Source organism: Schistocerca nitens, chromosome 4, assembly GCF_023898315.1.
Source record: "Schistocerca nitens isolate TAMUIC-IGC-003100 chromosome 4, iqSchNite1.1, whole genome shotgun sequence".
NCBI classification, from domain to species: Eukaryota; Metazoa; Arthropoda; class Insecta; order Orthoptera; family Acrididae; genus Schistocerca; species Schistocerca nitens.
Window position 1 is genome coordinate 640,468,017 of NC_064617.1, and position 72,089 is coordinate 640,540,105.

The window sequence follows — 72,089 nt, forward strand, 5'->3', positions numbered from 1 at the left end:
TATTAACTGTAAACGTTTCTTAACTGTAATATCGAGGATTACTATCTCTGTCACTTATTAGCGTTATTGTTTTGCTCCCTTACCATATTTCATCAACTAAGTCTTTGCATTAAAGGCATGTAACCATAACATTCATATATTATTTCCCATTATTTCAATTAACAAATGTACTTTAATCAAATTTTTTCAAGGATTCAGTCTTGAGCCCATCATAATTTCGTGTTTGTATTGTATATGCATCTTTCCGCGATATTACATCCCCATCAGTGGGCTGCTTCTGTATTCTTCTCAGCACCATACTTGGCTGCTCATGGTTCTACCTGTCTTAAGCAGTACAGCTGGTGTTTCATTCGTAACACAGTTTGTCATCTGCAGTTTTATTGGAGGTAGTGCTTTTCTTTTAACATTATCAGTTCTCTATAAAATGTGGTCAAAAAGTGCACTTCGCGCATAAGTGCGTCGAAACGAAGGTAAGATACTTCACACGTTCTTTCTCCTAATTACTAATTAAGAACGTCTAATGAAAGCAGCAGTGCCAGAAATTTAACTCATTCAAGTGGAAATCTTTTATCTGTCCGGTTCTACTAGTACTTCTGAAACTTTTCGTATTGTCGTTTAATAATTTCTCCACGTCAAACTGGAATGGCTCTTGCCGTCACTAGGAAGTGACGTCGGTTTACATAAAAACGGAAGCTTGTCAGTTAACATACATCATACACACAACCCAGCTGTTAAAATCTGAAAAACAAAACGCAATAAGGATAGTGTTTACCCCTCAGAAATTATCTAGCGGACAGACTCTTCCAATACACTGGGTTCAACATAAAATGAAGAACTAGATTGCAAAATACAACAAGAAAGCAGAGCAAGTTTAATTCATTCACGGACTTCGAAACAATCCGACGCAATGACGTATAAATTTCTAGTAAGTTAGTTCTCATGAAAACGTGTTTATACTCTTATTTCATATTTCCAGTTCTTTTAACCCAAAAAAAAAAAAAAAAAAAAGGTTCAAATGGCTCTGAGCACTGTGGGACTTAACTGCTGAGGTCATTAGTCCCCTAGAACTTAGAACTACTTAAACCTAACTAAGCTAAGGACAGCACACACATCCATGCCCGAGGCAGGATTCGAACCTGCGACCGTAGCAATCGTGCCGTTCCAGACTAGCGCCTAGAACCGCTCGGCCACAGCGACCGGCTTTTTTGTCCATAAGGCAGCTTCAAAATGATCAAACAAGAAAAAATCAAAACGTTACCATAAATGAGCGAAGACAGGGTCGCAACAAATGGTTCTGCTGATGGATTCGGCGTACATACCTGTAAACAAAGATTGAGATTAGTTGCAAACGACAACTGATTCAGGGCAATGTGTGGCAGACAGCATTACATTATGTGTTAGTGAACACCTATCATTTTTGAGATCATTGTTAGATTGTATACGTCTGACAGCAAAAGGCTGTGTTTATGGGTCAATATCGGACCTACACTCCTGGAAATTGAAATAAGAACACCGTGAATTCATTGTCCCAGGAAGGGGAAACTTTATTGACACATTCCTGGGGTCAGATACATCACATGATCACACTGAAAGAACCACAGGCACATAGACACAGGCAACAGAGCATGCACAATGTCGGCACTAGTACAGTGTATATCCACCTTTCGCAGCAATGCAGGCTGCTATTCTCCCATGGAGACGATCGTAGAGATGCTGGATGTAGTCCTGTGGAACGGCTTGCCATGCCATTTCCACCTGGCGCCTAAGTTGGACCAGCGTTCGTGCTGGACGTGCAGACCGCGTGAGACGACGCTTCATCCAGTCCCAAACATGCTCAATGGGGGACAGATCCGGAGACCTTGCTGGCCAGGGTAGTTGACTTACACCTTCTAGAGCACGTTGGGTGGCACGGGATACATGCGGACGTGCATTGTCCTGTTGGAACAGCAAGTTCCCTTGCCGGTCTAGGAATGGTAGAACGATGGGTTCGATGACGGTTTGGATGTACCGTGCACTATTCAGTGTCCCCTCGACGATCACCAGTGGTGTACGGCCAGTGTAGGAGATCGCTCCCCACACCATGATGCCGGGTGTTGGCCCTGTGTGCCTCGGTCGTATGCAGTCCTGATTGTGGCGCTCACCTGCACGGCGCCAAACACGCATACGACCATCATTGGCACCAAGGCAGAAGCGACTCTCATCGCTGAAGACGACACGTCTCCATTCGTCCCTCCATTCACGCCTGTCGCGACACCACTGGAGGCGGGCTGCACGATGTTGGGGCGTGAGCGGAAGACGGCCTAACGGTGTGCGGGACCGTAGCCCAGCTTCATGGAGACGGTTGCGAAAGGTCCTCGCCGATACCCCAGGAGCAACAGTGTCCCTAATTTGCTGGGAAGTGGCGGTGCGGTCCCCTACGGCACTGCGTAGGATCCTACGGTCTTGGCGTGCATCCGTGCGTCGCTGCGGTCCGGTCCCAGGTCGACGGGCACGTGCACCTTCCGCCGACCACTGGCGACAACATCGATGTACTGTGGAGACCTCACGCCCCACGTGTTGAGCAATTCGGCGGTACGTCCACCCGGCCTCCCGCATGCCCACTATACGCCCTCGCTCAAAGTCCGTCAACTGCACATACGGTTCACGTCCACGCTGTCGCGGCATGCTACCAGTGTTAAAGACTGCGATGGAGCTCCGTACGCCACGGCAAACTGGCTGACACTGACGGCGGCGGTGCACAAATGCTGCGCAGCTAGCGCCATTCGACGGCCAACACCGCGGTTCCTGGTGTGTCCGCTGTGCCGTGCGTGTGATCATTGCTTGTACAGCCCTCTCGCAGTGTCCGGAGCAAGTATGGTGGGTCTGACACACCGGTGTCAATGTGTTCTTTTTTCCATTTCCAGGAGTGTATTTTACGACATGGTCCCCTGTGAGATTAACAGACTTTGTTCAACAATTTACCAGCAGTGATTCGTGCCACGTGTGCAAGTAGCCATTTACAGCTACGATAAACTTTTAATTAGACTTAAAATTTAAATCTGCAACATATTTTTGCTGGTATGACAATAGGTGCATGTCGGAAGGTATCAAATCTGGTGATCACGATGAATGCTCTAACATTTTCATACTTTTTTCCAACTGCCAAACCACCTTGTGGGCAGATGCGTTGTCCTGGTACAGCATTTTCTTTTGTAATGAGGGCTGCTATCACGTACGCTTGTCATCTTTGTAGACCGAATGACTTGAAAAGCGTGCAGTAATTGCCACTATTTTCCCGGTTAAAATAGGCCCGTAACTTTCACAGCAAACGAAATGGACTTTACCTTCTTGGTGCACGGCCTCGCGTGGAAGCCACGTTTGAGGTTTCATTTTGAATTCAATGCATGTCATACGAGGGCAACAGTTACAGTTTTTATACATCAAAGAAAGAAATGTTTGGTATAAAAGGCACTATTGTTTCTTGAAATATTCGTCTTCAAATCACCACTGCTGCGCGCGTGCGAATCAATTAGGGAAACATTTTTCCCCCTTCAATAGTTTTCTGGGCGTGAGGAAATTCGTTGTCTACGATTTTTTACACAACGGTACAAAAAAAGTCTTTGGGTTATACAACAGTCGTATGTGGGCACTGAGACCGTGACTCAACGTCTATGTCCGTCAAATAAGCTGTCTGACGTGCTGTGTCACAGCTGGCATTCTCTCGATGAGGAAATATGCGACATTTTCAGTTGTTTTCCCGAGTTCATAGATGACTGTGGCGGTACGATACTCTTACATTTCGCTCTAATGAATGCAATATATCTTATTACGTACGGTTTGTGGCTCATGCCAAAAAGGCATTTTAGAAAGCACAGCGAGGCAAAACTCGCCAATTCTGTGTTAGCCACTGCTTGGTTAGGACATTAATGTTGTTTCTCTCTACTGTCATTACTTCATAACTTAATTGTGGCACACAGTAGTAGTCAGGATGTGTTTTTGTAGATGTCATATGTAACGTGAAACCTGCATTCTTCATTAACAAACAGTGCCAGTTAAATTTGTCCTTCATCAACTTGGTCGATCGCAAAGTACAAATAGATCACCAAAGAATATAATGAGGAAATCACTTATAGTGTTCACCGCAGGACGTGCAAGAGGATGCGGTACACTTACAACTAGTGACATTATTTTATACCACTCAGCAGTAACTGTTCTTCGATCCTATTCTCCAGCGTAACCAGAAAAACAAGCGACCATTATTATTGAAGACGCTTCGCGAACGAACAATTTCCTTCGGTTTCGCTTCGTCTTAGAACATCCAAACAACTGACTGTTTCTTAGTTTCTGGCTCGAGCGAATATATCAAAGTTTTGTTTCCAATTATGACGTTGTATAAGGATTTAGAATTCCCTCGGCTGATTGTTCTGAACATCTATGCCCACAAGAGACTGATTTTCAGCTTCGGTCAAACTGAACATAATTCAAGCAGGAACGAATTTACTGCAGTCCTCGAAGTAAGGACGGGTGAATCACAAGGTCAGTCCCATACAGATTCTTTTCAATCATGTTCCACAGCATCATTATTTCATTTATTTTTTAGAACAATAAATTTTGTTCGACCTTCATAAAGTTCATCGTTCGTGGAAGCACGACCTCGACGAAACTTTTCAAACCGATTGTAAACAGTCTCTTCAGAAAGTGACCGTTTAACGAAAGTTGAAAGACGCGATGGGAGGCAGCGCTGATGAGTGAGACCTTTACGAAAAGCATGTGAAAACATTCGCGTGAAATTTCTACTTCTTCCCTAACACTTTCTTTAAACGCTAGTTAGAAATAAACTAATAGTCAGTTTCTGAGCTGCTGTTATTTAAACAGTAATAAATCACACGTTGAAAACAACAGCAACACCGTATCTCAATAGCGCACCTAGTGATCCTTTGTAAAAACATGTAAGGCGAGACTCGTAGCTACGTGATATTCGCTGCTCACAAATGATGATGAGTCCCATACTCCTTTACAGAGCGTAGGGGAGCGACGCGGGAGACCCGCGCCGCCTTACTAGGCAAGGTCCTAGTGGAGGTGGTTTGCCATTGCCTTCCTCCGACCGTAATGGGGATGAATGATGAGACCCAGTCATCTCCAGGCGGGAAAAATTCCTGACCCCGCCGGGAATCGCACCCAGGAGCCCGCGCTCGGGAAGCGAGAACGCTACCGCGAGACCACGAGCAGTATGCCACACCTAATGCTTGATACAAGTTATCTTCCGTGCAGAACTTGGGACTCAGTCAACACTGAGCATAATATGTTTCGCTGTTTGATCTTCTGCACAGTCGCACGTGACATTGTCTCCTTTGTCGTAGTCCATCTTGGCACATTTCTGATGCCACTGCGCATTTCTGATATGTTTGTCCAAGGACTTACACGTCAGCCATCTCTTGTCATGAACAAGTGTCAGAGTTTCAGATATTCTTTTCCAACCAGGGGGAAGGGTGTCCTCTTCCTGGATTTCAGTCCTTAAACGTGCATATCATTTTCCATTTTCTCCCTTTCCTTGTTCGCAACTTTTTCCCTTAGCTGATAAGATGGAGCATTTCCTGCCAGATGGAGGGCCACACAGTTGGAACATATTTTAAACAGCATTTTATAAGTCTTCATTTGTCGTTGAGAGTTACATCCCCCAAACATTTGGCGTGAATTGATTCTTACCAAAACAGGGTATGTGTATTTTGCTGCAGTTTAACACAGTGCCACTGCAGAATTTCGAATTGTTTAGACCACCGCACTCGGAACCAGTTTCATAAGGAGATTGTTATTAGTGGAAAATTTCAATGCTTCTCGTATGCAAAAGATGTGTCAAGTGTCATTCCTAGGAATTTTGGAATATCTCATTGGTGCATTCAAACACCTGACCAAATGGTTTTCCAGTCAAATGGAAGCAACGTACTCTAGTCTCAGATGGATTTAAGCTGGTTTGCACTGCGGTATCTACACAGTCTTTCAAGACCATTATTGGGGGCGTTTTCCATTGATTTCAAGTGTGTGCCCTTTTACATTCACTCAACTCAAAGACAAAAAAGAACGCACCGCAAAGTAATTATCCGGATGGGACGAAAGGCAGTAGAGGTGATGCACATGTACTGTCACACAACTGATTACAATTTCAGAAAAAATGGTTGATTTACTCAAGACAAAAAGAGTCCTGCAATGGAAAGAAATGGCAGCCCAGACCATCACTCTTCGTTGTCAGGCCGTATGACGGGCGACAGTCAGGTTGGTATCGCACTGCTGTCCCACGTGTCTCCAGACATGTCTTCGCTGGTCATCGGGACTCATTCCCAAGCGGGACTCATCAATAAAGACAATTCTGCTCCAGTCAATAACAGCAGACAGCGGTGGGAAAGCAACTTGGCTCTCACCCGCCATATGGCCCGACAACGAGGGGTCATGGTCTGGGGAACTATTTCATTTCCTAGTAAGACGCCTTTGGTTGTCATCCGTGGTGCCCTTTACATCACAGCGATTCGTCGACGATATTCTGCACCCCGTTTTGTTGCATTTCATAGCGAGCCATCCTGGCGATACGTTTCAGCAAGATAATGCCCGCCCGCATATGTCGAGAATTTCTACTGGTTGTCTTCGTGCATCTAATGCGCCAATTGGACAGAATTTGGGATGATGCCCCTCAGGAGGACATCCAACTGCTATCGATCATAGCCGAGTTGCTCGGACAAAGGCGAGAGATGGACCAAGATATTACTGATTTACTCAATTTGAGAAGCTCTTTCTCTTGAATCAATCATCCAGTTTTTCTGAAATCGTCATCATTTCTTTGTCTGTCTACGTAAATAACATATGCCGATTTCTTTCTCCTTGGACTAATTCATTCATGAACCCGCCAGGTTAGCCGAGAGCGCTAATGCGCTGCTTCCTGGATTCGGGTAGGAGCGCCGGCCCCGGACCGAATCCGCCCGCCGGATTAACGACGAGGGCCGGTGTGCCGGCCAGCCTGGATGTGGTTGTTAGGCGGTTTTCCACATTCCTCCAGGTGAATACCGGGCTGGTCCCCACGTTCCCCCTCAGTTACACGACTCATAGACATTTGCAGCACATCTGCACTTTTCCACGATTTACACTAGACGCAGACAGATGGGGTACGCTGATACCGTCCCAGGCGGTACGGGATGGCGGCAGGAAGGGCATCTGGCCACCCCTTCAAATTAACATGCCAAATCCGATTTAACCACGCCAACCCCGAGCAAAATGCGGGACAAAGGCGCAAGCAATAGAATAGGACTAATTCATTCAAGGTGGTTTTTTCCCCTTTAGAGTGTATACTGAACAGGAATCCGTCCAGAATACTTCCTTCGTGGAGACCACTCTTCTGTAACCTCCATAGGCTGTGCCGTGGTTGAAAGTCAACGCAAAACCTACGATTCTGCAGAAGAATGGCGGTGAACTCTGTGATTAAGATACCCTTTACGGATATATTAGCCACAAAAGACAAGAAATGATTGTTCTGTACACGACGTACTTTGACCTTCCGAGGCCACAAAGACGCCTCGGTACGTGACGACCGCCAGCAGCCGACAGCAAGTCAGAAGCGGAGAGCTCGCGTGGCAGCCGGCAGCTCCCGTCTGAACTACCGTGGCGTGACGCCTGCAGCGACGGCGGGAACGCCCACCTCATGCGACGAGCACGCCTCCTGGTCACGCGCGACCTACTCTGACTAATCGCTGCCCAGCGCGGGACGTGTCCGCTCTATCTTCGCGTATCGTCCAGTCACCGCCTGGGACGTGCAATACCGATACAGACTTTCAGAGAGACAGTCTATCGTGACTTCTGGCATCAAATATGCAAAGCAAAGTTGCGTTTGTGGTGTAACTCCATACTCCAGCAATCTTCATCTACACTCCGCTAGCCACCTTATGGTGTGTGACAGAGGGTACTTTGTGTGCCAGTGTCAGTTCCCTGTTTTCCCATTCCAGTCACGAATGGTTCGCGGGAGTAAACGATTGTTGGTAAGCCTCTAAAATTCTCCAGTTTAATGGTCTTCTCACGAGATATCCGTAGGAGAAGGCAATCAAGTGTTTGACTTTTCTAGCGACGTGTGCTCTTGGAACTCTTAACAATGAAACGCACCTTGATTCAAAACACTTCTCTCGTAGCGTCTGCCACTGCGTTGGCTGAGTATCTTCGTGACGCTTTCGTGCTTTCTATAGCAACCCATAACGAAACTTCTTTGGATCTTCTTTAGTCGGTCTCCATCACTCCTATGTGGTACGCATTCCAAAGTGACGAGCAATATTCATGATGTAAGAAGGTAGCAACTCCAGAAATCAGTAACGCTTTGCAGAAAGATCTACAGAGGACTGATAAATGGTGCCCAGCGACTGGCAGTTCACCCTGACCGAAAATAAATGTGGCATACTACGCATACATAGGAGGAGAAATCCACTACTGTACAACTACACTAGCAACGACGAAACGCTGGGAACAATAACCACCGTGAATTACCTGTGAATGCGTGTCTGGAGCGACATTAAGTGGAACGATTGAGCGAGGTGGCGCAGTGGGTAGCACACTGGACTCGCATTCGGGAGGACAATGGTTGAAATCCGCGCCCTGCCACCCTGATCTAGATTTTCCGTAATTTCCCTACTTCGTTTCAGGCAAATGCCGGAATGGTTCCTTTGAAAGGGCACCGCCAACTTTCTTCCCTAACCCGATGGGACCGATGACCTCGCTGTATGGTCCCCTCCCTAAATCAACCAACCAAGTGGAATAATCGCATAAAACAAATAGTAGGGAAAGCAGATGCCAGACTGAGATTCTTAGGAAGAATCGTATCATGTACTCTAACTCAGCACTTGTCAAGTACGTTATCACCTTTACTCTGTGTGCACGTCAGCAAGTAAAAATTCGGATATAACTTTTTGTCTGGGACAGACGGTCCCAGTGTAAAGTTAAAAATAGTTACCAACGCGCAGTTCTGGTCCACACTTTCGAGAGGTTTCCCTCGGTTGTAGGGAACAGTAATTCATCGACTAAAGCGGAGGCCTACAAAGAGCTTCATCAGACGATTCCCAAGTATTGTTGGTCTACTTACGTCAAGAGGTAGGACTGATGGAAAAAGTAGGGAAGATCCAACGAAGAGCTGCGTGTTCCATCACGGGGTCGTTTGGGCGGCGAGAGAACATTACACAGATTCTCAACAAAATCTACTATTGAAATTTTGAGAGTGTACTTCCTGGAAATAAACTATATTTCCTGAGGACTCATCGAATTAAACTGTGTAGCTCCTGCCTTGCCTGCGATTGGTTTTATGTGGTGTTCCACTTCAAATTGTTCCTAGATATTTTATGGAATTAAAAGCTTTCGGTGGTCGTTCTGAAATCGTGCAATTATACAATAATGGGTCTTTCTGCCTATTTGTACATTCAGTTATATTGAGGGTCAACTACCACTTACCGCACCAAGGTTTTCCTGCACTGCGCTAAGATTTTCTATCTTTGGAAATTCTGTGTATACAACAGCACGTAATTATTTTTTCGTTTATCACTACTGGATCGTATCAACTGACACAGTTGTATCTTGCATAAATTGTAAAAAATCGCATGAATGCCTATAGAGGAGTCTGTTGGAATGTGTTCAACGAATATACATACTGTACGTCACGGGATAAATTTTATACTATGGAAGCAGAAAATCTTAGCTAGCAATAGCGGAGACATAATATCTACATGTTATCTACGTATAAGTACTAAATAAGCGGGCAGCAGCTCGTCTCCTTGTGTGCCGGTGAAGGTGGCCCTGAGTTCGTTGCCGACATAGACCGAAATAGAACTTATTTTTCAGTGTATATAATCAACAATTGGGTTGTTTACCAAGTGACTGGTGAAGGGGCACTTCTACTGTGTCTTGTCTCTCGATAGTTCTATTTATTTAAATATATTTTACACGTTTCGCAGTTTATTCCTCCTCAATGCCATATCGTTAATTTTTTGACAGCTGTCAAACCATGATCACTAAATACAATAAGCTCCCGGTCATGAAGGTGCGGATTATTCGTAAATAGTTAAGCGCATTTTGAAAAGATAAAAATGAAAAAGGACATATTATGTTACAATTAGAACGAATATTTTGGCTTAGAATACGCTACTATGCACGTGACTAATGTTTTACCACCGGACATCCCTGAAATATTTTTCTGTTGTTTGTAGTTTGTTTTCTTCACTTTGTTTTCGTGAGGTGCCCATTCAGTCAGCTCAACAGTGGAGTGTCAATTACGATGATACGGACGTAAGGACAGCACACAACACCCAGTCCCCGAGCGAAGAAGATCTCAGACCCTGCTGGAATCGAACCCAGCCCCTTAGCTTGGTAATACGCCGCGCTGATCGTGCAGCTACGGACAGGACAACAACTTGCCTCATCATTCCCTACGAGATAAGGCTGTTAAATTCCAACTCACTTACATCGAGCATTTGACAGTCGAAGATGAGATCTACAGCCAGGAAAAGGAGTGTATGAAAAACAGAAACAAGCAAAACTTGTAGAATTATTCACAGAAAGTTAACTGAAAGCAGATAAATGAAATAAACCTGTATTAAGAGTAATTTTTGCCCACCTCGGTAGCTGCGCGGTCAGCGCAGCACATTATTAAGCATAGGAACCCGTGTTCGATTCCCGACCGAGTTGGAGATTTTCTCCGATCGGTGACTGAAGGTTGTGTTGCCCTTACGTTCGTGTCATCATAACTTAAATTACATTAGTGAGATGTCTAAATGGACACGGCTCGAAAGCCAATAAACTGAACCAAAGAAAATGTCCTTTTGAAAATAAATTGTCGCTTTCCTCGAGTTATGCAGTTGGCTTTGGCATGTGACATGTTATGTAAATACAGTAAACGGTAATTTCAGGTAAAAAACACGTGTGAGCTGGATTATGTGTGGTTTACGATTATCCGTGGAGTTTCGCGGATAATCGGGAGCGTGCTGTATTTCTCACACACGGCATGAGTCGTAAAGAAATTAATGCGTTTAAGATGCTTTTTCTCGCAGATATCTGGCACCACAGACAGATGAACGCTTAACAACTAAATGAAACAAATTCGACGCGTCACACCTTACAGTGACAAAGATGCACATATTCGTATTTACACAATATATATACACAAAATGTTAATTTATGTCTGGGGCAATGAAGGACACTATCCTAGAAATAAATTAAAACCGTTCCGCCCCCTCCCCAATTCCGATCAAGATTTTCTTGGTTGTCAGGAACTGATAATCACCTCCCATTTATTCGCAATTGTAAACCCTGTTTGCTTCACTATCAGATCGCCCGGTGTTGGCTGAAAACAGTAGCGATTCTATAATGGGCTCGATCTCTTACAGCCAGCTTGGAGTATAGGATTTATTTTTTAAACAACGCACAACCGGACATACATATCATGTACTCGAATTCAGCTCTTGTCACGTACGTTATCACCTTTACTCTGTGTGCACGTCAGCAAGTACACATTCAGATATAAATTTTTTGTCTGGGACAGACAGTCCCAAGGTGAAGTTAAAAATAGTTACCAACGCGCAGTCCTGGTCCACATTTTCGAGAGGTTTCCCTCGGTTGTAAGGAACTGGAAACCTCTCCTAAATCTCCCCAACTTGCTGGCTGAAATGTTCCTGCCACTACAATAGGTCATTACTCAAATCTAGGCACGAAAAGTGTTTAAAAATGAGTGGAATGTATTAAATTATATTTAAGAAATAGGACATTATGAAAATACTTTAAAGTGTTAAAAGTTTGTTTTTGGAAAATGTGGCCATGTACTTACACGGATTCTAGCTTTAAAGCTGAGCATTGTATTCCGTAGAATAACTATCTGTGGAATACTTCATACTTGTGATAAAATCTTTCTACTGTCTTTTTCAAAAGCGCTTTCACTGTGGCAATGTACGTTATAGATGTTCCTGCTATTTGCAGGTGCTTGCGCTTAGGCATTTGCTTTCACAACTTCCTTGGTGACTTTAATTACTAACTGAATGCTACGAAGGTAGGTGACACGCAATACTGTGAGTGCTGCAGGAGCTAGATCTAGGTAAAACTGCTTTACTCAGACAACATCAAATCCTTCTTATTAATTACTCACTAGCTGCTCCTCCGCTTGTCTCCCCATTTGCTATATTGCATAAACGGCGCCTTCTGTAAACATTTTTAACCCACTCGAAGGACACGTCTGTCTTTCTTTGATGTCACAAGGATTACATTATAGGTACACCATCGGCCTTAAGAATGCTGACCCGTGAGTGGAAGACAAATGTGCATTACGCGATTTTTTATCTTATCCACGTGTATTCTACTTATGAATATCGCTGTCTTCGATCGGCGCTACATTGGTAATGAAGCAGTGGTTCTGTGTGCAAAACTGATGCTTTACCAATATGCTGCTCTAGCAATAAGTAAATTTTAAAGGTCACAACAAATGTAACGGCGATGACAAGTTGACAGATTAATATTGTTTACGACAGCGTTTCGTCGGAAACAAATGAAACAGCACTGGGAAGCGACAGAAGCAACGTACTCGTGCAAGAGCCTTGAATTGCTCTGGGAAGCCCGTGACGCAGAACTGTGAAAACAAAAGAGGAAAAGAAATGACAGCTGTGAAGCGGAAACATCCCAATCCAGCAGAAGCGCTGAAGGCGAGCCGGCGAAAGCCGGATTATGGGGGCTGTCGGATTTCGGAACGTGCCACTCTCGCTGTCAGAGGTAAGCTGATTTCTGTCCAGGAGCCTCCCCGCGTACACACCGGTACGAGTGTGTGCACAAGCTGCTGCAGCAGCCACCTGGGCCCGCGGCTGTTTGCGCGACAACGTACACAGTGGCACGCGCCACGCTCTCTGCACTGGCAACCAGAGATAACGCGGCCTCCTTGTTTGCTCCCGGCTTCGTCTCAAAAAGTGGCGCACTTGACTGGCGACAGCTTTATGTGTCGGGATGATCCCCGTGCAAGCATATGGTATACAACTAATCCTGGGGAGACCCATAGCGCAAACAGTAGCCTAGCTGGCATGGGCCTCCTGTCGTTTTCATCAGAAACTACACGTTCATTTCCTGGCCGTTTTATCAACAGTTGTTGCATTTAGTCAAATCGCCTTTAGCGCAACTAAGCAAGTCACTTAAAAGTCGCGCACAGGACGTCCCACCGCTGCCAGTATAGAGATAGGCAGGAGTGGTTGATCTTACAGTTGACCGGCGTGGCAGGGTAACCTACATTGAAAGAGGCAAACGCTGATCGTAACGTAAGCGATAGCGGAATATAATCGCATTTAAAAAGTTAACAATTCAGAAACTAAAAACATGGAGTGAGTTCCAGTATCATCAAAAGATACCACAGTGAACATTCAAATCTTTAATAAATACAGTTTCGTAATAACGTACTAAGTCGGGATCGTATACTGAAACTGATTACCCATTGGAGTTTCGAAATTCTGTTCAAAGTTATAACGTATCATTCTTGAGATAGTGGAGAGGTGGCCTCCAGAGATAATGGCCATAGGAAGCAATGTAGTCGTACTGGAGCCTCCGTAAGTAGTACAAGTATTAATTAAATTTAAATAGTTCGGCTTGTAATATACAGGTTACCGGCATTGTGTGAAATACCGGTATTCTGTAGAATACCTAGGTAATAAATAGAATGCCTGACGGTTCTAAGCAAATTATGAAAAATATTTTTTTTGTGAAAATGTTACATACTTCACCTGGGCATTATACAGACTGAAAAGTACCGTTTACGCGAAGTGTTGAAGGGGCACAAGATGAGAAGCCTTTAGTAATTAATACGCATTTGAAACTGGAAAGCCGGCCGGAGTGGCCGAGTGGTTCTAGGCGCTACAGTCTGGAACCGCGCGACCGATACGGTCGCAGGTTCGAATCCTGTCTCGGACATGGATGTGTGTGATGTCCTTAGGTTAGTTAGGTTTAAGTAGTTCTAAGTTCTACGGGACTGATGACCACAGAAGTTAAGTCCATAGTGCTCAGAGCCATTTTTTTTGAAACTGGAAAAACAAAACTACGAAATAAATCATAGGTTATTCTTACCGGAAAGCAATGAAAGCAGAACTGAGACTGAAGCGCTTGTTAAATTAACCACTCACTTTTCTTCTTCACAAAAAAACACTTTACATTTCGGCGATTTGATCTTGCACACACATTTTACGACTTAAAGAAGAATGCGAACAGAATACTGTTATCGGTAAAATACAAAGCAGAACTGACACGACCTACTTGTTGCAGCAGGGAAGGCTGAAGTAAAATTTTCAATTGCACTCAATTTTCTTCTTCACACAAAGGAACCTCATATTTGGCATTTTGTGTTGCATATACACCTGACGATTCCTTGGCCACTTCCTGTGGACTGAGATCGGTTGCAAATCGGAGCGGTATTTCATGGTCAGGAACTTCTTCAATTCTCATTACGTTCTTTGCACACACGGTGAATTCTGATCTTACGTGGAGCTACTTCAAGATTCCTTCTGCAGCTACTAGTCGGTAAAAGCCATCTTCCGTCACGTACATAACAACTGCCAACAGATTGCGTGAGTCAACCCGCCCTTTGTCGATGTTCGGGAAATGCAACCTGCACTGTGGCACCCAAAGGCACGGTAGGATTTTTTTTTTCTTTCGTCAGAATCGCGTTTTACTTTGGATAGCTTTCTCAATATCGAAGCAAACACTGCACAAAATACAAACCCCATAACCTTTTACTTCGTCGCCGACATCGTCTTTAGGAGAATGTCCACAGATGGCATGAACTTTCCCTCCATACTTTTGATATTTCTTTTTAGCAGACTCAACAGACATCAAAAAAATAACTATCGGTAACCACAGAAATGGAAGGCTCTTCTACAACCATGGCTTCATTACCGTTTTGGTTTCCTCCATCATCATGGATTGCATTCTCATCTATGTCTTCTGCAGGGAGCTGTGCTTCTTGCAATGATTAATCTTGTCTTTATTTCTGTTTTTGGGTTGTTTGTATGCTATTATTTTTCCCAGTTGTTCATCAGTGTCTAAGTCTTGTAAAACGTCGCCAAGTAACAACGACGTCGAGAGACCTACTCTAGCTTTGCACCCAGAATGAAAAGTTGTTTTTCGTAAGCTGGACGAACCCTAGTCCGTCACTTCAGCAGCTAGTTGCTTCACCTTACATCCAAGCACACAGCTTATGTTCAAAGTCCTGATTTGCTCTTTTGACGCTCCCCTGACTTTGTGAGTGGCGTGGCTTACCATGGACGATCTTCAAGCTTGGTTAACACTCCTTTAGGCTGCTTACCACACTGTCTGCAAATTCCCTGCCGTTATCAGACTGACGAATCGTTGGAGTACCAAGCAACGTAAATATTTTGATGAGGTTGTAGGTTACTTCTCCCGCTCTCTTTGATTTCAGAGCCCTGAGAGCGACACACTTAATGAGATGATCTTGGCAGACCATTATAAACACACAGTATCTATCTGAATGGGATTTAAAATCGATGAGGTTGACCTGATCGCGCAAAATGAATTTCAGAACAATCAATGGCTTCATCACAATACTTTAACATCTTTTTGCTTCTTCTGACAAGGCTCACAAAGGTGAATGCACAGTTTAGTATCATGATGGGTAATGTTCTTATACTTGGGTGAAAGTTCTTTCAACAACCTTTCCCGTCCTCCTTGACCAATAGCCCAATGGGCCTTCTGGAGTGTCAAATAACTCGGAAACGCAACGTAAAATTGAACAGCACTAGTTACTTCATTCCACCACCTTTACGTCCCAGTATTTCTACAGCCAACAGCCCTGTGTAGGATTGCCATGCGTCCCAATGTATCGGGATCGTCACCGTTAGGGACATTCTCGCCCCGACATCCCGACAAGACCCAACTTCGTTCCGATTTTTCAAAATACTGTTACGAGCTTGGCTCAAGTACTGAAGTAACGCTATCTGTTAACGCAATATGTAAATGCAGCCTCAGTTAGTTTTATACACTTTAACATGTTTATACGGACAAAATCGTCTCACAGATGACGTTTCATGTTGCGTATCCTGTATCGACGATGTAAACACCTTCTAGATCTACCGCCTTCATTCGAAAAAATACCAGACTTCTATCGCAGTACGGGGCTGGAACTATTCAAGCAGCGCAACGCGGAAGAGTGGAACGGTTCCCATTTGAATAGCGATCTGATGAGACGATTCGTTCTAAATGTAATACGAACAACGAGTGCAAGTTAGTAATGTCTGAAGTATACAGTGACGCGTACTTCGGTGAATAAAGTGTTACTGTCATCTGTTCACCATCTAATAAATTAATCTTATCATAGCTTACTAAAATGCCTAAGGATGGAAAGAGAAAGTGTCACTTTTCGGATGATTACACAAAAGAGTGGTCTTTAGTCAAGAAAGAAAAGAACGTACGGATCAGGAAGCGTTGTGTGAGATATGTACCTCAGTAACTCACGAACGTAAGCCAGATGTGAGGCATCACATTTCTACGAAGAATCATACAAATAGATTCACGGTAGCAACGACAACAAAGCCTATTCCTACATTCACGATTAAAGAAAATACTCAGGAAGAACTGCTCGTTGCTGCTGCAGAACTAACAACAGCTTATAAAGTTGTCAAGCGGCATCAGTCAAAAATGGTTCAAATGGCTCTGAGCACTATGGGACTTAACTACTGTGGTCATCAGTCCCCTAGAACTTAGAACTACTTAAACCTAACTAACCTAAGGACGTCACACACATCCATGCCCGAGGCAGGATTCGAACCTGCGACCGTAGCAGTCGCGTGGTTCCGGACTGCGCGCCTAGAACCGCTAGACCACCGCGGCCGGCTCCGGCATCAGTCCTTCAGTTCTCTTGATTATACGGTAAAACTGAACGCCGTAATGCACCTCGAGTCCAAAACCACCGAAAAGCAGTCTACAACCAGGACCACAGCTACAGCGATTGTTAAAAATATTCTCGCACCACATTCCGTGTCTGGATGCATAACACAATTGCAAGATGTTTCATTTTAAACGGCACAGGCCCCGATTCATCGAACGACAAGGCTGAAGAGATGTTTCCTTTAGTTCTTCAAAACTTTACTGAAACTGACGGAATCCAACAAAAAGCTGTTGAAGTTTGATTCGCTGAATAACGAAATATCGGAGACAATTGCCAAGTTTTTTATAGCCACTTTAGGATAGCTACAAGTTACTTTACATAAATTAATCGCTTTTTGTGGAGACAACATTAATAATAACTTTGGAGGGCCTCACCGACACGTCCGGTAGAATGTGATGCACCAAATTAAATAAGAACTAGAAAAAAATATGTAAAAGGAATTGAATACCCTCCCCATACCCTCCACAATACTGTGTCGACATTGAAATGATCATCATGAAAATATTTAATTATTTTTCAATCTTTTATCTCGCTCAAAAACAAGATGGCTGTCGTTAGTCCGCAGCTGAGAGAACTCTTAAGCATTGGATTACATTAAAACAATTTCTTGACGGCGAAGACAGGCCACCTAAAATACTGCCAACTGCTAAAATCAAGCAAATATTTGATTTACTGTATATACCCGCAGACAACGCCACTGTGGAAAGAGTATTTTCGCTGATGTCGGCTCAGTGGACTGATGAGGTGAAATCGCCGGATAAAATGGTGTACCAACTACTTCTGCCGCAACAATTTCCATGTAACTGTGTTCTAAATAAAAAGTAATTATAATAAATAAATTTTTACTTCATTTCTACGCCCCCTTCTCAATGTGTCCCGGTAAGATCCCAGCTAGATACGGGAACCGTAGTCCGTGGTTCCTTCTTCATGGTCATCTTTTTTTCACATGGTTGACTAACAGGTTTCGGTTAGGAAAACACAGTTTTCAGCAGCAGTGACTCCTACTTGACATTATTCATCGCAGAACCGTCATTGCATGTCAGCATGGCATAATTTCTCTCTTGGAACTGTACTCCCTTCCGACATGATGACTCAATAATAACGGGAAAGGCTGACGGCAACAGCGTATGTGGAACGTCAGCCAGATGCTAGATACTGGAGAACTATTGTGGCGATATCCGTGGCATGATTGTTGAGCGTCGTACAACAATATGTTGTCTTCGCCACCATTGAACGAAGACCCCCAACGCCCCCGTAAACAGTGGTGGCAGAAAACAATGGCGGGATAAGGCGTATTACATATTTTGACAACGGACAATCCGGCAAAGCATACAATGCCTAGGGAATGTATAAAATCTTTTCATACTTTGACGTTCGAATTTAGGCATTATATACATTACCTAGGCATTCTATAGAATTTTACACAGTGGCCGTAACTTATGTACGAGTAAAACCTGGCGAAGGAATATGTGTGTTATTTTCGTGATGTGATGATGCCAATTCCGTGTGTTGTATGATGTTAATCAGTACTGAATTGCCTTCAGTAACACTGTAGAAGCAAGGCTACGTAAAAGTGTGGTATATATAACTGACATGTACTAAGAAGTAGTATACCCGCTTACGCAATCAAAATAATGCTACAGCATGGGTTGAAAGTCGCAACAGGTCACGGGACTACGACACAGAAATCGCAGAGTAGGTTAGAAGAAACAGTGAAACGCTACAGCTTCGGCGGAAAGTGTCAACAGGTAGGTGAAATATTTCGTTCGTTTAGTATTGACTGCCACTCCTTCCTCATCCCCCCTAGCTACTGCAAAGTAGCATTAGAAATGTGTGTCAATGTAAAGAGGCTGTAGTACTGTCTACAGCCACCAGATAGTGCTGCTGCTTCTCATATGTGGTGCATTGCAGCAACAGTAGCAGCAGCACCAGCACCACTTGTTCCAGCTTGTGAGTACGCTGGTAGACATCGCTGTGTTAACTTGGAACCAGACAAGCATTGATAATGGGTGGACAGTGTGGTTTCTGTAGAGGGGAGCGACTGTTTCAAATAATCACTAGACATTATTGGCCACATGTGGGGAAACAGCACCATGTCGCAGATCGATGTTTCGTTGGACATCAAACTGCAGAGACGGAGGGACTGTGCCGAAAAACGCAAAAGCACTGGAGGTTCAGCAACTGCAAGCAAACCAAACAATGCCCAGGGTGCCAATAATGACTTGGTAATGGTGCACAGGCGTATCATGTTCGATGAACTAGAGAAGGCAACATGTCTGTGGAACCCTCCACACATCATCATCATCATCATCATCATCATCATGCATTGCGCAGAAATAGAAGCCTGTGGATATATGCCAACAGTTGATAATGCAGATCAAGCGGAGTGCTTTGAGCATCTGGTCACCGTTAATGAGCCATTGTCCTACCACGAGACTCCAGAAAAGAAACGCCAGTCTATGGGAATGGAAGCATACTGGGCTCGCCCATCCCAAGAAGTCACAGCTAGGGCTATTCTTACATTAGCAAACGGCGACTGTGTTCTGGGATCAGGAAGAGATATTTTTGGTGGATTAGCTCCCTTCCCATAAGACCTTCAAAAGTGATCAGTGATGCAGTACACTGCACAAATTCCGCTGACGCATTCGACACGCCGACATAGAAAATAAGGCCATAGCGTTCTTCTCCAACACGACAATGCGCGGCCACATGTCAGTCGCCAGACAACTGGCCCCCGTCAGTTAAGGTTTGCTGTGCTAGGACATCCTCGGTATTCTCCGCATCTGGCTCTTAGCGCCTGTTCGAAGCAATAAAAGAGCTCATGTTGCGTAAGAAGTCCACCATCAACGACGAACTTCATGTAGTTCTCCACTAGTGGCGCCGAGATACCACCCAGAACGATGGTATTGGCGGGGAATACCTGTACTATAACTTGTATTCGTTTGTTTAGTACCTGGATCCTGTGAACATAAAAAGATTGTAGTGCCAATTATTTTTGAACGCCACAAGTAATATAGATTGTGCTATTGCTCCAAGAGCCAGTCGGTGGAGAATAAATAAGTGTCCTCGAGGGGCAATGTATTAAGGAATGATAGTAGACGTGTGTAACCTGCAACCTCGCTGCTCGCCCCTCACCGTCTTAGGCCGGCGATGATGAAACAAGCCCACTGGGTCAATGCAACGTTGCTGGCAGTGAGCAGCCAGGCCGCAGCATTTAACGGCGCATTCAACCTGCAACGGCGCTGCTCACCCAGCCACTCGCTTTTTTTAAGATCCTCGCCTGGCGAGAATATCAAGCTGGTTTGAAAATGGAGCAGTGTGTGTGCGCTTCAAAGTCACTCTAGCACCGCTGTTGTTCGGAAAAAACCTCGTTTACGCAGTTCCTCGCACATCATACATCTACTTTTGTATCTCCATCTACATCTACATCCATACCCCGCGAAGCATGGCAGATTTCATCCGCCGTTCTACCACACATTAAGGTTTCTTCTCGTTCCATTTGCTCATGAAGTGCGGGAAAAACGACTTCTTAAATGTCTCTGTACAAGCTGAAATTAGATTAATACTGTCTTCGCCATCACAGCAAGAGCGCTGCGTAGGAAGCTGTAGTATTATTACTAGATTCCTCACTCAATAATGTCCTCAAAATCTAGTGATTAGTCTTTCGAGTGTGTTTATTGCGAAATACAGTAATTTCGTACGAAGGAAAATGAGTTCATTTAAGTGCTTCAAGTAGTGTAATATTCCAGAGAGGAAAAATTTCTTAGATATCGTGGCATCTTTTCGGAGGTTTTGTCTGTACTGTCAGTCAGCAAGCAGCGATCAGCAAAAGAAAGTTTGGAAATTATCATTTAGTGGTTGTCCTGGTATATTTGGACACAAAGAGAAGCTCTGGCAGCTAAGAGTTTAGCACGAAAATCCAGAGAAGGGCTACATGAAGTAATCAAAATGGTTAATTTTACTGAAAGTTCGTCTTGTTGCAGATAATTTGTATAGCTCTGTTAACTAAATAGCCGGCCGAAGTGGCCGTGCGGTTAAAGGCGCTGCAGTCTGGAACCGCAAGACCGCTACGGTCGCAGGTTCGAATCCTGCCTCGGGCATGGATGTTTGTGATGTCCTTAGGTTAGTTAGGTTTAACTAGTTCTAAGTTCTAGGGGACTAATGACCTCAGCAGTTGAGTCCCATAGTGCTCAGAGCCATTTGAACCATTTTGTTAACTAAATAGCGGCACAATTCGACGAGTACTGCATTCCAATGTTCGTTGCTATCAAAATGCACAGCATTAACACATTTCTTTGTGCTGAGACACGATATAAAAATTGTTCTTACGTATAAAAACACCTCACCTACCAGGTCGTCACCTTGACTACAACAGACCCCTAAATCTCACTCACTTGTTCGGCTTATCCCCACACTCAGGCACAATAAACGGGCCTCTACGGGGAGGAAGAGACAGTAGTTTTATAAAAGATATCGGAAATACGAGAAACTGGTGTTATTCTAGTTATTTGTTCACCTGATCAAATTAAACATTTCAGGATTCGGCTTACAACATATCTATAATAGCAACATTAACATGAAGTCAATTTGGTAGGTATACATAGTATTTGTTCCATTAACAAACAAACAAAATAATTTTTTTCTAACCTGAATCACGTAAGATGGGATTAGTTGACACGATTTCTCTTTACGCGGCTCAGATGTAAGAACTAACTTTCGGAGAGGAGTAGAATTTGACATACGTGTATCTACAGACGGAGATATAAAAAAATGTTGGTGCAGCAAAATCTCCGAATATTCTAGCTTCCTTATTTCAGTAGAACTGTATTTTAGCGATAAAAGGATAAAATGACAGGTTTGTGACTAATTATTTTTACTTCTGCGCGTGCGTTGGGCGGAGGAGGAGGAGGATGGTTGGTTGTTTGAGGTTTAAGGGACCAAACAGCGAGGTCATCAGTCCCTTGTTTCAAATATACTCCATTCTGCTAACGGGACATCTCAGAAAAGTCAGAACAATAAAACGGAAAAAGGGAAAAACGTAAAAGGGCAGTCACATTGTCATTGGTAAAAACAAATGAGGGAAGTCGGCAAGAGAACGAACCCAACACTATGCTGAAGCAGCATAGGCAAGACCACCTGTGACTTAAAAGGTATAACTGCTAAAATGCAGAAAATACGTATGGGAATAAAAAGACTAACCAAGCCTGAAAAAAGGGTAAAAAAGAGTAAAAGGGGAAGGAAAAAGGATTCCGGTCAGGGAGGTGAATCGGGAATCTCTAAACACTGCCTACAGTGGGAGACACCCAAACACTCACCGCCCTGCCCCAACACCAGAGAGATTAAAAACCTTAAAACGGAGAATAAAAACCACTCTCCCGGAGGAAACCGAGAACCAGAGAGACCATCCGGGAATCGTCAGCCAACATCAAAGGTAAAGTGTGGGGGAGTCTGTACTTAGTACGCAGAGCCAAAAGAAGGGGGCATTCAACCAAAATGTGGGCCACTGACTGGAAGGCTCCACAACCACATAGCGGGGGTGGCTCATCACGCAAAAGAAAACCATGGGTCAGCCTGGTATGACCAATGCGGAGACGACACAGTGTGGTCGAGTCCTTTCGGGAGAGGCGAAAGGAAGAACGCCATGGGCCTGGTGTCACCTTAATTGCACGAAGTTTATTAGACAGTGGAGTAGCCTCCCAAGAATTGGCCCATGACTGCGCGAAGTGGGATTTGATGTGAAGCCGTAAATCCGCTGCAGGAGGGGTTACAGGAAACGGGGGGTAAGTAACTGCTCCCCCAGCCAAACGATCAGCGAGCTCGTTTCCCGGGATACCCACATGGCCAGGGACCCATAGGAAGTCAATGGAACAAGCAGCACGGTGAATATCAGCGAGATGGTCATGGATGGCAGAGACCAAGGGATGGCGCGAAAAACACCGGTCAATAGCAAGAAGGCCACTCATCGAGTCCGTACATAACAAAACGCGGTTGTGTTGGGATTGTTTAATAAAGGTAAGGGCCCGGGAAATTGCCATCAATTCAGCAGTAAACACCCCACATGTAGGTGGCAGCAGATGACGTTCCGTTCCAACAGAGGACGTGAAGGCATACCCAACATGATCAACAGATTTAGAGCCATCAGTATAAAAAACAACAGCATCCCGAAACTCCCATAAAATTTTGCGGAAAAAGGAACGAAACACCACCGGGGGGATGGAATCTTTCGGACCGCGGCGGAGATCCATCCGAATTCGAGGCCGAGGAACTAACCAAGGAGGGGTGGAGGGGAGGGAGCGAGGAAGACAGGACAAAGAAGGAAGCTGAAAATCACGGTAAAGAGACGCAAGGCGCAGCCCAACCGGTAAACCCGCCCGAGGGCGGGAGTCGGGTGGGCGACGTCCATGGTCTGGGAACAGGATAGAATAGGAAGGATGAGAGGGAGAAGAACGGATCGTGAGGGCATAAGACACCAGAAGCTGGGACCGCCGAACAGAAAGGGGTGGGATCCCAGCTTCAACCAGGAGACTATCAACAGGGCTAGTAGGGAAGGCACCGGTGGCCAAACGGATACCACGATGGTGGACTGGATCCAGCACGTGCAGTGTGGAAGGAGCAGCTGAACCATAAACTTGACAACCATAGTCCAAACGAGACAGAACTAGAGCACGATAAAGACGGAGGAGGAGGGAACGGTCCGCACCCCAAGAGGAGTGGGCAAGGAAGCGAAGGACATTGAGTTTACGGAAACATCCTACCTTCAGGAGTCTGATATGGGGCAACCAAGTGAGCTTGTTGTCGAAAAGAAGACCCAGGAAACGAAACTGTGAAACCACAGGCAATCGTTGTGCAGCGAGATAGAGCTCTGGATCAGGGTGGACCGTAGTACGGCGACAGAAGTGGACCACCCGCGATTTTAAAGGAGAGAATTGAAACCCGTGTGAGAGGGTCCATGCAGAGGCACGCCGTATAGCCACCTGGAGCTGCCGTTCTGCAGATGCCATCGAGGAGGAACTAACCCAAATGCAGAAATCATCCACATACAGGGCAGGGGCGACCAAGGGACCGACAGAGGCCACAAGTCCATTGATAGCAATGAGGAAAAGAAGGACACTCAAGACAGAACCCTGTGGGATGCCCGTCTCCTGGGTCCGTGGAGAACTAAAAGCAGTACCAACTCGAACTCTGAATGACCGATGGATCAGGAACTGGCGGATAAAATTCGGGAGTGGGCCCCGAAGACCCCACTGATGAAGGGTTAGTAAGATGTGATAGCGCCAGGCCGTGTCATAGGCCTTGCGAAGGTCAAAAAACACTGCAACCAAATGGCGGCGCTGGGAAAAAGCCTGCCGAACTGCGGATTCCAAGCGAAGTAAATGATCGATTGGAGATCGTCCCTCTCGAAAGCCACACTGGTAAGGGGACAATAGATCCCGAGATTCGAGGACCCAAGTGAGCCGACGGGCTACCATCCGTTCAAGTAACTTACAAACAACATTGGTCAAACTAATTGGCCGATAGCTGTCAACAGATAGGGGGTTCTTACCAGGCTTAAGGACAGGAACCACAATGCTATCCCTCCAATGAGAAGGGAAGTCACCCTGGAGCCAGATACGGTTAAACACCCGAAGAAGATGTTGCCGTTGTGGAGCACTGAGATGTTGAAGCAGTTGGTTATGAATGGAATCTGGGCCAGGGGCCGTATCATGAGAAGAAGATAGAGCAGAAAGAAATTCCCATTCAGTAAAAGGTTCGTTATAAGATTCTGACTCACAAGTGGTGAAACATAAGGTGAGAGCTTCAGCCTGCTGTTTTTGATGAAGGAAAGCAGCGGGATAGGAAGCTGACGCCGATGTCACTGCAAAATGGGTCGCAAGATGTTCGGCGATAACTAATGGGTCCGTACAAATGCCATCTGGGAGGTGAAGGCCTGGTAGGGTGGACTGCCGATGGCAACCTTGGAGAGAACGAAGTGTAGCCCATACCCGTGACAGAGGGACAGTGGAACCAAGGGAAGAAACGAATCGTTCCCAACATATCCGCTTGCTCCGTTTGATTAAATAACGGGCTTTAGCGCGAAGGCGTTTAAAAGTAGTAAGGCTGGCTACGGATGGGTGCCTCTTGAAGTGTTGCAAAGCTCGACGGCGATCACGGATGGCAATGGCAATGGCCGGACTCCACCACGGAACTTGCCGGTGACGAAATAGTCCAGATGAGCGCGGGAGAGCAACGTTAGCAGCGCGAACAATCGCGTCAGACACGTCACGTAGGACGTCATCAATACAACCCGACAAAGAGGGAGAAAACTCGACCTGTGCAGTGTATAGAGGCCAATCGGCGCGGTGGAAAGACCAACGAGGTAACCTGTCCATCGGGGAGCGCGAAGGGAGCGTGATAATCAACGGGAAATGGTCACTATCACAAAGGTCGTCGTGTGGCGACCAGTGTAATGAAGGGAGGAGAGAGGGAGAAGAAAGAGAAAGATCAATGGCAGAAAAGGTACCATGACCAGCACTGAAATGAGTAGGGGAGCCATCATTAAGAAGGCACAGGTCGTGGTCTGCAATAAATTGGTCTATAAGAAGACCTCGTCTAGATGGAAAGGCACTGCCCCACAAAGGATGATGAGCATTAAAATCCCCAAGGAGGAGGAAGGGAGGAGGAAGTTGCTGAAGAAGGGTGGTTAAGGCAGCAGGTGTAAGAGCCCTGTCAGGAGGGAGATAAAGATTGCAAACGGTGACTGCAGAGTCTAAGTGGACCCTAACAGCAACCGCTTCCAATGTAGTTTGGAGAGGAATCCACGTGCAAGCAATGTCGGTACGGACCAACGTACAAACGCCACCAGAAGCCCGCAAGGGTCCGACCCGATTTCGACAGAAAACACGGAACCCACGGAGGGTCGGTGAGTGAGCATCAGTAAAATGAGATTCCTGGAGAACCACACAAGCTGCAGAGTAGGACGAAAGAAGGGATTTCAATTCCGGAAGGTGTCGATAGTAGCCATTACAATTCCATTGGAGAACCACAGAACGATGGTTTAAATGAGGGCTGAACACGCTAAATCCAGTCATACTGCCGGGTCCCCACCCGTCACAGACAAGGAGGGGGCGACATCCATAAACGACAGGTCAGAATCCAGTTGTGAAGTCGGGGAAGGGACCTCCGGTGACACCAGAGGCTCTTTGTCCCGGGACTTATGTTTCTTCTTCTTTTCAGGCTGAGATCGAGGAGGGCTGTGTGGCATAAGGAGGAGGAGGAGGAGGAGGAGGAGGAGGAGGAGGAGGAGGAGGAGGAGAGGAGGAGGAGGAGGAGGAGGGAGGGGGGGGGAATCGTCTTCTGTGCTAGTTGACACAAAATGTTAACAAGAACAGACTAAAGGATGTAAAGTACGATTGCTTTCCGACAACCTTGCGTTAATGAGAGGCAACCTCACTCACGGTTATCACTAACTTCTTCAGAAATTGTTCAGACGTTATAGAAGTTATATTATTTTTGCTGTACTTATTTTCTTTGATAATTAGAAAACTTCATTTAAAATAAATAAATGCCGACAAGACCTTTGTCTTGATTTTCTCTCGTAAAAATCCATTTCTGTCTGGAAGCTAACCTAAATTGCTCCATCTCACTCTTTTCAACACATATTAATACGCAATTAAAAAAAAATTGTCACAGTTTGCTATACTGCTACTCTACATACGGCACTGAAACGTCTGAAGGGTTCACTTTTCAAAGGGTCCATCGTTTCGAACGACTGAGAAACGCTGATGTAGACGACTGTTCACTCTCTTCCGTGCATGGTGCAACGGAGGCTTTGATTACATACTATGAAAAGAGAGAGACTCCTAGGCGTCACGGAGGTCCGCCAGTATGCAGCGAGTCAATGATACTAAATAAAAATATCATGAGCGGCACCAATGCCTGTGACACTAATATCCTAACAAGGGAACTTACCCATCGCACCCCCCTCAGATTTAGTTATAAGTTGGCACAGTGGATAGGCCTTGAAAAACTGTACACAGATCAATCGAGAAAACAGGAAGAAGTTGTGTGGAACTATGAAAAAAATAAGTAAAATATACAAACTGAGAAGTCCATGCGGAAGATAGGCAACATTTTGGATAATGTGAGTTCAGGGGCGCCGTGGTCCCGTGGTTAGCGTGAGCTGCTGCAGAACGAGGGGCCCTTGGTTTAAGTCTTCCCTAGAGTGAAAAGTTTACTTTCTTTATTTTCGCAAAGTTATGATCTGTCCGTTCGTTCATTAACGTCTCTGTTCACTGCAATAAGTTTAGTGTCTGTGTTTTGCGACCGCACCACAAAACCGTGAGATTAGTAGACGAAAAGACGTGCCTCTCCAATGGGAACCGAAAACATTTGATCGCAAGGTCATAGGTCAACCGATTCCTCCACAGGAAAACACGTCTGATATATTCTATACGACACCGGTGACGGCATGTGCGTCACATGACAGGAATATGTTGTCGACCCACCTAACTTGTACACTTGGCGAATGGGTAAAAAGATTCTTCTACCTTGCCCATTTAGGTTTTCTTGTGGATGTGATAATCACTCCAAAAAAGTGATTAAAACATAAGAGTTTGTCACATAAACCGCAACAAATGAATGCAACAGTTTCACAGTCGCACAGTTTTCCCTGTGCTCTGTCAAAACATATGTTTTTAACGTTTTGAAATTTTTCCGTGTGTAAACCGTCAAATCCTGCATATGTCCAAGCAAATCTGAACATGTCCTGGAATTCTGGGGAGCGAAGTTGATTATGTGTGAGTGCCTGAACTTTAATTGTTTATTTTCAGACAATTATCAAACTTTTCACTCGAGAAAAGACTTGAACCCAGGACCTCTCGTTCTGCAGCTGCTCATGCTAACCACGGGACGACGGCGCTCCTGAGCTCACACTATCCTTGATGTTGCATATCTTGCGCATAGACTTCTCAGTTCGTACATTTTGCTTATTTTTTTCATAGTTCCACACAACTTCTTCCTGTTTTCTCGACTGATCAGTGTACAGTTTTTCAAGGCCTATCCACTGTGCCAACTTACAACTAAATCTGAGGGGGGTGCGATGGGGAGGTTCCCTTGTGAGGGGAAGTTGTAGCAGTTCACTCTCCCCACACGAGGAAGCAGCAATGAGTTTAGGCAAATTTCTTCATTTATCCTAGTAGTATCTTTGTTCATCACTAAAGAGACAAAAACAGTACGTCAGTGCGAGACTCTCCGAGAAAAAAATACAGCACTGTAGCAGTTCATATTTTTTTAAATATTTAATGACGATCACAGAGCCCAAAATGTTTGTAAAAGACAAAAGTTAAAATGGACAATGTCGAGGGATGGAGGGGAGGGGAAGGGAGGGAAGGAGGGGGAGAGGGAGGGGAAGAGAGAGAGAGAGAGAGAGAGAGAGAGAGAGAGAGAGAGATACGCGTGTAATGGACGCGATACTGGGACAAAGGACTTAAAAGTTATCAGCAACGTTCCCGCCGTGAGCAGTTTATAACAACCTACAGTTCGGTTTGTAATCACGTTAGCCAAGAAAGATCCTGTTCTCCCACAAAATGCCCTTCGAACGCGCGCGAACGTAGCTTAATGGTTTCCGGCAACGGATGTCTGTTCTTCGTATCTTTCTAAAGCACTTCATCCTATATTGCAGAAATGGGGCACCCGCAATAAACAGAACGATCATTAATCAGCTGTTACGAAAGCTAAAAATAATTCTTGCCTGATATGCGTTTATGTAGTTGCTTTTCCACGCCAAAGAAAGCTCCGGGTATTTCAGCCGAAGCTTATCTCAAAAATGGAACAAGAAATTCCAGTAAAAAATCTCCCTTTGTCTCGCTAAGCTAGCTGTGAAGTTAGCTTATTTTGTTCTAGGTACAGAAGGTGGTCGTGTACCTTTACATTACACTTGCACTGAAAATGAAGTGCGTACCTGGTGCTAGTCGTTTCCTGTCTGCCAGCCGGCTGAAGTGGCCGTGCGGTTAACGGCGCTGCAGCCTGGAACCGCAGGACCGCTACGGTCGCAGGTTCGAATCCTGCCTCGGGCATGGATGTTTGTGATGTCCTTAGGTTAGTTAGGTTTAACTAGTTCTAAGTTCTAGGGGACTAATGACCTTAGCAGTTGAGTCCCATAGTGCTCAGAGCCATTTGAACCTGTCTGCCAGTAACTACTGAAAAATATATGCACTACAAACTTGTTGACTGGAATACACGGTTTTTACGTTCGGAAAGTAGTAGGGATCAAATAAAGCCAATGAAATGTTACCTTTAACTTTCACAGAGACCAGATTGAGGCTGTAAGAGTCGAAGGACGCGAAAGGGAAGCAGTAGTTGAGAAGGGAGTGATACAGGCTTGCACTCTGTACCCCGTGTTATTCAATATGTGCACTGAACAAGCAGCAAAGGAAAACATGGAGAAATCTGGAAAGGAGATTAGAGATCAGAAACAAAAACTTTTAAAGTTCCCTGATGACATTTCAATCTGCGACGCTACCGAACGGTTACTGCTAGTGTAGTTGCTCTTCCAAACAGCATCCCATACGAGCAAACCGGTTGCCTCTTTACCTGCGGATGCTCGTACTTTATGTTCTTGAGCTGTGCACGGCACTGTTCAAACATAATAGCTCGATATAGTCATAGGGTCCAGCCCCCGCACGCCTGCTTCCATGCCCCGCAGCTAACTCGCTGCGAATAATGACCTGTAGCTGTGATCCGGCACGCAAATACTCTATGCGTCGGCTAGAAGTGAGAGTTAATAAAAATACACAGAAATACAGAATAAAAGTTAAATTAATAAGTTAATAACAACGGTTCTATTCTAATGTCTGTAATTGATGTAGACGACTGGGAATTATGCTGAACAATGTTTATTCAAGAAAGGACATCTCAAGTAAACGGGAAGTGGTCCTACGATATCCAGTTAAAACACACATAGAAAATACCATTATTAAACGCAGTAAAGTTACGTTGAGAGTCATCGAAGATACGAGAAAACTAAAATGCCCAAGTTCCTCTACTTAATTAAAAATATCTTGCACTCTGAAGTTAACATTAATTAACCATCGAGATACGCCTTCGCACTGTTACAAAGAAGCATAACGCCACTCAAGGAAATTAAACACTTAGTAAAAATCATCGTTATGGCCCTATCCTCGTTCAGCATTTGGTAACTAGGTCGGCAGAGCGGTGAATTGTCAAAAATTATAATATCCATATACTGCCGGTTCGAATCCAGCCTGCACCAATATTTCAACTTATTTGTAAAATAAATTGCCTGTCCTTCCATATGAAAACGAAATCACAGTTACAAGACTTCACCAAACCCATCAGAAACACAGTATTTTTGTGTTTTCCTTGGCGTTTACATGCGCTTACTTTTGCAACAGCTGTTCACACACGTCACTTTCAAAACGATATTTTCTAGTTATGTGACCACACACTTTTTACATTATAACAGTTTTTTTTTATCTTGGCACTGTCCTGCTATAATCCTTGTTGTTTAAGCTTTTGATGTTTCATTACTTACATAAAATAAAGTTCAGTCTGCTTCAGACACTAACGTTAGTTTACACTTACAAACAGTGCAGCCCTTACGTTTGTGTTACCTGCAGGTTCTACATGCTTTATATCTCTCCGCATACAAAATCTCATCGTCCTACAGCTCGTTATATTGGGGGAGTATGGTGATATACACTCCTGGAAATGGAAAAAAGAACACATTGACACCGGTGTGTCAGACCCACCATACTTGCTCCGGACACTGCGAGAGGGCTGTACAAGCAATGATCACACGCACGGCACAGCGGACACACCAGGAACCGCGGTGTTGGCCGTCGAATGGCGCTAGCTGCGCAGCATTTGTGCACCGCCGCCGTCAGTGTCAGCCAGTTTGCCGTGGCATACGGAGCTCCATCGCAGTCTTTAACACTGGTAGCATGCCGCGACAGCGTGGACGTGAACCGTATGTGCAGTTGACGGACTTTGAGCGAGGGCGTATAGTGGGCATGCGGGAGGCCGGGTGGACGTACCGCCGAATTGCTCAACACGTGGGGCGTGAGGTCTCCACAGTACATCGATGTTGTCGCCAGTGGTCGGCGGAAGGTGCACGTGCCCGTCGACCTGGGACCGGACCGCAGCGACGCACGGATGCACGCCAAGACCGTAGGATCCTACGCAGTGCCGTAGGGGACCGCACCGCCACTTCCCAGCAAATTAGGGACACTGTTGCTCCTGGGATATCGGCGAGGACCATTCGCAACCGTCTCCATGAAGTTGGGCTACGGTCCCGCACACCGTTAGGCCGTCTTCCGCTCACGCCCCAACATCGTGCAGCCCGCCTCCAGTGGTGTCGCGACAGGCGTGAATGGATGGACGAATGGAGACGTGTCGTCTTCAGCGATGAGAGTCGCTTCTGCCTTGGTGCCAATGATGGTCGTATGCGTGTTTGGCGCCGTGCAGGTGAGCGCCACAATCAGGAATGCATACGACCGAGGAACACAGGGCCAACACCCGGCATCATGGTGTGGGAAGCGATCTCCTACACTGGCCGTACACCACTGGTGATCGTCGAGGGGACACTGAATAGTGCACGGTACATCCAAACCGTCATCGAACCCATCGTTCTACCATTCCTAGACCGGCAAGGGAACTTGCTGTTCCAACAGGACAATGCACGTCCGCATGTATCCCGTGCCACCCAACGTGCTCTAGAAGGTGTAAGTCAACTACCCTGGCCAGCAAGATCTCCGGATCTGTCCCCCATTGAGCATGTTTGGGACTGGATGAAGCGTCGTCTCACGCGGTCTGCACGTCCAGCACGAACGCTGGTCCAACTGAGGCGCCAGGTGGAAATGGCATGGCAAGCCGTTCCACAGGACTATATCCAGCATCTCTACGATCGTCTCCATGGGAGAATAGCAGCCTGCATTGCTGCGAAAGGTGGATATACACTGTACTAGTGCCGACATTGTGCATGCTCTGTTGCCTGTGTCTATGTGCCTGTGGTTCTGTCAGTGTGATCATGTGATGTATCTGACCCCAGGAATGTGTCAATAAAGTTTCCTCTTCCTGGAACAATGAATTCACGGTGTTCTTATTTCAATTTCCAGGAGTGTATTCAGTAATGGCAGTGCTTCCAAGGAAAGGTAACTGATTGTAGGCACAGTAAATGCGTTAATCCTCAGTTATTGTAGGGTTTCCGTCTTGATCTTACTGCAGTTTAATTAAAGCGAATTGCAGTAAGTTCAAGACGGGTAACCATAACAACTAACTTAACAGCTGCGGCGGAAGATGGCTATGCAGACAAACGTAGCATTTATCCTCAGTTGTACATTTCTCAGAACAAGATCAATGTGAAGCTATATATAATACATGCCAACATAGAAACAACTGCTAACGCTATTTTCGTATCTCATGTAAAACTTTTAAAAATGTCACCCTTCCAGTATTCGAACCTGCGTTCTTCTCATCCGTAGTCACATTTCGTGTAAAACTTCTAAATTTATGATCGTTCCAGGATTCGAACCTGTGTTTTTCTTCTCCGAATTCAGATGCGCTATCCGTTGCGCCTAGAGTGCGAGCTATGGCCAGTATATCTGCTGAGTATCTTGTAGAGCGGAAATCAGCGGTAAAGTTTGTAAAGAATAATTTTACTGTGCTTTGGGTCGTCGTTCATGACTGATAGTCGACTATCAACAAAAAATATACGGATCCATTTGGAAAAGTTCTACAATTCCTTAGTTTTGCACGGAGCAGGGAAAAGAATGTCCGTCCTTGCACATATCGCAGCTATAAACGAGTGGAGCATAAACCATCACTATCGTAAGGTTTCCACTTTCAGCGTTCATGAAGTACCTTTATGTTGTAACTTAAAAGTTGTAAATGCGTTTTCCATCACTAAATAGCTTAACTAGCACTCCTGTAACACACTTATAGCTTCGTCTTATTCCTAATTTGTGACGTCCCTAGAGGTTCAGTCAATAACAGGGCGTTTTCGATTTTGTGACAATATTGACCGTAAATGCGATTTGAATGTTGTAATCATAGTTCGCCTAAATAAGTGTAACGTTACAAACTCTTTCAGAAACGGCAAAGGACTCGGAAAGGCAACTGAACAGAATGAATAGGGTATTGAAAAGAGAGTATGTGATGAACATATAAAAAGTCAGACAAGGAATGCAGTCTAATTCTATTAGTCGATACTACTGGAATTAGGAGCAGCTGAGCTGTGGTGGTTTGTTATTTGGCAGCAAAATAAGTCACGATGGCCGAAGCAGGGAGAATGTAGCTTCTCTGGGAGTAGCATGTGGACGATAAGCAATTCAAATGTGGTGTTGCAAAAGAATTTTGAAGATTACATGGGTAGACTGAATAACCAATGCGGATGTACTGAATCGGCCGGGATGTGTGGCCGTGCGGTTCTAGGCGCTTCAGTCTGGAACCGCGCGACCGCTACGTCCGCAGGTTCGAATCCTGCCTCGGGGATGGATGTGTGTGATGTCCTTCGGTTAGTTAGGTTTAAGTAGTTCTAGTTAGGTTTAAGTAGTTCTAAGTTCTAGAGGACTGATGACCTCAGATGTTAAGTCCCATAGTGCTCAGAGCCATTTCAACCATTGTTTGGTACTGAATCGTATGAGGGAAAAAAGAAATTTATGACCTAACTAGAGTATAAGACGGAGTATTAGACTGGTAATGGAGGCAAATGGGGGGTGGTGGTAAGAATGGTACAGGGAGACTACCGATTGGCTACGGTAAACATACTGAAACGAATGTACGAGAGCGCGCTGGAAAGTAATATCTCCAAATTTTTTATTCTGTTCTCAATATCCGTTGAGGTGTTACGTGACATACGTATTATTCGGTCGACTTTCCCACTACGCCGACGCAAGTTGCAACCCTCTCCCGCTAAAGGGTTCCGATTTGTAGTGCAGTGTATAATGTAACTATGTCGGTGCCTGAGGAACAATCGAGGCTCGAATTCGGAGAGTACGACCACACACGAAGTAACTTCTCCTTCAGCATAACAATACCAGACCAAACACGAGCGCCGCGACTTCTGCAACAAGTTTGCTTTCGGTTGACTGCCCTCGATCATTCTCCATACAGTCCCGACTTGCTCCCGTCCGATTTTCATCTGTTTACAAAACTTAAAGAAATTCGAGGATTTCCCTTTGATGACGATGAAGCGGTGCAAGTAAAGGTGAGGGTGTGGCTCCGTCCACAAAGTCAAAACACTCTACAGTGACGGAATCAACAAACTTGTATCTCGTGGGGAGAAATGCGTTCGTCGCCATGGTGACGAAATTGAGAATAAACATGTAGACATGAAGAATAAAGATGTAGAATATTAACTGAAGAATGAAGATGTAGAATATTAACAACTTTCCTTTATTTAAACAGCTTTAACAGTTTTCAATCCACTCCGATAGCTGAGTGGTCAGCGCCGTGGTCTGTCACGCCAAGGGGCCCGGGTTCGATTCCCGGCTGGGTCGGAGATTTTCTCCGCTCAGGGACTGGTTGTTGTGTTGTCCTCATTATCATTTCATCTTCATCAGTGGAAGACAACGGGAAACCACCACTGGAATCACTTCCCTAGATGCTCATGCGGTGGACCTCTCTGACGAGGCTTCCACCATGACAAGACCTGCCGTAGGGCAGAACACAAAGTCAACAGTTTTCACATGAAAAATTCGGAGGCATTACTCTTCTGCACGCTCTCGTAGTTCGCAGTGGTTACGCGGAATGAAGTGACTTTTACAGGACAGACCAACTTGGAGAGCTGCACCACACCAGTCCCAGGCCGGGAGACAACAATACAGGAACCATTATTGTAGTTTCCTATCAGACTTACTTTACTATGTTAACTTCACAAAATTCTAGCAACAATTTCATTAGTCCGTTAACTTACTAGCAGCTAGCCTTAACCAAATTCCTCGTGGAAGACAGTTCATCGTTAATAATCGTTGATGGATGTAGTTGTAATTTGCTGCAAAATCTGGGCGTTTTCAGAAAGAAGAGTCCCTGCTAGGAGTCGGCAAAATTAAATTCCAAGTGCTTATCTCTGGAGAGCAGCTACCGCGTCTTTCACACAGCACATTTCTGCGAGCCACCTGGAGCTAGAAGCGCCGCCATGCAGATGCTCCAAAGAAAAATAAGACTGCGGCAGCATGGGAAAGTCTGCAACGTAACAGCACCGGCCGCAGCGGCCTGCTCACAGAACTTTACGTCAAGAAACAGAGGAATAAAGGCGCGGACCGCGGCAAGCGCATTACGGAAGGTCGAGAGCAAACACACCGCCACTCCGCGCGAGGTTCTCGCAGACGCCCGGGGCTGGTGGTCGGCTTACTGCAAGAAGGAAACTCCATCTTCTCGGCTCTTTCGTGTCTTGTCCTCTGCATTACTTGTGCAGCGTACAGGCAATTTACATACATTGCGTGTCACACGTACGCCACATATTTTACTCGAAGAGAGAACGGTATAACACAGTTATGGATGCTAATGATTCCGTCAAAATAACGCTGGAAGGAAAGACCTCGGAACAACTGAAAACTTTCATGTACTTTGTATATTAGGCGACACAATTACGGGAGCGAAACTATAAAATTTTTACATATATAAAGATTCAAATTTCACAGCTAGCTCTCGGAGAATCAAGTACCATGAAAATCGAGACTATCGAAAACGACAAAGGAAAATACAGGGATATGCAGAGTCATTCAAAATTATGTTAAAACTGAAATGGACATAACACGTATTGAAACGTATAGTACCGTGTATTACGTTGTATTTCTAGTTTTTGCACAGCTAATTATTGTAAAGTTTTCAGTCTCATCTGTTTTTTGCTGACACAATGACTGAACGATTGATACTGAAGCAAAGCAGATTTGCAGCAAGCCTGATGGAAGTGTATGGTTCGCTGACTCTTGTCCCTGTGTAAGTAGGCTGTTTAGGTTTTTATATTGGCAACGCCACGTAGCGCCCTGTATCAAAATCACTGACTGATGTGTGCAGTCTGTGGCTGGTTTGCATTGTTGGAATATTTGCTACTGTAGTGTTGGGCAGTTGGATGTGAACGGCGCATAGCGTTGCGCAGTTGGAGGTGAGCCGCCGCCAGCAGTGGTGGATGTGGGAAGAGAGATGGGAGAGTTTTGAGAGCGGACGATCTGGACGTGTGTCCGTCAGAAAAAAGAAATTTGTAAGACTGGAAGTCATGAACTGATATATACAGGGTGTTACAAAAAGGTACGGCTAAACTTTCAGGAAACATTCCTCACACACAACGAAAGAAAATATGTTATGTGGACATGTCTCCGGAAACGCTTACTTTCCATGTCAGAGCTCATTTCATTACTTCTCTTCAAACCACATTAATCATGGAATGGAAACACACTGCAACAGAACGTACCAGCGTGACTTCAAACACTTTGTTACAGGAAATGTTCAAAATGTCCTCCGATAGCGAGGATACATGCATCCACCCTCCGTCGCATGGAATCCCCGATGCGCTGATGCAGCCCTGGAGAATGGCGTATTGTATCACAGCCGTCCACAATACGAGCACGGAGAGTCCCTACATTTGGTACCGGGGTTGCGTAGACAAGAGCTTTCAAATGCCCCCATAAATGAAAGTCAAGAGGGTTGAGGTCAGGAGAGCGTGGACGCCATGGAATTGGTCCGCCTCTACCAATCCATCGGCCACCGAATCTGTTGTTGAGAAGCGTACGAACACTTCGACTGAAACGTGCAGGAGCTCCATCGTGCATGAACCAACATGTTGTGTCGTACTTGTAAAGGTACATGTTCTAGCAGCACAGGTAGAGTATCCCGTATGAAATCATGATAACGTGCTCCATTGAGCGTAGGTGGAAGAACATGGGGTCCAATCAAGACATTACCAACAATGCCTGCCCAAACGTTCACAGAAAATATGTGTTGATGACGTGATTGCACAATTGCGTGCGGATTCTCGTCAGCCCACACATGTTGATTGTGAAAATTTACAATTTGATCACGTTGGAATGAAGCCTCATCCGTAAAGAGAACATTTGCACTGAAATGAGGATTGACGCATTGTCGGATGAACCAATCGCAGAAGTGTACCCGTGGAGGCCAATCAGCTGCTGATAGTGCCTGCACACGCTGTACACGGTACGGAAACAACTGGTTCTCCCGTAGCACTCTCCATACAGTGACGTGGTCAACGTTACCTTGTACAGCAGCAACTTCTCTGACGCTGACATTAGGGTTATCGTCAACTGCACGAAGAATTGCCTCGTCCATTGCAGGTGTCCTCATCGTTCTAGGTCTTCCCCAGCCGCGAGTCATAGGCTGGAATGGTCCGTGCTCCCTAAGACGCCGATCAATTGCTTCGAACGTCTTCCTGTCGGGACACCTTCCTTCTAGAAATCTGTCTCGATACAAACGTACCGCGCCACGGCTATTGCCCCGTGCTAATCCATACATCAAATGGCCATCTGCCAACTCCGCATTGGTAAACATTGCACTGACTGCAAAACCACGTTCGTGATGAACACTAACCTGTTGATGCTACGTACTGATGTGCTTGATGCTCGTACTGTAGAGCAATGAGTCGCATGTCAACACAAGCGACGAAGTCAACATTACCTTCCTTCAATTGGGCCAACTGGCGGTGAATCGAGGAAGTACAGTACATACTGACGAAACTAAAATGAGCTCTAACATGGAAATTTAGCGTTTCCGGACACATGTCCGCATAACATCTTTTCTTTATTTGTGTGTGAGGAATGTTTCCTGAAAGTTTGGCCGTACCTTTTTGTAACACCCTGTATATTATGACTTTTGAACACTATTAAGGTAAATACATTGTTTGTTCTCTATCAAAATCTTTCATTTGCTAAATATGCCTATCAGTAGTTAGTGCCTTCAGTAGTTAGAATCTTTTATTTAGCTGGCAGTATTGGCGCTCGCTGTATTGCAGTAGTTCGAGTAACGAAGATTTTTTTGAGGTAAGTGATTCATGAAAGGTTCAAATGGCTCTGAGCACTATGGGACTTAACATCTGTGGTCATCAGTCCCCTAGAACTTAGAACTACTTAAACCTAACTAACCTAAGGACATCACACACATCCATGCCCGAGGCAGGATTCGAACCTGCGACCGTAGCAATTCATGAAAGGTAAAGGTTATTGTTAGTCAGGGCCATTCTTTTGTACGTATTATTGAAAGTCAGATTGCGTTGCGCTAAAAATATTGTGTGTCAGTTTACTGTTGATCAGAATAAGTAAAGAGAGAAATGTCTTAGTACGTTCAGTTTTTCTCAGCTGTTTGAAAATCAAATAACGTATGAGGTTTACCAGCACAGTCATTTATAATTTTCAAAAGGGAACGTTTCACCTGAAACGTATAGGCATTGACATGCACGTGAGCCACCAAGCCGTTTAACAATGCACCGTATCTGCAAGAAGTTTGCGGGCACGGGATCAGCAGCTAACCACTATCAAGACAATGCAGGACATCCAAGCTCAGGCAGATGTGAACAAAACATCGCTGTTGTAAAGGAAGACGTGTTGCACAGTCCTCCAAAATCAAGTGTACGATGCACGATGCAGTTTGGAAACAGGAAATCCTAAAAAAAACAATGTGGCGCATATTGGAACACGATCTTGGGATGAGACCATACCGCATCCAAGTAGCCCAAGCTTTAACATTAGCGCAGAAATGTAAGCGGCTGGAATGCTGTCAGATTTTAACTGAAATTACGAATATCCGGCAAGATATTCTGAATGTAATGGCCTTCAGCGAAGAAGAAACTCGTCATACAAATGGATTTGTGAATAAATGTAACACTATTTTCTGGGCCACCGAACACCCATGAGTCATTTGGGAGCATGAACGTGACTCCCCTAAAGGGAACGTTTGGCGCGCTATGACCGCCGCTGGGGTAATTGAACCCTGCTGTTTTACAACACGAAAAGTAGCTTCTGGTTGTCAACTTAACGATGTTGGAGGAGTACACCATTGATGAATTAGCACTACCAATCCGCTGTGCAAGCTATCTCCAACAAGATGGCGCTTCACCGCACTGGGCTCGTACTGTTAGAGACTATCTCGATGCTATGTTTCCGGATCGACAGATTGATCGTGTTGGATCATTGCGATGGCCTCCACAATCTCCTGACTTAACAAGGTATGATTTGTACGGTAAAGGAGCGCGTTTACAGTTGGAAAGAGCGCGCAATCGATGACCTAACAGACCGTATACGGGGTGTGATATCATCCAATCTCAGTGAAATGTGGGTACGGGTTTTAAATGCTGCTGTTAATCGTTGGCTTTTATATGTTGAACGTGATGGCGAACAAACTGAGTTCGCAGATGTTTAGCATTTGCAGCACATAAGTTAACACATTCGATGTATTTCGTTTATAGATGTATGTGAAGTTAATCAATTGTTTCTGCCATCTGAAAAAAAAAAAATGGTTCAAATGACTCTGAGCACTATGGGACTTAACATCTGAGGCCATCAGTTCCCTAGAACTTAGAACTACTTAAACCTAACTAACCTAAGGACATCACACACATCCATCCCCGAGGCAGGATTCGAACCTGCGACCGTAGCGGTCACGCGGTACCAGACTGAAGCGCCTAGAACCGCACGGCCACACCGGCCGGCCTCCCATCTGAGTGTTAACATAATTTTGACTTACACTGTCTGTAATTATAGTCTACATTTAACACAAGATACTGGTAAGTTGTTTGTGTGAGCTTGTCCACTTCGTGTGATCTGAAAGACAGGTGACGTTCAAGATAGGTATAGGTGCACATTCCCTGGCTGATCATACCTGGTGTCAGAAACAAATACGATGCGGTTCGGAAGTCTCCACGTAGAACAACGAAGCACAGATAGATTCGTAAGAGAAGATAAAAACGGAAAGATCTTCACAGTTGTAGTGCTAAGTTAAATACTGATAATGGTGAGTGTTCTCTTGAAGTTCTTAAATTAACTGCACGACACATATTGATCTCAAATTTCTGGGCGAAAACTTTTCAAATTTTTTTTTCTGAAAATACTGACACGAATTCTGTACTGACGAATGGAAAAACAGGTAGAAGCCGACCTCGGGGCAGATCAGCTTGGATTCCGTAGAAATGTTGGTACGCGCGAGGCAATACTGACCCTACGACTTATCTTAGAAGATAGATTAAGGAAAGGCAAACCTATTTTTCCAGCATTTGTAGACTTAGAGAAAGCTTTTGACAATGTTGACTCGAATACTCTCTTTCAAATTCTAAAGGTGACAGGGGTCAAATACAGGGAACGAAAGCCTACCGTATTTACTATTTGTACAGAAACCAGATGGCAGTTATAAGAGTCGAGCGGCATGAACGGGAAGCAGTGGTTGGGAAGGGAGTGAGACAGGGTTGTAGCCTATTCCCGATGTTATTCAATCTGTATACTAAGCAAGCGGTAAAGGAAACAAAAGAAAAATTTGGAGTAGGAATTAAAATTCATGGAGAAGAAATAAAAACTGACATTGTAATTCTGTCGGAGACAGCTAAGGACCTGGAAGAGCAGTAGAACGGAAAAGGACAGTGTCTTGAAAGGAGAAAAGGAGGATATAAGATGATCATCAACAATAACAAAACGAGGATAATGGAATGTAGTCGCATTAAATCAAGTGATTAGGAAATGAGACACTTAAAGTAGTAGATTAATTTTGCTATTTGGGGAGCAAAATAACTGATGATGGTCGAAGTAGAGAGGATATAAAATGTAGACTGGCAATGGCAAGGAAAGCGTTTCTGAAGAAGAGAGATTGGTTAACATCGGGTATAGATTTAGTTGTCAGGAAGTCCTTTCTGAAATATTTGTATGGAGTGTAGCACGGTAGTGAAACATGGACGATAAATAGTTTGGACAAGAAGAGAATAGAAGCTTTCGAAATGTGGTGCTACAGAAGAATGCTGAAGATAAGGTGGGTAGATCACGTAACTAATGAGGAGGTATTGAATAGAAATGAGAAGAGGAATTTGTGGCACAACTTAACTAGAAGACGGGAGCGGTTGATAGGACACGTTATGAGGCATCAGGGATGACCAATTTAGTACTGGAGGGAAGCGTGGAGGGTCAAAATCGTAGAGGGAGACCAAGAGATGAATACACTAAGCAGATTTAGAAGGATGTAGGCTGCAGTAGGTACTGGGAGATGAAGAAGCTTGTACAGGACAGAGTAGGATGGAGAGCTGCATCAAACCACACTGAAGACTATAACAACAGCAACATTTTTTTTCTGATTGAAATATTTGATGTGATGCTAAAGCAATTTTGCTAAGTACTGACGTAAACAAACTAATATGTCATCGTCATTGCTAAAATCGTAGACGTCTATGGCAAATTAAAAGTGTGATGTTTGGAGGGGAGTAACAAACTGCTACCTTCTCCTTCCAGAACCGAAACCTGGATGCGCACCTGGGCAGAAAATGGAAGGTGAATGAATAGCTAAGCGTAAAATAGCTTTTGAAAAGATGAAAGAATTGTTGACAGCAAATTCCGATAGAACTAAGAAATAGCGTAACGTTACGTGGCAGCAAATCATATACAGTCAAAGAGAAAGATGAAATATACTTGGATGATTTGGAAATGTGGTTGTACAGAAAAATGCTAAACATGAACTGGATTGTAATGATGACGAATGAAGAATTAGTTCTCAAAATAAGAGAAGAAATAAACCAGTGGAAAGGATAAAAATGAGGGAAACATCGACGCCGAGAGATATATGGCGAAGAAACTACCTGCGAAGGACAGTCATCGGAAAGACTGCAAGGCGAGGAAGAAACACCTTAGAATGTTGGATGACACTGAAAAATGACAAAGGTACCAGCAGGTTGAGGAAGAAACAAGACGTAGGCAAGTGGAAAGCCTCCATTCGATATGACAAACAAAAAGCAAGTAGAAAAAGAAAGAAATTGTAACGAGACACTTATTTAGGCTATTGCTGCAATTGATTAATTTCCGGTCTCCATTCTATGTGAAGTGGATTTTTTTTAATAATTACCATTATTCTTAAAATTATGTTTGTTCACTGTACACTGATTTAGTACTTAGATAGTAGTACGTGTAGTGGAAACAAACAAATACAACGGTAAAGACAGCTAAACGTATTTCAGAGAGAGGGCAGAACTGATAGGTGGGTACGGACAGTACGCAGACAAAAGATGTATGACAATTCGGAGATTCAACAAAGAGAAGAAGCGTCTCGGTTGCATGCCTTTCCTAGTAGTTCTTTGCGAATGTGTGTGGCAAGAAGCGACAGAGACAGTACGTGTAGCGTATGAAAACGCTATTTTGGTACCGCCAAAAGCGCTGCAGAATTACGCCGTCGTTGTGTCTAACGGCGGCCAAGTGTCCAACAATTATTTAATAACCAACTTTCGCAATGCTGAAATGTGTTTCACATGTCGGCCTTTTATGAGTGGTGGTGCCACTGCAGTACCGTGGTTCCTATTCTTCAATCGATGAATGAAGCCAACTTCTCTGTCTGTTCTGTGACATGTTCTATCCTAACGTAACGCTTCTACAGCATACTCGTGATTATGTGTTTACGAAATGAATAAAACTTTAGTAAAGGACCGGCGTAAAATGCGGCAAGCGATGGCTTGATTACTATCGTACTTGGAAGCAAATGGACGAAGTATCTTAGTCATTTTTGTGGCCGTAATGTCCGGAATTACTTTACAGATTTTTAAGGTCTTTAAATTCTGTCTGTGCAACTACCAGAAAATGTGCTTTTATATCTTCATAAGCATTTCGTTTTACTGCTGTAAAACTTCGTCAGTGGCCTAAAAAAAAGAGCATTTAAAATTGATTTGCTTTCTAGATCTAAAAAACAGTTTGTTATAAAATAAATGGAGCTGAAATTTGTTTTACTTGTAGCACTTATGTACAATTTTTGCTTACATTAGGAAGAAAATTTTTTTGTGTTTAATTGCAGACTACTGACGATTTTTATATCAGTAAAACCAGACATGATTGGTGATAAAAATTCACATTCCTGCAGTTGCACAGAAGAAATTTGAACAGCTTAAATCATTTAATAGTTATATACTCCAGGCACCGGTTATGGCAAATTCGCACTTTCAAACTAGGACTATGAGACTTTCAGCTTCGGTTAGTGGCCAAAAGCGCGTATGTTTCCGTTAATAATCAGCTCCTGTATAACTTGCAGATTTAACACGCTGTTGAATAGTGTAAATAAACAATAAATATACTGTGTTCGGTAATGAGAGTCAACTTCAGCAGCCAACCAGATACGTTATATCGGGCTGAGCTGTACCATTCGGACTGGTTAAACTTCTCACTCGACATTATGTTGGCTTGATGAGAGCCGATACAAGGCACTCCCAGGGGATCGTTGCAGTGGTATCCACATCAGTGAAGCCTCGCGCGTGTCAAAAGTCTCGCAGTTTACGGAAAACAAGTACAGATTAGCAAATATTCAAATGCTAGCCGCAATACGTTTTACTCTGAAATATTGGCTGAAACATTATCTGCTACCACAATGGCGGTGCAGTTTGTGGCTACATGTATTGAATTAACTTCGCTGAAATGATACGTATGTATCCCTTGTGGCAAGCTACGCCACAGACCTCGACCAAAACTGTTCCCCCAGAGGTGCTACGTCCACAACCACGTAGGAGTACTTCTGGAAATAGCTGTTCGGACAACATAAATGGAACATCAGTGACTGTGAAACTTTTGGGTTCGCGCTGGAGGCGTGGTAAGATGGTCTACTGCTTAAGGCCACCGCTCCCGATAAGTTAGAAATCCGGCTTCGGGACCCGGTATTTATCGCAACTGGTTCAAATGCGCCGCATAGCCCAGTTGCACATTTAGGGTGAAACCGACCGACGCGACATTTGAACATATGAGGGTTTACATACGCAAAAATAATACAGAATTTGACATTCAAAGTCACACTCAATGATCAGATTTGATCACTACAACTAACAGAACGCATAGAAGCCGATTCATTACCTGTATGAAAGTGAGTGACCAAGTGAATGCAAATATACAAAAAATTGGGAGGCAGAAATCAGTGGTGACAGGATGTACTTGAATGTGTTATTTCGACTCAGACAATGAGAAACCATACTAAAATTATTGCGAAAAACAAAGGAACTGAAACAATACTACAGCTGAGCAGCTATTAACTACTGAAACGTCCTGCATAAGAACTACATGCAGCCATCATTACTCTTTCGAAATTACGTTCGTTTGTTCCTTTTCGTCGCTTTGCATCTTCTGCTATTCCCAGAATGAGATTTTCACTCTGCAGCGGAGTGTGCGCTGATATGAAACTTCCTGGCAGATTAAAACTGTGTGCCCGACCGAGACTCGAACTCGGGACCTTTGCCTTTCGCGGGCAAGTGCTCTACCAACTGAGCTACCGAAGCACGACTCACGCCCGGTACTCACAGCTTTACTTCTGCCAGTACCTCGTCTCCTACCTTCCAAACTTTACAGAAGCTCTCCCGCGAAAGGCAAAGGTCCCGAGTTCGAGTCTCGGTCGGGCACACAGTTTTAATCTGCCAGGAAGTTTCATCTTCTGCTATTGTTTACTCGACATTCTTGGACTAACTTCAAAATAACACATGTGGCGGTGCTTCGTTACTGCCGGGTTATGTTATGTTAACATGAAAATCGTGTTATTTATTTGTGAAAAGAATATGCTCTGTGAAGCTAGACTAGGCGGTGTGTGTGTGTGTGTGTGTGTGTGTGTGTGTGAGAGAGAGAGAGAGAGAGAGAGAGAGAGAGAGAGAGAGAGAGAGAATATTAGACTACATAGGCACACCACAACACGAACAAAAGACGACTGGAAAACTACGTTAATATATCAACCCAAAACGTAGTGAACTGTGATAGAGAAGTGTTGAGTCTAAATGTGTTCGACAAACGCCGAAATTTGTATATCATGTGAACGCAGACCAACTAAGTACAACTCCAGACGGCGCATGTGCACTAGTAAGATCACAAATTGTAAGCAGAAACAAACAGTAATTTAACCTCACGAAATTTGTGCCACAAGAAACTGTTTCTCGTCTAAAAACAAGACAATAACAAGGAACTGTAGCGCCGTAACGAATCTGTAATTATTATATACAAAAACAATCGTGAATTACAGACCACTGGAGATGCTTCACAAATAAAAAGAAGTGGAACGCGTGTAGCACAACACAGACCGCCGTTCATTTAGTTGCATTAGACTAACCACATTAGCAAGACATATAAATAATATTGTGAGGGCATGGGAAAAGGAAATAAAAGGAATTCAGCTTGGGATTAAAAAAGAGCAGGGAATTAGGGTGAAGTGTCTGGCTTTCGCGGACGATCTTGCCATTCTAACAACAGAGAGGAAGCCAAACTTGCATTGGAAAAACTACACGAAATCTCACAGAAAACTGGGCTACAAAACTCCTACGAGAAAATATAGTTCCGGCGGAGGTTCGAGTCCTCCCTCGGGCACGGGTGTGTGTGTTTGCCCTTAGGATAATTTAGGTTAAATAGTGTGTAAGCTTAGGGACTGATAACCTTATCAGTTAAGTCCCACAAGATTTCACACACATTTTGAGAAAACACAGTATATGGAAAACAAAACCCGTAGGTAACCCCCCATTACTACTGAATACGGGAAAGTGGCACAAGTTGCCCACTTCAGATATCTGGGAGAGATAATCCAACCATCAGGACGGAACTCAATAGCCAATAAAGATAGAATCTCCAGATTGCAAAAAGCATATAGCTCACTTGGAATCACTATAATAAGAAATCTATTTCTGTCAATGCGAAAATAAGGCATTACAACACAGTAGTCCCACCAGAAGCATTTTATGCTGCAGAAACTACAGTGATTCACGGTCATACTAAGATCAGAGAGATTGAAAAGCAGGAAAGAAAAATTCTGATGAAAATATATGGAGCAGTGTTTCGGGAAGGAATTTGGATGAAGAGGCCAACGAGAGAGATTTACAAAGACATAGAAACAATAACAGACACCATTACAAAGAGAAGGATGAAATTTTAAGGACATATCAGCAGGATGAGTAAAAGCAGGCGCACAAGACAAATCTTTGAGATAGTAAACAAGAGCAAAAACAAGACAAAGTGGATCACTGAAGCAGAAGAAGACATTAAAGAACTGGGGATCACACAAGACAACATAAACAATAGAGAACAGTTTAGAAATATCATACAGAAACACACACTTAAACAAGAACATACGGAGAACAGAATGGGAAAAAGATGGTCGGAAGAACGCAAGAGAGAACACAGTGAACGTATGAACAGAATTGGGAAGAACGAAGAAAGAAGAAGAAATCATGACTACTCAAGTTCAATCGCTCTCTCAAAAGGGAATAATCGAAAATAATATACATATCGTTCTCGTGGGGAAACGTACGGACATTTATTAAATACCAATTACTTTCCTTCTTTGTTCACGAAACTAACTTAGTAAATTCCTTTCACGTTACCGCCCGTACTGGTAAGTTTTCAAGCTCGTAATATACAAAAAAATGTTTCAAGACTCTTGTGTTTGTAGTTTTCAGATGTGAAGATGGCCTAATTCGGCCGAAACAGGGAAACTAACTTATTTTCGGCCATAATGGCTACCTTTGTGAACTGTGACTATGTTATTAAAGTAAAAAGTGACCTGGACTGCGTTATTCACAAAATTATTAAACAATACTAAATTATTTCGCCATTCTATATAATTCAGAGAAACTCTTTCCGTTCCGATGCGATAGCGATCGCTTACTTGGGCTCTAATTGTATTGAGTTATTAAATAATGCCTTGCACTCGTGCCACGTAATTGCCTACAAAACGGGGGAAAGCGAGTGGAGCAGCTATCTTCGCCTGCCTCCAACTTAGCACCCGGCTAAGAGAAAGTTAAGTGATCAGCGTGGCGCACTCTGTCGCCTGGTTCCGGGCCACGTGTCGTGACGTCACGGCCGGAAGGGCTCCCTCACAATAGCTCGCCCCGGGCGCGGCGTTCCAGTGACTCACGCCACGCGACCACGGCAGCGGGCACTCTCTCCTCTGCTGTGTACCTGCCAACCAGTTCTGCCCTAGCGAGACTTCTAATGCGGACGCTTTGAAGACGGTGTCAGAATTATTTAACATCCACGAAGGATGTGGACGGTAAACATTTCTCATCTTGTGAACGGGACAGTACTTATGCACGGGTTATCTATGCTGGAGTCTAGGGGCTTCTACCACAAAGGGGTCAACACCACAAAATTTTAAATTTCAACATGTAGTTTTCACGCTGTTGTGCGGTCCCCTTATAATCTTACAAGACGTATCATAATTATTTTGTATGATTTCTTTTTCTTTCAGGCCGAGTTTTTTCAGTGAATAGACGATGGCAGTTAAATCGGTATTCACCTCTCAAAGTCCGCATTTCTTCGCTTCGGATTACAAGTGACACCCTGTCAAACCCGTGGCAATTCAGGTGGCAAAAACCGCTCGATTTTTTTAAAGAATGGTTACCAGATTTTTTGCAGATTGAAATGAATAATATTTTGAAAAAACTCATTTCTTCTTCTCGCGTCATCCAAAACGGGACACTTAAAACGTTAAAGGTGTTTTCGACACTGTTCCAGGGATGCACCTATTACTTATTATCATAACAACAGTGGAAAAAGTTAGTTTTCAAAACGGAAGTAGATCAAAATGAGGTTTCGATCCTCCATGTTACAAGAAAACCTCCATACTCTGCCATTCATCAGAAATGAAAGTGGTATTCTAAGACAACTGCCGGCCGCGGTGGTCTAGCGGCTCTAGGCGCTACAGTGCGGGACCGCGCGACTGCTACGGTCGCAGGTTCGAATCCTGCCTCGGGCATGGATGTGTGTGATGTCCGTAGGTTAGTTAGGTTTAAGTAGTTCTAAGTTCTAGGGGACTGATGACCACAGATGTTAAGTCCCATAGTGCTCAGAGCCATTTGAACCATTTTTTTAAGACAACTAAGTTATGTACATCTTCTCGTAACGTCATTGATATGAAATGTAGGTGCAAACTAACTAGCTAATAAAATCATTTTAAACTATCGTTTTAAGGCTGATTGTTTGGGAAAGGATTGCATTTGGATTAAACATAGGTGAATTTGCTTCATTGACACATTCCTTTCGTTACCTTGCATTAGTTAAGAAATATGGAGCTACCGTACGTTATTTTTAAAACTGCAGTAAATGAATTTTCCATGGGCATTAAAAAAAGTAAATATAGTTGTTCACAGCGATGTTAATAAATCTTGGTGACTACTTCGATGATTTAAATTCTTTATGATTTAATGAACTCATGAGATTAGAAACCTAAACTGAATAATAAAATTTAATACAAATGAATAATGAATCTTAAGTCCTCCGTTCAGGATTTTTATTCCGAAAACTGTTCTATAAATGCTAAGTTTGCTGATTAGTTATGAGAACTCCCCTCTTGAAGGGCCCGCACCACAGGTTCAGCGCAAATATCTACGGATCCTAAATATAGTCCTGCTTCCTATGATGTTCAATATCTTCTAAAACCAGTGCAGCTAAAAAAAATCCAATTCAAGATAGATTTATTGTCGAAATTTCTCTCTCTTCACAAGAAATTCCAAAAGCTTTGAGAGTTGTGGAAACCCGCACTTTGTTAGAACGTGAGAATATTACTCAGTTGGGCTAATGGATCCGCCATTGCCTTGTACATGGTCAACCCCATTTGACCTCGGCAAAACATCTGAAGTTGTTCAGGGTTATTTTCTGATTACTTTAGCATACGAGGCCCGTGCACCTCAGCGGCTCGCTCATAATTATCATTTACTCTGTTTGTTGCTCTCATTATCTAAGATTCTGTGAAAATACCTTCACAACATTGCAAAAGCGTGTAATATGTCGCTGAACAATACCGCACAACTGAGTTTTCCGGGTTTAGGTCAGTTGGCATACTTGCCCCAGCGCACATGGTATTGCCACGGGGGTTACTAATTTTCAATAATTTATTATGAAAATGAACCTACTTTTTTATTACTTATCAGAAAAAAGTCTTGATGCACAACGCGGAGGTGGATAATAAAGGATGGTTACACAATTTTCCCGATGCAGAAACAAAATGCACAAAGCAATATGCATTTTACCAGGATCTAGAAAGCTTTCGTCACTTAATAAATACAGCCTTCTGCTACTTGATGTGCGAACACTCAGTCGCCGAGGCTAACACCAGTATCATTGTTTTAGGTTGAACAACAAGTAAACTGTTCTTGTTCTACTGATTTTTTGTAAACTAGTTTTCGGCTTATTAGGTCATCTTCAGGAAACAACTGAATAGTGTCTGAAATGGACGCAAGTTCTTACGTAACTACAGACTACTGGCAACGACACACTCCATTTGCATAGTGTGTTGCGCATCACACTTGTTTCTTAACCTTGAAGTTATAATTCACACAATCGACAATGTTATTTCACTAAGAACTTAAACTGCTCAATTTCAATGTTTAATAGACAGCTGTCAATGTCTTCACGAGAATTACGATGGGTGTGTGAACAAATCATAAAAAACCAGATTCCAGCATTCTGGCTATAGCTGTATGTATTTCTCACGAGATGGGCTGTTAATGTGCTACGGCAGCTGTGTACACGCTGAGTTGTAGGAGCGATCCCAAAACAAAATATCTTCATGGAACTATAATCCGTTCATCATAAGAATAAACCTGGTGTAAACATTGCACTATGTATTCTTCCGCGTTTGCTGGAGCCACACTGGATGTCCGTTTCTCGTGGGACTGCAGCCAAACTGTCTCGAGTACTGTCAAATACAATAACAAGGGTACGTTTTGTGCTGTGAATTACGCGCTCATCGACTTAGCGATATTACAGGACAACAGCTTTACCGGCGCGTTTAACTTGGACAGCACTCGCCGGTCAGCTGGTACAGTTAGCCTACAGTGACGTGGCCAGCTGCAGTTAACACGTAAAGAAGAGGCGAGCAGAGGAGCAATACAGCTTCGGAATGTCATTTAATTTTTAAATAGAATGAAATAACGATGCAAAACTCCCACAAAACGCTCCTTAGACGACTAGACGAAAAACCGCAAGACATTATCGTTTTTTTGCTAACTTACTATTGTAATTAAAAACAAGAATGATGAAAATTTGTGATTTAACCACAGGGTAATTTGTCTGCATAAGCGTAAGAGAGTATTGAAGGATTTCACCGTGTAGTTAAATACTGAAGCCACTGAAGGTATTACTTACAGTCAGTCGTCTGGTAATCTCTTAGCTTCTTCCTTATCCGAATCCAAGAAATACATTTCAGTTCTGGAAGTGTCACCTGCTACGTTGATGACGAGCCTATCAATAAAAGTCCACTAAACCAACCAGGCGCAGAATTTTCTCTTTTATGACGGGCCGTTCTATATCCCGCGAGCGTTCGGCAGTGACGTGAAAAAGGTGCGTGCGTTAGTTCCAGTACGTCTAGCAGCCTAACAGTCTTGTTACTTCTCGTGGCAAATCATACAACTTGGCTCTAGATCAGTTCAGTTGGGTTCTATTGTAATTGTAAAGTAGCAAATGCAAAATTGCAGCATTTGTATGATATGCTGGATGCTGTGAAAATGATTGTTTTTCATGTTTCTACGATACTTATGTACCTCTGTGGTATAAAACGACAGACATGGTCCAAATAAAGAGGATATGGTTTTTCATTTTTGCCTTGCAAAATTAAATTGTGTTTTCGTAATTTAAGTAAACCACCGGTAATTAAGGATTTGTATTTGAAATGAAAACAGGAATTTCGCATCCAGTATGTAATTAGAAACAAGGAGACGTCCATTGTTCATAAAAATGATGAAGTTTTATAATTACGAGATGTTGGTATTTCAAACTGAACGAGAAAAAAAATATGATACTGGGAGGTTTGAATTAAACGTACTATTATCTGCTCGTGGTCTTGCGGTAGCGTTCTCGCTTCCCGCGCACGGGGTCCCAGGTTCCATTCCCGGCGGGGTCAGGGATTTTTCCCTGCCTCTACATGACTGGGTGTTGTTGTGTCACCATCATCATTCATCCCCATTACGGTCGGAGGAAGGCAATGGCAAACCATTTCCGCTAGGACCTTGCCTAGTCTGCGGTGCGGGCGTCCTGCATAGTCCACCTATGCTCCTCGGAGTATCTGTACTTCGTTCATAATCCATTACGCTACCGTCGGTGCTACACATTCGATGTGGGTTTCCATGTGTTGGGGAAACTTGAAACCGATTATCTCCGTAAATTTATGAAAAACGTTAAGAATAGCCTATTTCTCGGCACTTTTTAACCCTGTTCTACGCGCGTGTTTCACTGTTGAACAGAAAGCAGCCTCAGCCATTTTCATAATGCGCATTAACAGCGCGACAATCAGAGCACAACGCTGCAGAGGCTGTGACTGTACACGATTGTTGAAATAAAAACTACGTAGCTAAAGCGTGGTAAAGAAACACGTCGATGGCCGTTAATATATTTGAATATCGTAAAGTTTCATTTAACGTAACTTAGTAATAAGATATCTAATACATAAGTAGGACGTACTTCCAAGAGCGTAACAACACCAGTGTTCGTGTGCTACGACTTCTGACCAATCACCGCGGTTGTGTTCGGTGCAGACGCAATCCTGTAAAATATCGCTTTCGTTTTCAGAAATTTGCTGAATGAAATATTTTCTTGAAAAATGGACGTTACCTCTTTTATGGTTTGGGCATTCCCCACAGTACGAATCGTCGAGTATTTATAAGTTGTATTATTTGAAGAAAAGTAAATTGCGACGCGTATCATCATTCTAAACATATCCATCAGAGTATACAGATTGATTGATAACGAATCCTATAAACATATGGTACTTCTGGAGTATTTGCCATTTACCAATATCTTGTTGGCCAGAAAATTAAGCAAAATGTGAGTCACGTTCATACGGACTTTTTTTTCCTTTTTCCAGTCACTAACGGTTTGCCACCCTTCCTGCCTCCCTCCACTAACCAAAAACGAACTGTCACGAAATCCGTATGTTGATTAGATTACAATCTCTCATAGGAAAAGATCTGAAGCGCTTCTTTTATGGCAGGAAACACTCCAGCACTAAAAGCCTGCGCTCATGTAATCTGCCGATGACGTCTGTATACCCACTAAGAACTTATTCCCCAATGGAGCGCTAACCACACGGGTGGGCGTCAAATTGATTATCAGCCAACTGCCCCGGCCACATAACACGCCTTCAGTGATGTCTTTATCAGCCGCGCTAATGAATTACTTCCGGTTGGGAGAGCTCTCGTGACTTACTTAACGGCGCTAAGGTATTACGGCTTTACAGGTGAACAAAACATACGTAGCCATTTAGAAGTGCCAAAAATTAACCGTTAAGAGTTCTTTAGTGCGGTGTTTCGTAAATGACAAAAGGGTTAACGTTCCACATATCGGCACCCTGCTAGCGATGTATTGTTTAGTAACTATTTTTGCACATCTATTAACGATGTCAGACATATTTTACACATGAATGCGTTTTTTCTTGTGATATTTAACACACAAGCGGTCACATTACTGTAAGACTGACCTGTTCTATTGTGCTTAAGAGTATGCACTTCATTTGAGTGCAACGTGAGAGCAAGCCAAAGGACGCAACTCAAGGTCAAGCCACCAAAACGAAGCATACTCACGCAAAAGTGCCCAATTTCTGGAACAGCATAAAAAGTCCATTATTTGTTGGCATGTACTGCAGATGCCTCCCTCACCCACATTTGTTCTGGGCTGAAGTGGTGGAATTTCAACATACGGAAGCGCGTTAAGAGAGTTTCTGCATTTCATTTAGTACATTTTATGTATAGGAGAGGCGTTTCATGCAGAGAAATGAGTCAATGAAAAGATTTACGTTACTAATATCAAGGTTGGATTTTTGTCTGTCGAAACAGTGGTCTGAAACAGGAAAGGGAGAATGGGTTCTAAAATGGCTGCCCGAAATCCTGATATCGTTTTTACTTGCTTGTGCAAATGCACACTTAAGATATAAACCGTCACAGTGTTGAAATAAACATAGGAGTACTATCTTCCACTATCTTAGGGATTACTGATCTAGTTCTCTTCAATATTAATATCGACAAGAAATTAATGTCTAAAAAATGTGACAGCGCAAATATTCCAATCTCCAAATCTGCGCCATTTACGTAATTAAATGCCACACATCTTCATATTTTGTAGCTGAGTGAAAGTAACATACTTTTGACAATGGTAAGAAGAACTTAAAGAGGGGAAATAGCGAACACTTATATTGCTCAAGTCTCCTATGGCAATCGCCTGACAAAATTTGAACAACATGCATGTCATACATGTTGCGTAGAAGAACTCTTACAAGAAACAGGGCTACGGTTATAGGGAACACCAAACTAACAAATTTATGTCTGCAGAAAACGAATTCACACAATGTTTGTTTCTCATTGTTAAGACAGGTTGTTGTAATCCTAGTATATTTTGAGTTTTTGATGGAATTCCTTTTGATTTCTGTCTCCAGCCAAAGGCCACCCGCCCGTCGATGCGTTGAATGGTATCAGCGATGCTTTTTCTTCATGTTCTTGGCTTTCTTTACGCGCTTTCATTGTGCACTGCTTCCAAAGCACTTCGTAGTATTACATGTCGTAACGCTTCTATGAGAGCAGACATTTTAAAATTATAGCTAATATTTTACCACGTTAATGTCTAAAAAAAGGTTACGACGGTTACCCACAAACTAATGCACCCCTTTTTTTTCAGCTGATTACAATGCTACGAATGCGAAACGTTACGTTATGTATTATTTGAAGTCTAATGAGTGAGCGCGCCAAGTTTCCGTCACTTCCGACAGATGGCATAACTAGAGGGCAGTTTCAAAATGCGTGTGTAGGTGATGTACGTTACAAGCAACGTGCCGCCACTGAATTTTTCACTGCTGAGAAACAAACTGTGGGGAATATTCACAAACGCTTGTGCAAAGTCTATGGAGCATCTGCTGTCGACAGAAGTACTATTAGATGCTGGGCACGGAGGGTGAGGTCATCAGAAGGTGGTTCGGCGGAGCTCCACGATTTGCAGCGGTCAGGGGATCATCCATGGCTGTCATCACACCTGGCACACCTGACCTAGCCCCCTCGGGCTTCCACTCGTGGAAGACATTTTGAGGACGATGAGGACGTGATTCACACAGGGAAGCACTGGCTCCGCCACCACGACAAGTATTGTTACCGACAGGGCATACACGTCCTTGTTTCACACTGGAGGAAGGCCATAAAACAGAATGGAGATTACGTGTAAAAACCAGGTGTGTAGATAAAACCCATTGTTTCCTGTGTGTAATTGTCGTTTTGTTCAATAAAGAATTGATGAAGGAAAAATACTGCGGTTCATTACGTTCTGGGCAACCCTCGTGTACTGTCCAAATTCTATTTTTTGTTTTATTATTAACTCTATTAGCTTATGCAGAATTTTACTGTTCTTGTCAATGTTTTCGTAAAAAATGACTGTACAGTTCAAGTGCACGAAGCGACACCCAACGGCTAAGCCTCTTCGTTGCTTGCACCGTAGTAGCAAGCATAGTATGCTGACAGTGACATGACATTACGGACAAATGTAATTGTTTATCACAATTTTATTATGTTTTTACTTCTTTTGACGGTGCCTACGTCGACAACAAACTGTTTATATTTTATTTAGTACTGTAGAATGTTGCCTCTTAGCTGCTTCTCATGTAAGTTACATACGTGCTACTTCCAGTAATGTCGTATGCTATTGTAATGTTCCTATTATAATTTTGCACACTGTATTTGTCTTTTCTAAAGATATCAGATAATGATCGTAAACGTCGAAAGCTGCTATAAAATTTCTGCTCTTGGAGACTATTTTACTGCACAATTTAGGGAAAACATGGAAAAACGAAATGTGTATTGCCAGACGGCGGGTTTGAACAGCCGTCTTCCCGATGGCGAATCCAGTCGCTTGTGAGTGGCTCGGAAGGTATTTGTCAGGCTAGAAATCCAGAGGTCTAGGGTTCAATTTTCGGTCGGTCCAAAGTTTTTTCTGTCATTAATCGCTTGTATCACCTCTGGCAATGATCTTCTGTTCCGTGCCAAATTGCGCTGTAGTTCGGCGTCCACGTCCAACTTTGTATCTCCCTAAACTGGCTAGGTATACCAACGGAAAAGTGGGAGCAAAGGACGGACGTACTACCTCCAAAATAGGAATGCCACCTGGTGGCGTTGTAGACACGTGACGCGGAAGGTAAACTATATAAAAGGAGCAGACACGAATGGGGAATAACTATCGATGATAGGCCGCCAATGCCGGAAAATCTACTGAAATAAGGAACTTGCAGACTGTTACGGTACAGCGCCTGCAAATGAACCTTTCAGAAATAGCGAAGCTGTTCGACCTTTCGCGTGCTGACGTCATATCTATGGAAACTGGTTGAAGGACGCTGACACCACAAAAGGCGGCAAGAACTGCACGTCATCACAGAACATGGAGATCGAAGACTGGCTGCTCTGTGGTATATGATAGGCGGTGATCTGTGTAAGAACTGGTGATAGAGTGCAGTGCTGCTGGGGCACAAGTGTTTCTGAGCACATCGTTCGGCGCACGTAACTGAACACAGGGCTCTCCAGTAAACGACCCCTACGTGTTCCTATGCAGACGCAACGACATGATCAATAATAACTGGAGAGATGCAGGGCCATCGTGATCACCGGAAACGTATCGCCTGGACGACTGAATGACGTTTTTGGCTTCAGTAGGTCGACGGTTACGTCATCATCCGGGCGAACGGCTGTTCGAAACATGCACAGCACCCCCGGACCCAATACTGTTGTATGGAGCACATTCACCAGCGCTTCCATGTGACCTGTGGTGTTAATCAAAGGCAACGTGACATCTGTGGACTGTGTGAACATTATTGCGGACCACCTGCCTCCGTTCACGTTTAGTGTCTTCCCCAGTGGCGATGGCGTACTCCAGCAAGATAACCGTTCGTGTTAAAAGGCCAGAATCGTGCTACGGTAATTTGAGAAGCTTGATATGAAACTCACGCTGGTGTCTTGGCGGTCAAATACGCCAGATGGTAATGCGATGGAACACATCTGGGGAAATACTGGGCGCAGCTCCGCACCCACAAACAACGATCCACAATTAACGGCAGCTGCGTGACCCGTGCGTAAACACCCGGTGCTACACACTTCCGATAGCATACGAAGACCGAATCCATTTCACAATGGCCGGCCGTGGTGGCCAAGCGGTTAAAGGCGCTACAGTCTGGAACCGCGCGACCGCTACGGTCGCAGGTTCGAATCCTGCCTCGGGCATGGATGTATGTGATGTCCTTAGGTTAGTTAGGTTTAAGTAGTTCTAAGTTCTAGGGGACTGATGACCTTAGAAGTTAAGTCCCATAGTGCTCAGAGCCATTTGAACCATTTCACAATGTATCGCTGGTGCACTGCGTTCCAAAGGAATCAATACGTTATCAAGCACGTGGTCGTAATGTTTTTGTCCATTACTGTACATAGTAATTGCACTAAAGTGTTAAGTACAATATTCTAGTTGACGAGAGCTTTAAATTTCATCCCATGTAGGATGTTCGAATGGACCAACCTCACCCTTGATGATCAATGGGGATGGTACGCGGTTTCGGCTCGCTGCCGGTGCCGACTACCAATAGTCGGTGAAAGCGCTGGCAAGCTGCGCCCGGCGCAGATAAATTACAGTCATAATTCTGTTATCCGGTCCATCGAGTCGAGCGGCTTTGTGGCTGCTCCCATTCATTTGGCATTCGGCAGGCGCTGCGCTGCTCGCTATTAGGCGCTAATACATCGGCACGTACACGGCGCGCAGAGGCGACGCGATGCCCGGCCAATGGCACGGCCGGGCGAACTCCCGCCTACAATAATCTAATTCACGTGATTTACAGTCGCCGGTAATAGCGGGCGTGGCAGATATGGAAGGGGCGCCCGGATGCCGCTCTCTACCGGAAGCCGGGAGGTTTCTATCAAAAACGGGCGATTCCATTTCCGCCAGGGAAACGGCGCGACGTGGGGTTAGAGCACGGAAGCCACCGTTTGTGCCCAACCGTCGTGCAACCATATCGACGCACGGTATTCCACTGCCAACTGCGCTACACTGTTCTACTCTCGATTTCAATGACTTTGTAAAACTAAAAGGAACTAATAAGCTAGTCTGTATAAGCTTGAGGGTAGAAGACTGTTTTGGCATTACTCGGACAAGAAAACAGCCTTTGGTGTCAGTAGGATCAGTCGTATTTGTGATAGATAGTAGCTCTATTAGGCTATATGACGATGTCCGCCCCCTTAGCTGAGTGGTCAGCACGTCTGACTGCCATGCAGCGGACCCAGATTCGATTCCCGGCGGTGTAGGAAATTTTCTCCGCTCGGGGACTTTATGTCTCGTTGTCTTCCCATACTTTCATCATCATCCGCGCGCACGTCACCCAATGTTGCTTCATCTAGAAAGATCTGCGATTCGGCGGCCGAACTTCAGGTTGGGGATTCCCAGCCATCAGCGCCATACGACCAATTCATTTTACTTAACTGTGACGTTCGGTAATCATCAAGTGTCCGATGGGTCATTCCAAGACCCGGGCCGCCGCCCACAACCAGGTGACGGGCAATATTATACCTATAACTTCTCTATTCAGTTCTCTTCCTTCCTTCTTTCTAAATATTTAATTTCGTTTTGTTTATTAATATCTTACTTGATTTTGTATTAGTTATAAGTTTTTCTAATGCTGCACAAAAAAAGATATCAAATGGATCTAAACAGAGCCCGCCTCCACGTGGCGGGACACGGGCAACGGTGTGAGTGGGGACGGGAGCCGGTGTGGTGTTACTTTCAGTCACTGCGGACCCCGGACCCAGTCACAGCGGCTAAGTGGCAATATACGACCCACCATAAGAAATTAGACGGTGGGTCATGAGATATAAGCAGCTAGTGAAAAAAAAAAGTGTCCGATGGACTGACGAATCCATTTTTCCACGCAACACTTGCACGACTGATCTAAACGTCTTCGTCAGGGGCTGCGAACAATGGGCTATGATGTGACCGCTTTCTGGATTCGAACCAGAGCACAATAAAGATCACTCCGTCAACACGGCAGGTCAATAGGCAAAATGCAGCAGACATCAAACTGTCAGGATGTGTACTACATGTTTGGATATGTAAATGATAGCATTGAGAAGCAAGCGCACACAGCAGTTACGAGTAACGCTCTCATTTTTTATATAAGGAAAGATGACGCAGCGGATTTCTCATTCAGAAACTACATTTGGAAGCTGGTTGCTTGTGAGAAAATCGTGCTGCGGCTCGTGTAAGAACGAGAAACGTCTACTGTAACGTATCTGGTGGCTCTTGAAGCCACAGCTATTTGCACATGTCGCATCTCAGTTACCGAAGGTACAGTAGCTAACGCATGATGTCATAAAGTGTAATAAGAATCGTGGGGCGTCAACGGAATCGGCTTGTATTCCGATTGGCTGCTGTAATAAAATATGGTGGGATCACCCTCTGGTTTGCGCACCACAACTCTAATTTTCTTTCATTAAGTACTGCCAAATTAACAAGCTTTGTTCATGATAACATGGGAGCACCTTTGACTACTGTGCTATTATTAAATCAAAACATCATGTTATCAACTTTCAGAAAACATCTGGATAACTAGTAAGCACCGAATCATTTCATATGTTACCGGTTTCGCGCGCAATGACCGATTACAGGAGTTGTTCTGGCCAAACAGTTTATCGAATGGTGGATGGATTGCAGTGCCTGTCTAGCCCTTTCAGATCCGCTGGCTACAATTGCGTACGTTAATTTTTAGTCTGAACTAGCTGAAACAAAAATATTTTCATCAATGGAAATCTGATGTACACGTCTGTGAATGTTCAGTCTTTTCATCAGGCACAGGTGCTCCCACCTGCTGGGCATTACTGTAAAAATATCAACAAGTGAATACAGGAACGCGCAGGAGCTTGCGTCCGCCAGAATTCACGGAAATTGTTGGTTAGTTATACTCCACTGAACATTGTTGTTGTTATTTGACACGGTAGTTATTGAATTATCATTTTATTTATTACAGGAGTGAATGTTTTAAAATTGTTTTAGTCCATAAAGAGACGCCATGTGTATAACGTATGCACAGAAAACTGGTACATGTATTTGTATAAATCGTGCATCTACAATCGTTAGAAGATCACCTAAGAACACCAGACCACAAAGAAAAATTTTCCTCCTCCAGACAGAATTCAGACCTGAAAGAGTTACGATCGCGAAGCTACGAGCAGAGCAGACTATAATAGCGTTTCGAGCAGAGTAATGTAGCTTGTGAAATGTTATTAAGACGTACCACTCCAATGGAAAATGAGAAAGAACTGTGTTTTAACCAATTAGAATGATTACTAACTTATTGTGCGATCCCTACAGGCGTAAGAAATAGCAGGCAGCCCTATAAACTTCGGAACTGCTTCTTGGTGATTCCAGTACAGCCTCACAGCAAAGGCAGAGGACTACACATCGACGTGCTACTTCTGTGCTGGGACGACGACATCACTGAAAGAAATTCTGTATTTTGTTTTGACGCAGCAAGACACACGTCCCGCCATTCCCGTACAAATGACGACGAATGCGTGTCATCTGTGGTAACAGAGAGAAGCGAGCCGTAGTCGCAGTGATTACTGTCTCTCCTTATATTCAGCTGCGATCCTCTGGTTTGGAATCTTCATACCACCAGCACTAATTGTAATTCAACAGTAGCAGGATAGTGGCAATCGAAATTGTGGTCTATCTTTCCGTGATAGTGGTGCTCTTCATGTTAGGATCTCAGGACTGTTACGGAAATATGGAATCAATGCCAAGCAGCAGCTCTACGGCCCCGCACGACTAGCACGCGAGAGGACACACATGTTCGCTGGGCCGTACAGAATCGTACTGGCACGCCACGTACCCCGAGTTGGGAAGTGGGCTTGTTTACAGCAAGACAAGTATCCATACAGACAGTGTGATGATGTCTGAAACACATGGACTGTACGCACAACGTGCAATGGCGCGGCTTCCCTTGACGCGGAAGCAGATTTGCGCATCCACAGTCGTGCGTCCAACGACAGCACTGGCCAGAGTATTGACATCACATCGTCTCTTCTGGCGAGTCCTGGTTCTGCGTATCAGAACCAACGTTGCCACACAGCATTCGTCATCGTCATATTGGTCCAGTACTTGGTCCATGGTATGGAGTGGATCACATCACGATCATCTGTTAATTTGGACAGAAGCTATTACGTTTCTGACGCGATAAGCCCAGTGCCTGAGCCTTGTCTTCGTTGTCTCCATGATGTTGTCTTTCGACAAGATAACGCATGACCGCATGTTGTACTTACTGTCCTTACCTACCTCGATAAAGAAGGTGTACGACTGCTGGCCTGGCCAGCATGTTTTCCACCTCGGGTAAAGTTCGTGAACAGTGAATGTGTAAAGTTCAAACGGAATTTTCTCGAGAAAAGTACACATCAAAGGTGTACAGGAAAGTAGATACTTTTAAGTCATTGATATCCCGGGAGTAATGCACCTGAGCTAAACGACTCATCTCCCACCTGATGGAGCAAAGTCTATGAAACGCGTAGAAAATAAAAAAAAACTCACGTCTTGTGATTGGTACGTTGTTATTTTTTTTATATTTCGTCTCGTTGTTGCAACTTTAATCGAGACGATAGAGTTTAAAAAATGGCTCTGAGCACTATCGGACTTAACTTCTGAGGTAATCAGTCTCCTAGAACTTAAAAATACTTAAACCTAACTAACCTAAGGACATCACACACATCCATGCCCCAGGCAGGATTCGAACCTGCGACCGTAGCAGTTGCGCGGTTCCAGACGGTAGCGTCTAGAACCGCTCGGCCACTTCGGCCGGCGACAGAGTTTAAGCAGACATCCCACGGGACGAACTGGTTGATAAGAACCACGCTTTCAGCGCTGTTTAGCGGCAGTTGTCAGCTTTATTTGGCTCGCAAATCAAAAATTTATTTACGAAAACACGCGATTTGAGATACATACTATTCGAAGTTATTCATTAACTCAACTCCATTTTCATCCCACTTTCGGTTTTAAATATAGTTACAGTATAGTGTTTGTAAAGTCAGTTTGCGCTTGCTATATCCGTATTCTCGACGTTGCATTGACTACCAACAGCATCAATAACATCCTTCATCACACTGATTTCAAGATCGAGATTCGTTTCACAATTTCTTTCGCGTTTACTTTCTAACACAGTAGACTGGAATTCACGTTAAGATTTATCACCATTGGGGAAACATTGCAGTCGTTGGCCTTCGCAACAAGAATTGCAGCAAAATAAATAACATCGACTTTTGAGATAATACTGCTATTAAATGAGTAAGAAAGACCCAGAAACTTTTGGAAAACAAACGGTAAAAAAAAAAGTTTGGAAGGTGGTGGACGGGAACCTGCAATCTTTGTCCTCACAGCTCATACCTACGTCGCTATAAACTGCGCTACAGTTTCAACTAATTGTCGGGTCTACAGATTGTATTTAGAAATATCATAATTTGATACGCAGTCTGTACGAAAAAGACGCGCGTTTGATAGATCATCATTGCGCTGCAGCATTGAAACAGTACACATTTGTAGCACACGAATTATAACACTAAAAACATCAAATACACGAAGTCATTACCTACCGATATGCAATTTCCTGCCGGCCTCGGTGGTCTCGCGGTTCTAGGCGCGCAGTCCGGAACCGTGGGACTGCTACGGTCGCAGGTTCGAATCCTGCCTCGGGCATGGATGTGTGTGATGTCCTTAGGTTAGTTAGGTTTAAGTAGTTCTAAGTTCTAGGGGACTGATGACCACAGCAGTTGAGTCCCATAGTGCTCAGAGCCATTTTTTTTGCAATTTCCTCTCATTTTATTATAACAAATCGTAGCTAAAACGACTCATTTTCGAGAGCCTCAATTTTCTGATGCTGTGAAACAGCTTATGTTCGTACCACGTGCTCTATCAGAAAGAAAACCCACCAAATACGTCATTTAACTCAATTCAGTGTGGCGATTCTCCAGTTCTGCTTCAGAGGTCAAAACGATGTCGCCTCTCACTAGTCACGTTCGTTGCACGAGGCAAAAATCTGTCACGTCCCGCACAGCCTCACCATACCAGAACGAAGTAAGTGCGAACTGCGTAGCGCAATTGGGACGTTAACGAAAATGGGTTAGTTATAAATTGCTGTCAATCTTTATATCGGAGATGAGAGGGAGAGAATCTCCTTGGTTTGAAGCAAATAAGTTTCCTGAAAATAGGTTACAGAATTGCAGTAGGCAGAAAAGATTGGTTAGTTTCTATCAAGTTTGTTCTCACGTATGTGAGGTGTTGGACCATAAACCCCTTAGTAAGATTCAGTCTATTTATTCGGACTTGCTACTTCAAAGCTAATTGCCAGTACATAAAAGAAACAAGTACAAAGCAATCACTTGTTCTTGGTTAGCACTGAAATCTCTTTAAGTAATTGAGACAAAGACTGACAGCCTCTGAAACTCTAAAAATCCTACTTGACCTGCAGTTCCTGAGTGTCCACTAGAGTCTATCACCGTCTTGTCGTAGTTGAAGTCTTTATCAGCTGTATAGGCTGCTATGGGCCTACTCGGCCCCGCTGGCGTCTCGCTGCGGAACCTCCTAGCTGCCGGCACTGGCTATGAATCTGCATCTGAATCTCTGCCTCTAGCTATATCGCTGCCTAGCCTTTTATTTCGTTTCTCATGTACTTGGGTGCACACGAGTTAATTTGTTTCACAAGACCCTTTCATTTGTAAGCGATCGTTTCTAACTGGTCGGCTTGCGCAAGGGTGTCTTCGGCTCCACACGACACTTTCGTTTCTAGCCGCACACAACTTAATTTGGTTCCACACGAGTCTTTTCCGCACGTGACTGACACTCTCTCTTGATGTATCATCGCCCTGGTGTTTGCGTCTTTCATTGCGCAAGTTTTATTCATGCTGCTTCCCCTGGCAGGAAGTCTCACACTAAGTTATTTGATCAACAAACCGTACTTGGCAGCCTCCGCCGCTTATCTTGTCCCTACGTCCTGGTGGACTATTTCTCAATGTCGGCTGGCTGACTGCCTATGGAGCCTGGACTCTTATTGTGGTCACAAAAGCAAGAATAAAAATTAAAATTTTCTACAGTCACAACAAATCTGACATGCCAGATTCTTCATTCTACATCTACATACATACTCCGCAATCCACCATACGGTGCGTGGCGGAGGGTACCTCGTACCACAACTAGCATCTTCTCTCCCTGTTCCACACAGAACGAGGGAAAAATGACTGCCTATATGCCTCTGTACGAGCCCTAATCTCTCTTATCTTATCTTTGTGGTATTTCCGCGAAATGTAAGTTGGCGGCAGTAAAATTGTACTGCAGTCAGCCTCAAATGCTGGTTCTATAAATTTCCTCAGTAGCGATTCCCGAAAAGAACGCCTCCTTTCCTCTAGAGACTCCCACCCGAATTCCTGAAGCATTTCCGTAACACTCGCGTGATGATCAAACCAACCAGTAACAAATCTAGCAGCGTGCCTCTGAATTGCTTCTATGTCCTCCCTCAATCCGACCTGATAGGGGTCCCAAACGCTTGAGCAGTACTCAAGAATAGGTCGTTTTAGTGTTTTATAAGCGGTCTCCTTTACAGATGAACCACATCTTCCCAAAATTCTACCAATGAACCGAAGACGACTATCCGCCTACCCCACAACTGCCATTACATGCTTGTCCCACTTCATATCGCTCTGCAATGTTACGCCCAAATATTTAGTCCACGTGACTGTGTCAAGCGCTACACTACTAATGGAGTATTCAAACATTACAGGATTCTTCTTCCTATTCATCTGCATTAATTTACATTTATCTATATTTAGAGTTAGCTGCCATTCTTTACGTGAATCACAAATCCTATTTAAGTCATCTTGTATCCTCCTAGTCACTCAACGACGACACCTTCCCGTCCACTGCAGCATCATTAGCAAACAGCCTCACATTGCTATCCACCCTATCCAAAACATCATTTATGGAGATAGAAAACAACAGCGGACCTACCACACTTCCCTGGGGCACTCCAGATGATACCCTCACCTCCGATGAACACTCACCACCGAGGATAACGTACTGTGTTCTATTACTTAAGAAGTCCTCGGGCCACTCACATATTTGGGAACCAATCCCATATGCCCGTACCTTAGTTAGGAGTCTGCAGTGGGGCACCGAGTCAAACGCTTTCCGGTAGTCAAGGAATATGGCATCCGTCTGATACCCTTCATCGATGGTTCGCAAGATATCATGTGAAAAAAGGGCGAGCTGGGTTTCGCAGGAGCGATGCTTTCTGAAGCCGTGCTGATGCATGGACAGCAACTTCTGTGTCTCAAGGAAATTCATTATTACACGCCTCGCGGTGTAGTGGGCCGTGTAAAGTCACCAGCTCCTCGCCCACGTGCGTTTCCACGTCCCGTGAGAAGAAGGTTTACACTCGGTATAGTGCGGCCGTGGCAGCGAGGGGGCGACCCTCGCCGGTGCTCGGGCTTTTATTGGCGTCCAGTAAGCGGGTGGCGTGTCGCGGCCGCCTAATGGCGGGGCGGGATATACTGGCCGCCTTGCTGCCCGTAGGCACAGATAGCGGCGCTGCCCCCTGCCAGATTGATTCGAGGAGCCGCCAGCCATAGAGCCGTTTACCGCCGAAATGGCACACAGGGAGTCACGCTCTCGCCCGGCGGCTATACTCAGCAATGCCCTATAAACGCCGGCACCCCCGTTACCGTGCACTTCATCTAGATTCTAGTGGCAGTGCACACAGGATGTGGTACACTAGTTTGGCGGCCGCTGATATGTTTCGCTAGTAATACTGCGTCCGTGGCTTCGTACTTCAGTTATAAATTTGGGTTTTCGACTACTGCCTCGTTCCATTACTTTCATTTATTTTGCTACGTATATGTTATGGCCCTTACCTAGCGAACGAGGTTTTCAATGTGTCTCTTGCATACAACCTGGGAGGAAATTCTCCTCAGCGCGTTTATGCAGTTTTGCCGAGCTGACACGCAAATTTTCATATCCAGTAATTAGGTGCGATGACTCGGCCTTTTTTAGGTCGTGTATTTTGGGTATCACGCATACACTGTGTTTGTGGTGTCACCGCCAGACACCACACTTGCTAGGTGGTAGCCTTTAAATCGGCCGCGGTCCGTTAGTATACGTCGGACCCGCATCTCACCACTATCAGTGATTGCAGACCGAGCGCCGCCACACAGCAGGTCTAGTCTAGAGAGACTCCCTAGCACTCGCCCCAGTTGTACAGCCGACTTTGCTAGCGATGATTCACTGTCTACATACGCTCTCATTTGCAGAGACGACAGTTTAGCATAGCCTTCAGCTACGTCATTTGCTACGACCTAGCAAGGCGCCATATTCAGTTACTATATTTACTTCAAGAATGTATTCTGAACAGATAATATTGTGAATCATGTACCGTCAAAGAGCGACGTTCATCATAAATGGATTGAAGTTAAGTATCAAACTAATTACGTCCGCTTTCTGAATTCTCATTCCTTGTCATGTTCCAGACCTCACGTCAGTATAGTTCTTCCCTCCTCACGCCAGCCTGCGTGAGCTAAAACGCGTGCATTTCGGCCTCCACTCGTAACACGGCGTTGGCTCTTCTGCTAACACAAAAGTGTTGGTCACCTGCAACGTCCAGCTATGGACAGAAGGATAGGAAAAAACGAAATTTCATTTGCTGTGTTCAGCAAAGCAAGAAGAATTCATAACTAAATTAGAAGATGATTTGTTGCTATACAGAGTGCAAAAGCTGTAACATCTCTGATAATTCACCAGGTTACCTTCCATTCAGAAAGCTGTTGCATTCAGCGACTGTTATATTGACTTGTAAATTTTAGATTGCAGCGATCATTCGTCCTCTGTAAATTGTATTGTGCAGATCTAGATTTCGGCTACAAGCTGGCCATTCTCAATGCACTATTATTTTCGCTCAATGAATTCAACGAACTGTGGATGAAGCCCGATCAACAAGCATTACATGCATTGAGCGAAAATAATAGTGCATTGAGAATGGCTAGCTTCTAGCCGAAATCTATATCTGCACAATAAAAGCCGGCCGCGATGGCCGAGCGGTTCTAGGCGCTACAGTCCGGAACCGCGCGACTGCAACGTCGCAGGTTCGAATCCTGCCTCGGGCATAGATGTGTGTGATGTCCTTAGGTTAGTTAGGTTTAAGTAGTTCTAAGTTCTAGGGGACTGATGACCTCGGAAGTTAAATCCCATAGTGCTCAGAGCCATTTGAACCATTTGATACTGAAAATTAGGTTGACTGATAAGGTAAGGAATGAGGAGGTTCTCTGCTGAATCGGCGAAAGGAAGGTGTTGAAAAATATTGATTAGAAGACGGGATAGGATGATGCGGCATGTGTTAGGCATCAAGGAATAACTTGCATGGTACTTTAGGGAGCTACAAAGGCTAAAAACTGCGGAGAAATACAGTTGGAATACATCGAACAAATACCTGAAGTAGCCGGGCGCAAGTGCTTCTCTGAGAGGAAGAGGCTGGCACAGGAGATGAATTCGTGGCCGTAGCCTACAAGTCAGAAGACCGCAGAAAAGAAAAAGTTCTGATGGCAGTAGCTGAAACGACGTTATAAATAAAGAAATTACGCCCTCATTCACAGAAAAATATTACATTGACGCTCAGACACGGTTATGAGGATCAGGGGACCTTCTGACTCATAACAGTCCACGCATTAAACTGTATCCTGGTGAGTGAAGTAGTCACTCCAAGACTAGTGCAGCAGAGACGTTCTTATCGCTGTCCAGAGTAAGTGACGCTTCATCGACCGCAGTGTTTCCCGTTAGGGCAACGACCCCCGTAAAAGACGGTGGCGCGGTAAAGGCGTGACATGCTCCCTGCTGATAGCGCGGCCGCTCTAATTACTCTAATGGACGCAGGAGGAGACGGGGCTGCACCACCCTGCTGGCTTCACGCGGTGCGTCCAGAGAGCGGGGAACACTGTGCCCTGCGTCAGGATCTGATCTGCATAGTGAGCATATATATAATATGCGAATGCGTGGTGTCTGTTCTTACGGACATGTCGAAAGAACAGAAACCACACGTTCATAAAACTGATGGATCCACCACATTCAGTGCGGATGCACAGTTAAGCCGTCGGCACACGGACCGTGCTGACGAACGTTAACGTTGAGCGTGGTAAGTTCAACGTGCTGCTGAACGCTCAGGAACGATGCGACTTGTGCATACGGTACGTGGGCCCCAACGTGGTGTATGCGATCGCAACGCACTCCAGCGGCAGTTGAGGGATGTTTCTAGTTCGTAAATCACACTGATTACGCGCGTAAAATTCCCACGTTAGCTCTATTAAAACGCACGCTTCCTCCATCGTCCACGAAAAGGAAAGTACCATGTCCAATCAGTTAGGACACAGGCTTATAAAAGTTCCATTGCAAACAGTGCGGTGCAAATTTGGACTACTTCTCCGCATAAGATGAACATTATTTCATCAATCCCACATTTTAGTAAAACCCTAAGGTCAGTTTTACTTGATCACTGTTCCTGCCCAGTATTAGAATCTTTGCAACATGTGAATTACGAAGCGTAAAAGAAAAAGGAGCTAAATATCTTTATACAAGTGGCGCAAGGTGCCCTGTAGATTAAGCCAATCGAACAAAGTCACCCCTTAAAAAAAGGTGAACTTATATTTACATAACATCAAATATTATAATATATACTTATATTAAACTAATAATAAAGTATCAGAACCTAAAAAATGCGAATGTTAGGGAAAAAAATTTTGGAAGTATCAACAAACAAATCCATTATGGTCAGGGACGCTACTTACTACGCTAAACCAACAACACACGCTCTTTATGTAATCATATTGTCTTGCTAGAAACCTTAATCTTAGATATGTTACTAATTGGAATTTAATTATAACAAATTGTACCAAGAACAATTCGTTTTGGGTAGGTATTCAGTGTGTTGCTGCCTTCAAATAGCCTACTCTCATAATCCGCAAGTTACAATAATTCTTTTGCCACGAATATAATATTTCTAATTATTTTATTGGAGCGAATCACACAGTTAACAACGGGTTTTCCAGTGATTCTCAATTTGGGGGTGCTCAGAAACGGCATATATACATATAGGCTTGAACTCATTGTCAATATGGCGCCTCACTACTGAAGGGAGACGGCGTGCGTGTGACGTAGGTGGCGTTGTGCCATCTCATTGGTCAAACGCTCATACGCACGCTCAGAATATCTGACATGCCAGATATTGCTCTGCACGTTCGAAAAGACTCCCGAACGTGTTATTCCACGCTATGACGTCAGAAACTCGGCACGCTCAACGCTCAACGTTCGGATGCACGGTCCGTGTGCCGACGGCTTTACGCTCGACCTCCTGTGAGAATCTGAAAGTGGAGGACGTGGACAGGGACTGTGGATAGATGGCGCTCGGTGGGAGTGTGGGTCGGCCGAGAGGCCGGCCGGGATGGTCCGCGTAGTTGCGATAAACACTGTGTCCGGGTGGCGCAGTGGTTCACCCAGCTGCCTAATAAGCAAGAGATCCCGGGTTCGAATCCTGATCCGGCAAACTTTTTCACTCATCGCCGCTGAAGCCGCACAACGTTCTGATGCAGCTGATATCAATAATCCCTTCCCTTTCCTTTCTCCCCCCACCTTCTGCAATTTACTTCATATGTATGTTGTGACATTTATGTACCGGCACTGTGCCATGCATGTGTTGCCAATTTATATGGTTGCCATGAACACCAGACACTTTCAGTGTAGCCTCCCGCGGTGAGTCAGGCTTGAGAACGAATCAGTTATTCCGAAATTGGTCGCAAAGATATACGAGGCGTGTTTTTTAAATAAGTACCGTTTCGAAATTTAAAAAAGACGTACTAAGATATCTCAATAATTTCATTTTTACATGAAAGCCTGTACCTTAATCTACTTTTCTACATAATTTCCGTCAATATTGAGGCACTTGTCATAACATTGTACCAGTTTTTTAATTCCCTCCTCATAGACGTCTGCCACGTGACCTGTTAACCACTGCATCACCACTGTTTTGACTTTGCTTGTGGAATTTCTGCCTCGTAATGAGACAATCAATGCAGCAGCTTACTGTGAGACATTGCACAATCTGCGCCGTTCAATTCAGAACAAAAGACGTGGCAAGTTGAGCATGGGCATCGTTTTGCCGCAAGACAATGTCCGTCCGCATGTGGCGAATCAGACCAAAGATCTCTTCACATCTTTTCGATGGGGAACTCTAGATCATCCTCCGTACAGCCCCAATCTTGCGCCCAGTCACTCATCTGTTCCTGCACTTGAAGAAACACCTGGGCGGTCAGCGTCTTCAAGTCGATGACGAAGTCAAAACAGTGGTTAACAAGTCAGGCAGCAGACTTCTATGAGGAGGGTATTCGAAAACTGGTACAACGTTATGACAAGTGCCTCAATATTGACGGAAATTATGTAGAAAAGTAGAGTAGGGTACAGGCTTTCATGTAAAAATAAAATTGTTGAGATATCTTAGCACGTCGTTTTTTAATTTCAAAACGGTACTTACTTTAAAAAAAACACGCCTCGTATTTATTGCTACTTAAAACACTCCTAGGCCGGTATTACATTATCGTATTTATTGATCAGAGTTGATGTGTCAAATATGTATGTCAAGGAAATTTGATAGTGTAATAGGGAACGATGTCAAATCTAGCCTTTCGTCAAAGAAATAACACTCTAGGGCCTCACCGTAGATTTGATCATAAAAGTCGTTCGTCTTCTATTCTCTGCAATGTTAAAAGTAACCGCTTGGGGCGCTGACGTCGCTAAAGCTATTTGACGTCTGCAGTGTGTTAGTATACACAGCTGAAAAGGGCTCAAAAATGGCTCTAAGCACTATGGGACTTAAGAAATGGTTCCAATGGCTCTGAGCACTATGGGACTTAACATCTGAGGTCATCAGTCCCCTAGACTTAGAATTATTTAAACCTAACTAACGTAAGGACATCACACACATCCATGCCCGAGGCAGGATTCGAACCTGCGATCGTAGCAGCAGCGCGGTTCCGGACTGAAGCGCCTAGAACCTCTCGGCCACAGAAGCCGGCCTTTGAGCAAGGGCTCAGTGCATGTTGCTAATCGTGTGCCGATAGTCCGGTGGGATATGCCGCAGGCGACTTCAGATCCACAATCACAGCTACAATCATCTAGAAACATCCAGGCAGCTTTTCAGTGAGGCAGCATAGAGGAGGAGGGCACGCTCTAATATAAAACAAAAATCTTAGCGCTCAATTCTGCGTGGTCTAATTTTGAATTCTGTATGCCACAAGTTAGAAAGTGCTTCATCTGTTTCGTACTTTTCAGTAATTTTGTAGTTTTTGGAACACTAATTCTATTAATTAAATCATTCAAAAATAAAAGTATTTCTTAATGCCCATGTAGTGTAACAGACATTTATTTACATGCAGATATTTCTCCTTCAGTGCTTTATAAATCGCTTCAAGGAATTATTTTGGTTAATGTGCACTGGTATTCGAGTAGATAGAGTAGATAGAGTAGCTCTCACTCCTGTAGTAAGAAATCGCAGTGTTATGGTGAGCAGGTCTTCTGCACGTAGAGGTTTTCTCGAGTATTCTGCTTTGTAACACGAGGAGCCCCTTTACTGAGCAAACACTGAAACGCAATCTCATCCATTCGTAAGTAATTTACATATACTTGACTTCCTTCACTTGCAGCTCTCGTAGCAAATTTTGCTGAATGTTTTGTTATCTCGACGTAGTCTGCTGGCATGGCCGGTTGCGCTACGGCCCGTACGGCACTGACACAGTTCTACACTTCCTTGAGAATTCTTAAAAGTTAGGGGCCGACTATCTTTTATATATGATAAAAGTACATCCACTCCACCGTTAAATATTCTATAAAACATAAATTATAAGATATATCTGACAAAATACGTTCACTGTATAATAAGATCCTAGCGCCGCCGTTCCACAGTTGGCTTTCTCATATGGTGTTCAGGAGGGTTGTCAAACACTCAAAGATATCAACTTCGCCTCGACCAATTGCCGACCGAGTACAATCCAACAATGACCGGACGACAACGGACAGAAGCCTGCTCGGAAGAGAGAAGAGCAGCTCTCACCCAATTCGTTATAGATCGTCGTCCAGGGCTGACGTACAGGGAACGTCGTTTGGTGGACTCTTAGAAGTGAACAGACAGCTGTTGTAAATTGTATTTGCTATGTACTGACAAGTTTACCTACGATTATTTGCACTTAGCCATTGACGGCCGTTTTTGTGTTATATTACATGCAGTGTTGCCGACTTCACTATTCGACAAAGATAAGTAAGCCTTTTTAACTCATTTGTGTGACTTTGTTACTAATTTGTTGGAGAGTTGTAGAACCTTCGTTCTCCCATCCTGTCACCTGACCCTGGGACATAGCTGTGTAACAGTGGCAGGGAGAAATTGTCTTAGCGGTGTATTGCACCAGAAGCCGTTTCACGAACTCACAAACTCGGCCTACCGTAACAACAGTGGCGATTCGGCCTCCACAGCAGTAGCGACGAGGCCTTTACAAAACTGGTGACGAGGGTTAACAAAACTTCCCTTGTAAGTAAAAACAAATGAAGAATGGAAATATCGCACGTTCTATGTGCCAAATCTCACATTTTTGTCAGGAGAATCAATAAACAGTCTCCTTTTTGTAATAACTTATTTGCATCCAAAAACTGATAAGGTATTCGGATATCAAAGAATTATTATGCTCACCTCATCACTGCAAAAAAAGGAACAAACTAAAAAATTAACAATTTATTAAGAGTGTTCTAGGTGCCAAACAAGAGAACTGACTTATACTAAGTGTCAAGAAGAAAGTTTTTGTTTTAAGTGCCATTAATACTGTGGCGCTAAATTTACTTTCAAATAATCAAGTACAGAACTACAGCAATAATGTTTTAACCAGTGAAACTGAAGTCAACAAAAACCATTTCTCGTATTTTTTAACCCTTTCTCATATCTTTTA